The 72,089-nt window shown below is 38.0% G+C and overlaps 3 protein-coding genes across 3 annotated transcripts; all 3 read right to left on the minus strand.

Annotated features, from left to right (window-relative positions):
• Positions 1-530: 530 nt before the first annotated feature.
• Positions 531-19,293, minus strand: rad21l1 (RAD21 cohesin complex component like 1). The gene is made up of 15 exons (XM_067412485.1): positions 19,061-19,293; positions 18,900-18,964; positions 18,190-18,350; positions 16,133-16,262; positions 15,952-16,051; positions 15,744-15,847; positions 15,562-15,657; positions 12,486-12,587; positions 11,497-11,619; positions 10,630-10,859; positions 10,416-10,512; positions 5,127-5,278; positions 4,826-4,933; positions 2,612-2,686; positions 531-929 (listed from the first exon to the last, which is right to left on the minus strand). The coding sequence occupies exons 3-15, from the start codon at positions 18,331-18,333 to the stop codon at positions 741-743; spliced, it is 1,650 nt and encodes a 549-aa protein (XP_067268586.1). The 5' UTR covers positions 18,334-18,350; positions 18,900-18,964; positions 19,061-19,293; the 3' UTR covers positions 531-740.
• Positions 19,294-26,300: 7,007 nt separating this feature from the next.
• On the minus strand, positions 26,301-30,499 carry LOC137038044 (neurotensin receptor type 1-like). Its single transcript, XM_067412483.1, has 4 exons — positions 29,690-30,499; positions 27,911-28,085; positions 27,005-27,089; positions 26,301-26,879 (listed from the first exon to the last, which is right to left on the minus strand). Exons 1-4 carry the CDS (start codon positions 30,335-30,337, stop codon positions 26,627-26,629), a joined length of 1,161 nt encoding a protein of 386 aa, XP_067268584.1. The 5' UTR covers positions 30,338-30,499; the 3' UTR covers positions 26,301-26,626.
• Positions 30,500-47,375: 16,876 nt separating this feature from the next.
• Positions 47,376-54,388, minus strand: LOC137038045 (taste receptor type 1 member 1-like). The gene is made up of 6 exons (XM_067412484.1): positions 54,207-54,388; positions 53,779-54,076; positions 52,890-53,636; positions 52,493-52,705; positions 52,007-52,127; positions 47,376-48,310 (listed from the first exon to the last, which is right to left on the minus strand). Exons 1-6 carry the CDS (start codon positions 54,386-54,388, stop codon positions 47,376-47,378), a joined length of 2,496 nt encoding a protein of 831 aa, XP_067268585.1.
• Positions 54,389-72,089: the final 17,701 nt, after the last annotated feature.

Genomic DNA, 72,089 nt, shown 5'->3' on the forward strand with positions numbered 1-72,089 from the left:
TGCTATTTTTCTCAGCACTCAATGTAGCAGCATCAGTCTCCATTCACTGCGTTTCCATTTTAAAAGAGCAAACAGGGCAATCTGCTTAACTTCTCCATAAGTGATTGTGAAAGTATGTCATATGGTTTGTAAAAACATGAGTAAGACTACACATTTTTTTTTGTGTGCAATATTTACTTATTTATTTGATTTATACATTTAATGGTTTTTGGTAAGGATCAGGTAAAAAAGAAAATACAGATCAAAATAACCAACACAGAGCAGAACTGTTTAAAACATAACTATTACTACATTAAACTGTAGGAAGAAAAGACTGAAGAACTATTCATGCTCGACTTTCAAGCCACTGCAACTCACTTTTCAATAATGAACAAAGATCATTAAATTGGTTAAACTGAAACAAATCAAATTAACGATCATCTGATGCAGACAATTCAATTTGCTGCTCTGCAGTATGATTTAGCGATAGCCCAGCTCCTATAGATCAGAGTATATATATATATATATATATATATATATATATATATATATATATATATATATCGTTTTTTAGAAACAGTAGAACACTATACCAATGCATTTCATTGTTTTAAGCAGGTCTCCACAGGGATTCCCTAAATTCCTTAAAAAACAGAAATTCATCAAATTTTCTACCTATCAAGAACATTAATGACGCAGCAAAGCCCTTAAATGAGTCAAAGTCTCATGTCTTTTCCTCCATTGCTTCATGGCTACCTGTTCTAGAGGGAAGAAAAGAGAGGTCCAGGTGTGGCGATGATGTCACTGTATGGGGCGCCCTGGTGCAGGTTGAGAATTTCTTGTTTCCTCAACACCAGTAAGCAGAAAAACATGGCTGCCACGTATGAACGACTGCTGCTCTCACATAAAGCGTGAAGACTGTACTCGGCATTGGGAGAAGAGTCTTGTCTCTGAAGAGAAAGGAGATGTTAGTGTAGGTTTAAACCTAAAACATGCTTACACCCACTAACTAACTTTCAGGGGGGTTAGCCTTTTTGAAAGGAATCTTTATAAATTATCTTTGGAGAGCAAATCAAATTATGATTTACTTGCACTACCCAAAAGGTACCACGTTCACAAACATCAGCAATCTTAAATACTTTTATACAGAGATTTAACCCTAATGGTATAATACACTTGAAATATTAAAGGGTTACTTCAGCGATTAGCATATGGCTTTGTATCAGTAGAAACCCTGGAGAATATTCAAATTATTGTGCTTTCCCCTCTCATATCTCCCTGAGACGAGAGATTTATGCATTTTATTTCTGGAAAAATTCCTCCTATGATGCAAAATGACGATTTTTGCATCATAGGAGGAATGTTTGCCCAGAGGCTAAAGACTACAGCCAGCAGAGGGCGCCATTTCCGCATGTTTTGAATCCGGCATTGGGGGATGGGAGATTACACTCAGCTTGCAGGGAGAGCTCAGCTTGCAGACAGGATCATTTAAACGGAGCTATGGTGAGCAATGTAAGTCTTTTAACTTCTCAAATTCATTTCTATGAAAGTTAAGCTTGCAAAGGCATGAACTGAAACGTGCCAGACTGAACTCGCGTTGTGAATGTATGCCGCGAGTGTAGTCGCGATTACCTCAGCTCTCATCACTCCTGCAGTTAGTGCTCAGTGCTGTGATACTCGCGCGGTGACTCACTCATTATATTGAACAGACACGTTCAGTTTTTAATTATAGTGTCTCTAACTCAGTCACAGTAATGAAGTTGTTGGCGTTGGGAATGGCCTCACAGGGCAGCGAAGCATTCTGGGAATTGTAGTCTTTCATCCCCATGGGACAAAAATACATTTTCTGTCTTTTCTCAGTCTAGAAGACACCAAATTCAAAAATAATTTCACATTTCTACTGCATTGATGACCCAGTTTAAATACAGATTCATCTTCCCAGCGCTGAAGTACCCCTTTAAAGTCCGTCATTATCAGTGACAACTGGATAAATATATAATATTTTCAATGCGCAATCCCAAAAGAGAGCACTAAAGCAGCATACCATTGCTATAGGTACCCAAATTCACTTACAGCGGAAAAAAACAAACAGAAAAAACAAACACAAGACATAACAACTCAGTTGTCTGTATTAACCTAGTGTCTTGAAAATGGGACTTTACCGGCAGACTGGTGCATCCCCAACATCCACAAACTGCATAAAGTTTATTGGAACTGACTGGAACTAGTGCTTTTAGACAGACCCTGCCATATTTGTGTGTTAAATACATCTGACAGTCAGTGAACTGTGCTCTGTGGATGTCAGATGTCTCTTGGACCACACAAGATCTTTAAGTCATACAAACTACACAGTCCTACACAGGTTATATTTCATATTATCCTATACAGAACATAATTCATTTATAAAAAAAAGTGCTTCAACACAGCCTGGCGTTTCTACTGTAAACAGAGTGTCAAATGATTGACAGTGTGTGACTGAGTTTACGCCCTTAAGCCCGCTGTTCTCATCAGCACCCATACATTTAATTACATTTAATGAAACATTCCTAAATCCTCATCTACAACTGCTCCTAACGCCAGGTCTGATCAGCATCAGCACTGTTTCTGGATTTGAAGTTTGATTGTTTCTTACTTTGAGGGCCTGGAGGAGGTTGTGTGCCCGAATGGTCAGTCTCTTATCCTCCACATCCTGGCTGTTCAGAGCTGACTGCAGACAAAGGGTAAGAGGTCAAATGTTTGTACGTACACACATTCTTTCCTCTGAACACAGCAACTGTCTACTGTAAAAGTGTTATCTTTTCATGCCTATTTTTTTTACAATAACAAGACTGGAGAAACTGGAAGAGCTGTAAGAGATGACGACTCTGTGGAAAAGGAAGTTACAATTTGAACTCTCTCTTGTGAAAGTGGCACACCCACCCAAGGCTCGAAAGTATTTCCACAGAACTAAACTAAAATGTAATAAAGGTTTTAAGAGTTTAGAGATATTTTGCTAACTGTGGTGGGTGTGTCCTCTGCCAATTGGTCTTTCATGCATTTTTTTTATGTTTTCCTGTCGTCAAAGTCTGAAGACTCGATTAATGTAAATTCCCATTGTGAACTCATGTTTGCATTTAAAAGAGGTTTCTGTCTTGGTCTGGTATTTAAGGAGATGTTGCCGGAAGTTCTAGGTGCAATCCTGTACTCAGGTTCAGCCCATAACGCTGTCTTCCAGACACTCAGTGTTATGTAATTGTCAGGTATACGTCTTTTATGCTTTAGCTCAGAGCATTTGATGTTATCTTTTAAATTAGAATTTTTATTGCGCAATGACTTCTGGTGAGTGAGGTCAATGGACATGATATGGCATAGAGAAAATCCCTTCCGGCGCTTGTATCCGATTGAGATCGCCATATCAACCTCACTCACCAGAAGTCATCACACGGTGAAGGCTGTTAGACATAGATCGCATTCAAGGTTTAAACATTTTTTAAAAATTGAATTATACATATACATATATATATATATATATATATATATATATATATATATATATATATATATATATATATATATATAAATAAATACTGTTCGGTTTCTCACACAAATCGATCGTTTTGTGTCTTAAGACATCAATGTGTCGTAACGAGCCACAGAGTTTAATATGGATTTGTTTGTGATAATTCGAGGTCATGCTAAAATGGAGTCAGATAAAAAATATAACTTGGAATTAATTTACTTTGCCCTGCTGAAAAGACTGAATGCGCAGAAAGCGTCACAAGCTTCTTTCAGCCATCATTGGGACAATTGGGCGGGCCTTATAGGATGATATAAAAATTATTACATTTGTGCATTTAACAGAGGCTTTTATCCACAGCTACAGTAATATTACATTTAAGGAATACATAATTGCATGCGCCTTGGTGTTGCTGGAATGATGTTCTACAGTTTTTACCACTCAAAGGATTTTATGCAAAAAAAACAACAAAAAAAAACAGTAATATTTTGAAATATTCCATTACTCCAGTCTTTAGTGTCACATTATCATTCAGAAATCTTTCTGATTTGGAGCTCAAGAAATGCCACAAAACAGCATTTATTTTAATTAGAAGTATTTAGTAACATTATAAAAGTCTTTACTGATTTTTGATTGGCATTCAAGAATACACTATGAAATATATGAAGTAAAAAAAATTGAAAAACAACTACGGTAACATTTGTGTAGTGGACAGCAGGGCCCTCTATGCCCGTAACAGTGGACTAAGTTTTGCTACATTTTGATTGGATCTTGGTGGACTAACACAAACAAACTGTCCAACGCCATCAGATTAAGATGCTAGGAGAACAGCCAGACACCTCTTAGAGGGCAAGAAGACCTCTGCTACCAAGCCCAAGAAGGACAGGACTTCTCATTGGTCCACATGCAGTGTCTGCCTTTCACACATCTAGAGACTAATCCCTAATGTCCTGGTCTGTGATTGCCATAAAAATTCCTCAGGACCTCAGCAGTAGTGGGAGAATGGTAGTAGTCACGGCAACAATCATTTTCATGATTAATTGTCATGTCAAGTACTCATGCACATCCCTAATTTATATGCAGATGTTTGTGTTAGCTCACATGCGAACACTTCTTCGCTTGTTTTTGGATCCGGAGGTACGGTACTCTTTCAAAAGATGCATAATAACGACCACTACCATATAGCAGTGAAAACACGATTTGCGGGAAAATTCTGTCAATGGTGAGTAAGCGCTGTGTCATAAATGACAGAACATTCCATCAATGGCAGGATATAGTTAATAATCAGTACACGTAGTTGTGTTGAAAAGACTAAATGTGTTTTGTGTGTGGTGGAGTGTTTAGCAGTACCTCTGTCTGTGTCACCAGTGATGTTTCCCTCGTCTCTATATATGGATGAGCAAACATGGAGATCTCAGAGACAGGCTCTGGATACGACACCTCCAACCTACTCTGCTCCTGTGAACAAAATGGTGAAAGAATGATCAAAAGATGTTTCAGAGGTGGAGCTCTATTCTGATTCTGAATTGATGATGATGATCAGCCTGCATCAAAGACTCATTCAAAATAAAACCAACATGTATAAAAAATTAACCTGGGTCAATTTTGATGAAGTCAGTGCTTGTGTATTCAGTGCATGTGTAGTTCTTACACTGGTGATGTTCCAGGGAGGTGGAGGTTCTTCTGGATGAATGACAGAAGTCTCTACAGTAGTGTTTGCACCTTCTGATTGATCTTGAACAATGGACTCTTGATGCATACTCCAGTCGTCCAGCATCGACATTGCAGTGTTCTCCCATCCCGCTACAGGTATACATACAGTAATCAGGATTAGCTGAGATTTCACCTTCATGCAATTCTAAATAAGGGAGCAGGATTAATCGAAATCGAATCACAATCGCACAAACCTTTTGGTTATGTGCGATTATGAAAGTGCAAAGGCTACAATTTTAATTAAAGGGGTTATATAATGCAATTTTTGTACAATATGATTCTTTAGTGTCTAAATGAAAACTTTGTAATATACTTTAATTAAAAATTCTCATTAGTATTGTAAGAAAACACTCACTTTACCTGGTCAAAAACAGCTTTGTTTTACCAAACCATTTCAGTGCATGTGTCTTTAATGCTAATGAGCTTTGCTCACCCCAACCACTGTTCTGTGGCACTTTGACACAACACACGTGGAGTGTTGCCTTGACAACAGTTGAGGGGAAAGAATGGCGACGGGAGTCTCTGAGGACAGATCTGTGCAACCGTATCAATTTGAACCGGAATCGGACTCGGTACAAGATGACGGTCCCAATGGAATTTGACAATTAAGGCTTGAACAGGATGTTTCTGAATGGTTGGTTAATGTCACTTTAATCTATCTTTGTATGTACTGGCAGCAGGGCTCTACGCTAATTTTGTTCTTGAGGAGCACTTGTGCTCATAATTAAAAAAAATTAGGAGCATAGTCAAACATTTAGGAGCAACAATCCATCAAACACATTCCAATTATAACTTTCCTATTACAGGTAGGGCTGGGACATTTACTGTTTTACCGCGGACACGTGGCGCGGTGCCTGATCGTCACCGCCATCACCAGAAAAAAAAAATTGGTTTACATTCCAGCCTTCATATTTTTTGCTAGAAAAACTAGCATGTTTACTTTATAATGATTTTTTTTTTTTAATAAAAATATATAATTTACTATAAGCTACTCATGTTCTCTCTTTAGACAAATACTATTTTCTACTTAAAAACTACATTCCATTGTTTTACTAACCCAAATAAGGACACACCCCTATCCGCACTAGGTTGCACGTGAGGGAAAAAAGTAGTTTGCTTCCACTTAGGAGGAGTTGTGCACTTTTTATTTTAATATATCTCCTTACATACGATTTTCTACTTAAAAGTTTTTTTTGTTTGTTTTTTTATTTTTTTATTGACATTTTGTATATGTGAACACTGTTTTATGTGTTTATTACCACAGGAGTGAAGCACAAAGCTTTGTTTACAAGGGAAATAAATTTGCAGATGTTACATCGCAGCCATAAAAACATAGGCTATGGATTCATGCCAAATGAGAGAGGGAGGCTGAGCCCAATTTAAGATTTGCCAGCTTTATAAATCTGTTTTGCGATCTGGTCATCCGATATTCCGATTTCCGTGAATTTTAACAATAGGCCTAACGTCAGTCCATTTTATCCCACAGGACATCTTGTATCTTTTCCAGAATCTTCACTCGCGTCGCACTCATTTTCGCAGGGAATTATAAACGTTTCTTCCTTTCGTTTGCTTAAGTCTATTACACCCGTTCACATCTTTTACTGTGGTAAAGTAGAAAAACACTGTAGGACGAAATATTATTAAACACAGTTTGTGCTTGTTATTAGGGTTGAGGCACTTCAAGTTTATTTGAATAGCGCAGTTAACGTGCACCCAACGATTTTACTTTTGTTTTTTCTAGCATTGCATAATCAAACATAGCCTAAATGTCTTGACCCTATGGAAGATAAAACTCGCTCTTCAGACATTTTACAACAAGTGTTGCTTTGCAACATCAGGAGAAAACATGAAGACGAAGATATTCGGGATGGTGTCTATCCAGTTCGTGTCCCACATTCATCTCAAAGCGCAGACCGGCATAACGCATCTTTGCTATAAAACAAATATTTAATTATTTTATTTATAATTAAAATATTAAATTTTCTTATATTCTTAAGATTACCATTATTTACTTATAATCATTTAAATGTTTTACAGGCAGTATGTGTTGTTTCACTGACGGAAAATAAAGACGCATGCTTATATTAAATGGATGTTTGACCATTTATTATTTTAAAATGTAGGCTATTTATATATTTGGAATACACGACTACAGTATTTAAAATAGAAATATATGCATTAGTTATACTCTCAATTTAATTTACAGAGCAAACTACCGGTATATGAAAAGATTAGTGTGTGTTGCACTCACAAGACGCGCAACAGGGGGCATGACGACACGCCTGTTGCATGTCTTCTTTTTTTTTTATCGTGGGTTTAAGTGGTTTACCGCTGAACCGCGGGAATTTCTTGCTTTTCAACCTCAGTAAGAAAAAATCCATACTGTCCCAGCCCTAACTACAGGACGATATTTGTCCCTTAAAAATTAATGTCCAGGGACATTTTTACCATTATAAGGGCAATGTTTTCTATTGTTATTAAATGTATGCATCATTTGTCAATTTCTTAAATTCAAATAGAAAAGTTGTTAAAATGTTAAATTAAAAAATAAATTCAGTTAGAACAATTAGACACAATCATACTGGTTCCAATAAAAGGAGATATGCATCTAAAGATCTGTCTTTGCACTGCAGAAGTGGCACAGAAGCACTATCTGAAGTGGGATTTAGACTCATTTACATTGTGTTTAATGCAGATCATGGGTATATTAATGATATATGAATGTTTTACATGTAAGTTTTTGAATTTAGAAATATGTAAAAAATAAATTTTAAAAGTTTAATATTTTAAATAAAAAGTCCAAGCAAAGTATAAACATGAAAATAAAACCGCCGTTGGTGGCGGCAAGTCTTAATAAGTGAGTCATTCAGTCAATAGCAGAGTCCTGCACGGGTTCGGGGAGTCAACCCGCAAATTTTGCGGAAACGGGTGAAAAACACCCAACTGTGTCGGATATGGGTGCGGGTCGGACAAGGGGGAAACACGGGTCTAACACGGGTTTAAAACAGTCACGTGCAAACGTAAAAATATATGCATATTTTAGGAACACATCTACAAAAATATGTCTGGCCTGTATTTCAAGTTAATCAAATAACGTTAAAATAATATCAGGTTTGTGCTCGCACCGCCGAGCGCCCTTCCAGGATTCTCTGACTTTCAAAAAAATCACACAAGGGTTCAAGGGTGTCGCACACCAGACGCGAAGCTCACCGCCGGACGTGCACATTATATACACGCAAGCTCAGTTTTGAATCCACTTCTGACAGAAGAGCTGCACGATGTGTGCATCTTGTAGCACAGGGTGAAATGAGTACAGCTGATGTTGCTCTGTGGCGCGGCAGGATTTTGAACAACTTCCTGAGTCGCCGCGGACATGCACCGAATGCCGCCGCCGGTGTGCGTACACTCATTGAAAACAATGTGTTTGAATCTTATCTCGGGTGCGGGTCGTGTGTTGGTTCTATTTTAAGAGGGTCGGGTTGGGTGCGGATTTTAATTAGTACTCCGTGTCGGAAAACGGGTTGGATGCGGTTTAACGCACCACGGGGACGGGCGGGTGCGGATTTACAAAATCGGACCCGTGCAGGACTCTGGTCAATAGTTCAAAACACAGATTCATTTGAATCTAATTGCTTGGAGATGCGTATCAGTTCTGGTGTGGCTTTGATTTTCACAAAATAGGCAGTCAATGTTTTGGCTAAAACATTGTTACTTAATATCAACTTGTCTATTGGACTTTTGTACAAGATCAATATCACATATGCAATCACATATGCAATTTAAATTTTACATTTAAAAAAAATCTAGTATATGACTGTGGCAAGGGGGGCGTGGTTCAGCGAGGTCTGCAGCGGGAGAGAGAGCCGCGGGACGAGCGGTAAGTGAGTGGGTTGAACGCAGATTGATAACACCTGTCTCTTATTCTAGTAATGGGCGTGGTGAGAGCTTAAAACGCTGGCAGAATCGGAAGCATGGAAGAGAGAGACGGACTGCTGACGTTCCCCCCACTGAGACATTGAGCTTACCGGAACCCGGAAGTGGAACGACCCGGAAGCGAAACCGAAACTGAGCATAGTAAAAGACACACGCTGAAGTGTGCACGTTGTTGATTTTGAGTGAATAAATAAAAGAGACGTCAGCAGTCCAAGCCTACCCCTTGTCCTCTTCCTTCCTTATCTACGAACTCTTTACAATGACCATGTCTAACATGTATTCAAATGTAAAACCTACAAATAAGTAAGCAGTTATGATCAGCAATACTTTAAGCAACTTCACTATTATTTATTAAAGAGCACTTTGTGGGTAATGCCATTACAAATGAAAATTATTATTTTTCCAGTCACAAAATGACTCTAATTGGCCTCTGTGCATTTTAACCTTAAGTACTACACTAATTGTAATATAAATAATATAAATATTAGAAGAAAAAATTTAAAGTGGTCATTAATGGACCATAATTATTGCACAAATAGTATTTAGTACCAAAAGACCCCCTCAAAATATTCAATAAGTATTACTAAACTAAAATATAGTTTATTTAATAACATTTATTTAATTGAAAAATGGTGTAAGGTCACATTTGACTAGTAAGGAATATCTCAGGGCTAAATAGTGACGCTATTGTCATGGCACCCTTTGAAAATTTTCAAATTTTTTGTAAATTACGCTACATTACGCATACATTACGCTAGGGGTGTAATGGTACAGATTGATCACGGTTTGGTTTGTATTACGGCTTTAGGTTCACGGTTTCAGTTACAGTTTGGTATTTGCTATGTTCAGGGAAAAGGGACTACTGTCAAATGAAAATAATATACAGTATTATTAATATACTGTATACATAGTGCACCTTTAATCAAACGTAACTCCATTTTGTAGATAATTTTCGATTTTCATCTAAGTTATTCCAAACATCACGAGGAAGACAACATTATGTGATAAATAAAATACAATCAACTTATTAACCCGCTCCACAGCGCCACCCAGTGGATTTAGTTATAACTGCAAGATTTAGTGGGATTTTTCATGGATTCAATGCATTTACAGGCAGCAAATCAATGCAGTAAAATTAGAATAGTATTTTTAGTTTTCTAATATTAATTACAGATTGAATATTTAAATATTTGACTGCTCATGCACACCCCTAGTTTTTGGAGCAACATGAGGGAGTAAATGATGACAGATTTTCCTCAACTCTGTTTTTGTCTGAAGCAATGCGATTTCTTACCCTCTCTAGTTTGTTCTCTCGTCTCCTCAGGGTCAGCCTGCTGTCTAGCTCCTCCCTCCAAGCCCTTTCTCCTAGGTGACGTTTCACAAGGGAACAGCTAGAGGAAGAGGAAGCTTTCCTGTGATGAACTACCTAAATACTACACTGACAGTATAATGACAGCAGTGCACTTCAGCTGAGCTCTGTTGATGTTTTAGCAGTGGGTGTGTGATACCTGCTTTAAGTCAGGATGTAAGAGTGTAAGGCAAAAACTCGAGAACAGCTGCTTCACCCCTCCATTCACCCTCCACTCCATGAGCTGCCGGGTGGGCGGGGCTATCTCCAATGTTGTTAAAAGGTCAGAGCAGTCAGCCAGTTGATCTCTAATGGCGTCGTCAGTTAGTTCCTTTGACCGGTCAATCATCAGCTTCCTCTTCCTCGCCATTCTTTTCCTTGTTGAAGATGCTGAGCACATGTTTGCAACTATTAGCAGATCCAATAATATTGATCCAATATTATGCAAAAATGGCTTTTTGTTTGGCAGTGCAATAAAACCTGTAAATCGGTGCTTGATATTACTCTGGCTGCATACTACACCTTTTGGCAAACATAGTAGGCCATCATGGTATTCCGTGAACATCTACATGGTCTGCACTACATACTACACCTACTGATGCATTACTATGATTTATTACCTACAAAACTAACAATAGATATTTTTACTTTTGGATGCCAACAGCACCCTCAAGTGGCTTCATGAGAACAGTTAAAACCCCAGCATTACATGGATAGTTCGCCAAAAAAAAAAAAAACATTCTGCCATCATTTACTCACTGTGGTGCCATTCCAAACCTGTATGACTTTCTTTCTTCTGCAGGACACAAAATGAGATATTTTGAAGAATGCTGGTAACCAGTGGTTTTGGTAACCACTGACTTCCATTATATGGACACAAAAAACATTTCTCAAAATATCTGCCTTTATGTTCCACAAAAGAAAACTATCCTTTTAACAGTTCAACAGTGAACAAGGTTAACCCAATTTGAAGCCAAGGTCAATAACACTACTGCTCATAATATTCTCCAGAGGAGTTAACACTCACGTGTGACAGCAACGGGGGCAAGAGCGAAACCTTCCTCTGCATTTACCAAGAAAGTGGTCTCAGTCAAGGCTGGACTGCCAACACCCTTTAAACAGGAACGTTCTGGTTTGACAGACTCCGGCTCTTTAAGAGATTGACACAGCGGTAAAAGCTCATGTTGGAAGCATTGGGAAATTGCTTGATTGATAATGTTAAGATCATCACTGTAAACCCAAATAACTAATCAGATATTAAAGGGCACCTATCATGCAAAATTCACTTTTATAAGTTGTTTGAAGAACATAAATGCATGTTGGCAGTGTGTACACAACCACCCTATAATGGTAAAATCCACCCACTCTTTTTTTTTTTGGCTTAAAACAAGCGGCTTTCAGATTTCTGCAGTGTGACGTCGCACTGCAAAGGGCCCTGCCGACACGAGTCGATGGGCACTGTGGATGTCTGTAATTGAGCGTTACCAATGATTTTGCAATGTAAGTACTTTTTACCATGCCAATAAAATCACTTGAATCTGAATCTGAGTGTTTATATGGCTATTTCTTGTATATTTATCCACTGACATGTCAGAACATTTTAAATTCTTATCCATTCTTATATTGGGACACTAAAATTATGATCTAAGTTCTTCAACCAAATATCCAAATAAAATGAATTAATTAGGTCTTATTTAAATCTATAAACTATAATACTGATCTGCCAACATTTTCGCTATATGATTAATTAAAATAAGCTGATAACATCACTGTTTTCTCACTGTACAGCCAAATCAAATTTTGTTGCAATATTGTCCTGTTTAACACTGTGAAGCTGCTTTGAAACAATCGTCATTGTAAAAGCGCTATATAAATAAAGCTGATTGATTGATATTCCTAACAGCGAATGAGTTATTTAGATAAATAAACCGAGAGTACAAACATGCCTACTGGCTCATCTCCTCCAAAGGGTAAAATATAATTAATGTAAATACATAAAAGAAAAAGTAACATTACCTTCACTGACAGCAGTTGGAGGAGGTGTAGCAGGTAATTTATCAGGAAAATCCTCATGGATATCAGGCATCAGAGCATCCTCAGTATTACTCGCTATAAAATCTTGACAGACCACAAAGAAAGAGAAGGAAACAAATGGACTCAGAGAAGTGTGAAGGTGATGAGGTTCCAATAAGGTTTGAAGATGCCATTGTGAAAAACAGAGCATTTCAATGTATCCAATTTAGTATTGTCACGATACCAAAATTAATTATAGGGATGCACCGAATTTTCGGCCACTGACTTTTATCACCGAAACAATATGGCCGAAATGTTGTGATGACGCAAACAGAAACCGCGACCTGCACCTGCTTGGGTGTGTCTCAATCAGATCCCTAGTTCAATTGTCAGGGCACTGATAAGGGAGTCAGCCCATTGACTTATGTCCTGATCAGTGCCCTGACTACTGAACTAGGGATCTGATTGAGACGCATCCCTTGTCTAAAGCAACATATGTGGTTCATCTCACATCTGATGACGCATCTATAATATGGGTTGTAACTTGAAAATAATGCTTTGTTTATGTTTCTGTTGATGGATACACGTTACTGGCTCCTCAGTGATACGCTAAAACAACAGCGATAATAAAAGAAAAACGGGCAAAACTGTCTCTCTTTGTAAACTTTGTTCGATATATGCGAGTGCTACTGTATTTACGGTCTATGGTCCAAATATGACCAGTCATGTTCTCCTTCAGCACACGGATGTAGAGCTAGAAGACGCAAAAATTGCGGGCTGTGAGAAGATCTGTCTTTGCAAGCATCCAAAGCGTGCACTCGTTTCACAGCATGCAAATATTGATTTCTCTTTCAAGTCTTGCGCTTAAACGGACAAACTCGCACAAAAAGTATGTCAACATGTCCATCTAGTATCCAAGCAGACATAGTCTGTATATGCCTTAAGTGAACTTTATATGGTCGAGAAAGATGACACATATCCATTGATTAGGTTTTAAAGGGGCAGTAGCCTTTACTCTGTTTCATGTCAAACAAAAGATAAGGACATCACTCACTGCTCTTGATTGAATAGCTTTTGTAAGGTTTAAAGTATTCATCTTTAATTTAAACAGTTAAATATGGCCTTTTTTTACATTTGATTACTTTATTAAATGTCTGTACCTTTCTGCAGGCTAGTAGGGTTGTATATTATTTAATGTAGGCTAAATGAGTGAGGTCAAGTTAAACATTTTAGTTTGAATTCTATTTTATACTATGCATTGTTGCAATGTGCTAAATAGATTTATGCATAATTTGCAATTGATTTATTATTTGAAACTTTATTATTAATTTATGCAATTGCAATGCCTTGATTTTTATTAAATTTACACAGTCATAGCAATAAATGCAATGGTTACTATTGGTAACAATTACTAAAAATTGGCATAATTTCTTTCGGTGTTTCGGTTTTCAGCCTTGGTTTCCTCTTTTTCGGTTTTCGGTTTCGCCCAAGAATTTTTATTTCGGTGCATCCCTACAAAATTATAACTTCGATGCCAGACTAAAATGCCTTGACACCAATACTGAATCAATACCACAGCAAAAACAAAAACAAACAAACCAACAGTAAAAGTAATGAAATAATACGACAGAACGTAATATTCATTGTTTTATGTATTTTTTTAAACTAAAAACTCACTTGGTCAGCATTTTCCTGCCCTGTTTTTTAACCATTCCCTCCTCTTATTGCAATAATAATAACATACCAGTGTGAACATACTTAAAAGATGTTTGCAACAATCACATTATCAATCATGTAAGCATTCACTAACCTTTCACTATTCTGAAGGTTGGGATGACCAAAATTGTATTTCATGACACAGGTAATTTAAAAAAAATGTAATTTTATCATTATAATAGATATTTAATTTAAATTTTTATCTTTGTTTTTAAAAAATAAGCAAAAATGCAACGTGTAATTCAGTCGCCCCACCCACCGACTCATCGGATCACGCTAGCCAGCAGCAATAATCATATCGAAGAAGATATTGTGGAAGATATTATGGAAGAACACAGTCGCTGCATAAGCTTCCTTTGGATCATAATATTAGGAATGTGTGATACTTTATTTATTTTTAATGAAGTTCCAGCTCACGTGGGGAAGAACGTTTGTGTGTTCACTTCATTTCACTGCGGAATCGTTTGTAAACAAGTCTCAGGTGCTGGATTTGCAGACACAATGCTGTGCCTTCTATATTGGATCCGACAGGAATGGTGCAACAAACTTATGTGAGTAAAATATCTTTTTTATTTGTAATAATAATCCCAGGGCTGTGTTTTCCAGATGGGGTACCAAAATGTAAGCCCCTCGGCAGGCCGGTTAGTCTCAAATAGTTAAATAATAACTAGTTGACCTCAGACAACAATAAATATATATATATATATATATATATATATATATATATATATATATATATATATATATATATAAAAATTAAAAGCCAGTTCATGACACCTTTAACTATACATTGATTCTTAATAAATATATTAAAGTTATTCAGTCAAGCATGGGGTGATTTTTGATTTTTCTTTTGTCGTTTGATTGACATTAATCGGAGAACATCAACTGTATTATGGGGGAACAACCCTGCATAAATTAAAAATAAATAAATGAATGAATGAATAAGTAAATAAATTAATAAATAAAATATACACATATGTAAATTAATAAACAGATAAATAAATGTGATATTAGGAAAATAAATAACAGAATAAACCACTTGATAAAATAAGTTTAATTTTTTTTTTTTATCAAATTAGTTTGTATTATCTTTCCCTTAATTAATTGTTTTCTGCTTTTATAAAAATAAAAAATATATTTTTATCTTGTATTTATTTGTTAATTCATTTTAGCATTTATATATAGCATTTATATATATTTTTTTAATATATTTTTATTTATGCTTTCATTTATTTTTTTACATTTATTCCCACATGTATTTTTTTTTTACATTTATTGATCGATCGATTCATTTATTTTTATTTTTCCGTGCTTTTATCATTGGCCAAGTGTGAAAGCACCCTAAATGTCATGAACTCACCGATGAGATCAACAGCCATTTCCTCATCACCAAAGCAGTCGCCATGGACACTGAAGCTCTGATCAAACAATCCTTGAAAAGACTGGATTTCCTCCCCTTTTGAATAAATACAGAGACATGCATGGTTTTGCATCGACTATATAAAAAAGGACTTGGTTTAGTTGATTATTCAGAGTTGATACCTATTCCCTCAATGGTGAGAAAGTGGTTCCCAAAGTTCTCCTTGAGAGTAATATCTTCAGTGCGGCATCGATTCAAAGAGAAGTGGTCTGCCACATCAATGGTGCTGGGTGAGACATAGCACACCAAATATATCATTAAAAAATACTAGTCCATCAGAATAAATATATCTGAAGAGCTGTTATCGATTGCTGTTGATAAACACGATACTTGAGATCAGGTAGCTGAGTGTCAAAGTCAGTGAAGTCTTCCGGCAGAGTGATAGTTTTAAACGTGGCCTCCATCGCATCTTCAGGCAGGTCAGTCTGTCCTGTGGACAAAAATTAAATAACATTAGAGTTGCAGTGTTTGCTCATTCTGCTGTTACTGACAGATTTAAGACTGCATTTACCTGGCCGGAAAGCCACTTTAATTTTGACCAATGCATCACTGCAGTCTGAGAGAAGGTATCTGGTCTTCTTTGAGTATATCCGGACAACTCCTAAAAGAAGATGACCTGAAGTTCGCAGACCAATTTTAATCTGGTAATGAATCATAGATTAATGATTAATATTCAACAATATTACTGATCTGCCTGCAATGACACCATTGTATGAGAACTGAACTAAGCTGGACAATAACATCACCGGTTTCTCCAGAGCGGCTGTATAGATAAATCGTAATAATAAACTAAATTTTAAAAAAAAGTTTAAATTTACAACAGAAATGAATCAAACACTAAACTGACTTAAAAGGATAGTTCACCCAAAAATGAAAATGAACCCATGATTTACTCACCCTCAAGTCATCCTAGCTCTATATGACATTCTTCTTTCAGATGAACACAATCTGAGTTATATTGATAAATGTCATGTCTAATCCAAGCTTTATAATGGCAGTAAATACGAGCCAAACATTTAAAGCCCAAAAAAGTGTATCCATCCATTATAAAAGTAATCCACACAATAAAGACCTTCTGAAGCTAATTGATCAGTTTTTGTAAGAAAAATATCCATATTTAAGGTTATAAAATAAAATATCTAGCTTCCTGTGGACCGCCTTCCGAATTTTAACTTGCGATGAAACTGTAACGCCTCTCGAAGTTCAAAATCCTCACACTTCATCCGCTAGTTATGCTTTTTTCGTAAGTTGAATGCAGAAGGAAGTCCACAGGAAGCTAAACTATTTACTTTATAACATGCTAAATAAGGATATTTTTTCACACACAAAAAAAAACCATTATTTCGCTTCAGAATGCCTTTATTACCCCCCGGTGTCGTGTGGGTTTTAGAATTACTGCAAATGAAAATCAAATGAATAACACGCAAATGAAGAAAGCACCAGCAAATAAAGAAAACATCTTCATCAGTTTGACAACACGCGCGCTGCAAAAGTTCACAACACATACAAATACAAAAACGCGCTGCAAATCCTCACAACACATGCAAATACAAAAACGTGCTGCAAATCCTCACAACACATGCAAATTTAAAAACGCGCAGCAAAAAAATTACAACACAAGCAAATTCAAAAACTGACCTGAAAGGTGAGGTTTTTTTGTTTACTTTTATATCATGATTGTATAATTGCTTTGTCGTTTGGATATTGTTGGCCTAAATATATTGTTACACTGTATAAAAAAGACCATGCAATCATACATTCAGGATGTTTAAATAAACAAAACAAACAAACTCACCTTTCAGCTGGTCAGTGACAACAACAGTGACAGGCGAGTAAGCAGGTCCCGTAGGGGTTCGTCACTCAAAGGAGTCCCCTTAAAACATTTCCGTTGTGGTCTGCGTTATTTGCAGCGCGTTTTTGTATTTGCATGTGTTGTGAGGATTTGCAACACGTTTTTGTATTTGCATGTGTTGTGAGGATTTGCAGCGCGTTTTGTATGTGTATGTGTTGTGAGGATTTGCAGCGCGTTTTTGTATTTGTATGTGTTGTGAGGATTTGCTGCGCGTTTTTGTATTTGCATGCGTTGTGAACATTTGCAGCGCGCGTGTTGTCAAACTGATGAAGATGTTTTCTTTATTTGCTGGTGCTTGCTTCATTTGCTGCGTGTTGAGCTGTCTCGGCCACCGTACGTTTTTTTATGTAACTCCGATTGTATTCATTGTAAGAAGAATGTCATATACACCTAGGATGGCTTTAGAATGAGTAAATCATTGAGTAATTTTCATTTTTGGGTGAACTATCCCTTTAAGCTGGACAATGACACTTTTTCCTTCTAGAGCTGCTATAACAGACACCAAATGTTATAATTTTTCTGTTATCACACACTGTTACATCTAGGTGACTTGACAGAGTTAGATCACACACAATTGTTATTTTACTTTTAAAAGAAAAACTTACTTTTAAAAAAACTTAGCTTAGCAGTACACTATTCTAGCTCTAAAAAGTGAGCAATAACCACATTAGTTGTCTGGTTTAATGTCACTATATGGACTACCAGGTGAACCTTACCTGTGGGGATAGGATTTCCTTGATGGTCGCCTCCAGGTCACATTCAAACACGTGTGCTTTGGTTATTTTCTTCTCCCAGTGGGCTGCGAGCCAGATCTTGGCTAGTGTGCCTCGTTTGGAGACGAAGAGTTGGGAATAAAACATCGTGATGGGGGCTGTGTCTGGGAAAATACACGTCGTCATCATGTGAGCTCGAATTTGACTTATTTGCGTTTATGCTGTACATTTAACATTACATGTCACTTTAGTTATTCATTATGAATTCGTTAATGTTGTATAACGTTTTCTTGTTGTACTTGAGTACTGGTTGTCACTCCAACGTCCTTGTGCTACGTGATTTGTTTACTTATTAGGCTCTGCATGGTCTCAAAACATAACGATAGCTGCCGGCCAAGACAGCCTTAATAGGCACCGTCCTATAGGTTATAGGCTGTATTGTCCTATAGGACAATTCAAACATTTGAAAGGTGCCCTTGTCTAGACGGGCAGCAAATATTGTGTGCTATGTAGGGTGCTCGCTAGTTTTGAGATGCTAACGTTATCTTCTATAAGGCGTAATTAAATACACCTGGAAAAAATACACCATAATTTTGCCGTCTTTGGCAGAGGCTATACGCCTCCGTATCCTCAAAATTAGCTTTATTAGTTTAAAAATTAATAATTATAAAAGTTTAGATATATTTTCTTTTTCTACCATAAGCCTAACTTACCTTTTGCCGCTCAACGTTCATCAACACTGAATCAAATTTCCCGCCCACTTCACGTGCGCTTAGTGCTGGTGAAAAATAAATCAATAAATAAATCCTTAATTTAACGTGTGTATGTCAAGGTGCCGTTAGAGTCTTTTTTTTGTTTTTTGTTCCCCTCTTACCTATATATTTAATTTGGATAGTCTATTAAACGTAATAAATAAAACGAAATCCAAAATAGTGTCCGCACGCGCAACCCGCTATTTCTTAAAGCGCGAGACACCTTTTGCATTAAAATCGTGCAGGGAGGGAGACACTTGTGTACTTGTGTCTGTCTTATTTCAAAGGGACACATTAGTCTGCTGAGAAAATAATGGCGTTAAACCTGTAGGACATCGTCATTTACAAATGAAGCAAATAAGGCCAATACCATATAACATCCCCTTCCCCCAATACAATTAAAATCTATTTGTGGATGTGAAGGAAGTGAAGATTTTAGGTCACATGCCGTCCATAGTGAGTTTTTATTATTATTATTATTATTATTATTATTATTATTATTATTATTATTATTATTATTATTTATTTATTTTCTAATTTTTTAAATATTGTACATCCAAATGGTTTTTATTAAGTTTTTGATAATTTTTAATACACATTTAAAAAAGTAATTACATAAATAAAATAAATAACTCAAAGACAAAAAATAAAATAAAATCTGGGCACAATGCATAAATAAGTCAGTACTGGCAGGCAGTATATTAGCTTCTCTGGAACATGCGTAACCAGATATTATGTTTTATTTATCCAGCATGTAACCTCTAAGATCATTGGAAAAGATAATTTAGAGCCAATACAGGCAATTTACAATAGGATATCCAGAGGCAGAACAGTCTAGACCAGGGATTTTCTAACCATTACTGGAGTCTCCCCAGCACTGCACATTTTGGATACCTTTCCTTATTGGACACACTCAGCTCGAGCTCAGTGCTGCGTTCCACTCCACTATTAGACACGCACTTGCAAACTTCCCTAAGCACTTCCCCTTGGGGTAATCCCCGCCGCCATTTTGAAGTGCGTTCCAATCATAGACAGTAAAAGAAATGGACGGAGCGTTCCCATTGACGTCTACGGCGAAAGAATGAAGTCAACCTAGGGGCACTCACTTCCTGATGGCTGAGCGAACTGCGCAGGCTCAGACTGAGCTTGACGACGTAGATGTGACGTGAGCCTCCTGTCTGACAGCTGTGAGTCTTCTAGTAGATGTGGAAAGCGAAATCTGAATCACGTTGTTTAAATATTTTCTCCCGTTGCTTTTGGCTCACTATGGGCTTCTCCCCATTCTTCTCCCTTGACTTTATCAGACTAGTCTCCAGGACATGTCTCCACGTCCCCCCGACTGTCTCATAGACAGTAAAAGATTGCCTGCGAGCGTCTCCTCAGGTCTATACGGTAATTTCTCAACTGTGCGACAGGGTCGCGTTGGTTATGACGCAATCATTAGCCTATTTTTACAAAAACAGCTTCTGCGGGGCGATAGTGTAAGATACAAGGTAATGGAGCCTTTTATACATTGTCGTGTTTCTTTAGTAATAAACAATGGACAAATGGAGTCTTTAAACGTCTCAGATGTAAAGTTATTCACTGTCAAAGTGACTCAAAAATGAATGGGAGTCAATGGGATGCTAACAGCAGGTGATGGCTTGGTTAGCAATGGCCGCCCCTAGGGGTGGAACGCTTTCCGAGCGCTAGATTACCCCCTTGGTTCCAATTCGTGAAGTGGACAAGGGAAGTTTAAAGGGACAGACACCACAAACAACTCTATGATACTTTAAATATTTTTAAAAAACATTTAAAACAACCCAAATACACCTATAAAGATATATAATGTTGCATTAAACAATTTCGTAAAGGAAAAATAAAAATAAAATAAAAAAAATACACTCCATAGTGGATTCCAAGTGATCAAGGGCTTAGGGCTTCCAGTTCAGTCCAATGCAATGTTTTCGCCAGTAGTGGACACTGGGCACTCATGCAACGTAAGCAATGAGTGAATGAGACGGAGGGAAGTTCGCGAGTGAACTGCATATTAAAAATGAACTGGAATGCAGCACAGGTCATGGAGTACTAAACTAATCAGCTAATGAGTTAATACAGCTGTGTTAAATAAGATGATATAACAAGTATGGCCCTGTTCCAAATGTGCACTTTCGGTCTTGTGGACTTACAATGTGCGCGTGTCCGTCCACAAGACCGTAGGGTGTCCCATTCATCATTTAAACTTAAAGAAGGGTGCTCGTGAGCGCCCCCTTTGCAAGTTTGCTAGCTACGCAGAGGACTTCTACCCGGCAGTCAAGCGGCATTATGCCGTGAAAGTGCGAACTCAGAGGAAGACCGTGAGGGTTTAGGGTGCCATTTGAGACAGGGCATATGCATGTTAGCCTGGCTCTGCCCTACTTCCGCTTCATTTACATTTTCCTTCGGGGTGAATTAAAGGTGCACTATGTAGTATTTTTGCAGTAAAATATCCAAAAGACACCAGACCAGTGTTATATATTTTGTTCAGTTGAGTACTTACAATATCCCAAATGTTTCCAACTATTAGTAAATTGTGAGAAAATTGCTATTTTAACCAAGGACCCGGGTCGTGTCAGCATAGCGTTTGAGGGAGTCAATTGCATCATATCTGCATTACCCTCAGTTTCCGGTTTTATTTGGCAGAAGCGCTTTTCTCTAAACAAGTGTCACAGCAGCCACCGAACGAACGCACAGAGTAACGTCATAACATCATTTTAAACACAGTTAAATGTATCTAATATGATAAAAAAAAGAGCTGCATCACCTCATACCAATGACCGGAAAAGCAGAAATAGTGCGGGCACCCGGCGACTGTGTTCCGTCCCGTCATAATAAAAGTCCCATTTCTCGCAAGGCGGTGTTTGTCTAACAATCGCTCCAGCAGCTGTGCTCAGCTCCACAACACTCGGTCCTACTCGGCTCCATACTACAGTAACGTTAATAACCGTGTTCATGAACATGATTTCTGCCCGAGTCCAATTTTCCAACGGCTGTGAGGTGAAGACCACATGTCCCAAGATGCTGAGCTCAAACTTGGCGTCATCAAACTACGCCTTTGTTTTGAATAGGCGACCTCTAGAGGACGGAAAGTTGCATAGTGCACCTTTAAGGGTCAGTTTTTGTAAAACCTTACAAACCTTTTGTAAGGTTTCTTGCCATAAATTAAAAACATCAGCCCAACACATAATACATATCTGTAATACTGAAAATGTTACCTATTCATTTGAGGAGGAAAAAAAGTTATATCATAATGAAAGGAGGTGTGACACACTTTTATGTGAACTGAGCCAAAACATTTTGTTTTGGAAATAGTTGGGTGATTGGGACATAACCTGTGGGTGATTGAACAGTACATCTTGTCATTGATTTGGCTAGTGTAAGCATTGTTGCACACGTTGGTTCATCTCTTTGTATCATAACTGTTCATATCCAATTTGTGTGTCCATGCAGCTCTTTCGTTTTCATCTTGTTTACAAAATGGCATTGTGCAGCTGCGTGTGGTGGACTACAGCATCTTATGAGGCATTATAAACCTTGTTTCTGCAGCATTTTTCAGCACGTTTCCTATAACAACTTTTGTTTACGCTTGTAAATCCAGTGAGAGAGTCACGTAAACCTCGTAAAATCCAGAGTGGTCTGGTCAGACATAAACAGATTTTCAGAAAGGGTGTTTTTTGCTGTTCATATTTGATAAATGAATCAGATTCCAATCAGATATGCATACAAATTTGATTTGGATTGACAGTTTGAACGTAGTTAGTGTATTAGGGTAAATTGTCATAGTTCATAGTTCATATATTGCTCAAAACTTTAAAGGAAACATGAATATTATGGAGTACTACTACAACAAAATCAGTAAAAATGTGCAACTGTCATGAGTGAGTGGTTAAGAAAACACCAGTTTAAAGCACATAGCATACACAATGGTTCTCTGTTGCATAGTCAGTCATTTAAGCACTTTACTGTTTATATTTTTTTTATATTCTTAATTCTTTTATATTCCTAAGCCGTGTAAGCACTGTCCCAAATCTCAATCACCCAAAACTATTCTGTCCTATTTACCCCAATCTTGTTTGGTTGAATATAGGACAAAATAAAAAACACCTCATTCTGAAAACAGAAACATTATATTAACTATATTTTACAGATTTTGCTGCAGTAATACATTATATTCATGTTTCAATCAAAGGTTTTGGCAATATATTTGCTATGATAATTTTATGACCTTATTATTAAAACCAGCAAAAGCTAATGTTATTTTCCTCAACTCGTGTGTTGCAGGGTCAACTTCTTGTTTGATGTTTGCTCCGCACACCCACGTGATGTCACATCAATGAGGGCATGCAATTTTGATTATGCAGTCTCACAGCTAGGGCTGAGCAAAAAAGATTTTTTATTTTCACTCATCAGTAGAGTTATATGGTTATACTGTCCCATTCAGCCTTATGTCCCAATCACCCTTAATTCACCCTACCCCATTTGGGATTGTGGAGTCATGAGAAATCCTGTCCCCCTGTGAAACTGTGTCCGTTTAGGACCCCAGAGCGATTCTATTGGCTATAACGTAATCTGTTCAGAGCCTGATTCAAAATCTAACAAAATCACATTTTTTGTTTTTGTTTGTTTAAATTGTGTTAAAATAGTCTTTAGTGTCTTGCAAATCATGTTTCATATATTAGTATATAACCAAAGCTATAAGTTGTGAAATAAAGCATATCTCATTTTAGCATAGCATTCAGCTGCCCGATTACATCTTAAAAGCCCTAGCTCCGCTTTAATGTTTATACAATTTAAAAAAAAAAAATCCTGTTGTATTTTTTGTGCACCTGTTCTGTATTGTTTTTTTTATTTATTATTCTTTATATACATTATAGGTACAGTTATGATTTTGTATTGGTATTGTTACTTAGTTTATCAATTGAAATAATTTACAATATGGTAGGCATGTTATTGCTCCCATTATAGCAATCAATTACATATTAATGTTGTTTATGGATACGTAGTATGACAATGAATTCATTTTTTTAGCCATTAAACAAAACATTGCGATAACAGTTTTTGATCAGGCATTTAAAACAGCTACCACGTTGGGTCCTAAGCGGACTCTATTTTACACGGGGACAGGATTTCTCATGACACCAGCTCACAGCAAGTGCTGGCAACTCCTCCGCTCCCTCTCGGACAGCAGCCACCCCACCTCGACCCAGGGGCAAGGCAGCAAGCTCTGCATCCCACCGAATATTCCTTAGCTCCAGCACCACCGCCTCGGGCACTCACTTCCACATGCATGTCCCTGGTTTCGGCACCAATGTAACGTAGTTCGTTCGATTGTGAAGAAGGAGGCGGGAACTGGCGAACGTTCACAAAGACTTTAATAAATAAATAAAATAAACAAACTGAAAGTAGCGTGGTCAGCCCCTCACGGATGACTGCCCCCCACACACATAATAAAACATAAAGAAAACCATAATATAAAATCCAGGCCTGCCTCGTCCTTGTATGCCTCGGAGGAATTCGCTCCACCCATGTCTCTCGCTCATCAACCTCAACACAATAATATACTGTAATTTATTGGCAGACCAAAAGTAAAAGCACAAATGTGAATCCAGTTCAATCGTTTGCAATCAATATCCCACATTAAGAGATATGTGTAACTTCGTACAATTAAATATACACTGCATGGCAAAAAAAAAAAGGTTTGTTTGGATTTAAATAGACAAATGCTTAAGAGTCAATGATTGGATTATTGTAGTGATTATTATGTTTCTAACATGTTATATTTTTGGCAACTTGTTGCTGAATTGTGTAGCTTTTCATTTCCTAAACAACCATATAGAAAGACACATAATGGCATATTCCAGGATTACACTGTCAAAATTCATCTGCTCATATTGTGAGAGAATGGTTAGGAGGGAGCATGAAGAATCATTTCACACATGTGAAATGTGCCCCTCTGAGTTCATTGAATGTCTTTGGGATGTGCTAATCATCACTAATGATAGTTAATTGTTTATGAAACTGTCATATGAAATCGGTTTCACATTTTAGTTGTGATGGTAATCAGGAAAACAGCTCAGTATGTAACTGACTTTATTTGTATGAGTGGGGCTGAATTGTTTCCATTTCTCATCGAGAGGATAATTATCCAGACAGGCCTTAATCTCAAGCCCTGAAAATGTGACGGAACGTTATAGAAATGTAGTGGAGTATAGAAAGTATAATATTTGCTGCAAATGTAACAAAGTAAAAGTTAATTAAAAAATCTGCTTAAGTAAAGTACAGATATTTGAAAAATGTACTTAAGTAAAGTAACAAAATATTTGTACTTCATTACATTTAATTTCACCACTGGTCCTTAAACCAGGTACCGGTTGCTTTGGCACTGTGTGCAGGTGCCAAGTCCTGTTGGAAAAGGAAATCAGCATATTTATAATGTTGGTCATCAGCAGGAAGCATGATGTGCTCTAAAACTTCCTGGTATAGAAATGTGCATATGTGCATAGTACTGTGTTGACCTTGGACCTCAGAAAACACAGTGGACCAACACCAGCAGACATGACACCCCAAACCATCACTGACTGTGAAAACTTTACACTGGACCTCAAGCAGCGTGGATTGTGTGCCTCTCTTCTCTTCCTCCAGACTCTGGGACCCTGATTTCCAAAGGAAATGCAAAATTTACTTTCATCAGTGAACATAACTTTGGACCACTCAGCAGTCCTTTTTGTCTTTAGCCCAGGTGAGATGCTTCTGACGCTGTCTGTTGCTCAAAAGTGGCTTGACCCAAGGAGTGCGACAGCTGATACACGTCTTGCATACGTCTGTGTGTAGTGGTTCTTGAAGCACTGACTCCAGTTGCAGTCCACTCTTTGTGAATCTCCCCCACATTTTTTAATGGGTTTTGTTTTACAATCCTCTCCAGGGTGCGGTTATCCCTATTGATTGTACACTTTTTTCTACCACATCTTTTCCTTCCCTTCGCCTCTCTACTAATATTCTTGGAAACAGAGCTCTGTGAACAGCCAGCCTCTTTTGCAATGACCTTTTGTGTCTTTCCATCCTTGTGCAAGGTGTCAATGGTCATCTTTTGGCCAACTGTCAAGTCAGCAGGCTTCCTCATGATTGTGTAGCTTACAGAACTAGACTGAGAGATCATTTAAAGGCCTTTGCAGGGGTTTTGAGTGAATTAGCTGATTAGAGTGTGGCACCAGGTGTCTTCAATATTAAACTTTTCACAATATTCTAATTTTCTGAGATACTGATTTCGGGATTTTCCTTAGTTGTAAGTTAATCATCAAAATTAAAAGAAATAAACATTTGAAATATATCAGTCTGTGTTGTAAGTTTCACCTTTTTTAAATAGAATTAGTTAAATAAATCAACTTTTTCATGATATTCTAATTATATGACCTGCACCTGTATATAGGTTACTGTACTATGCACATATGCACTTGAAACAGCACTTTTGCACCTTTTAAAGCACACTGACAGATTCCTAAAGTCAAAACCTTTGTCAAAATTTTGACAATTCTGCACGCCATTTGTTCTGAAATTCAGCAAAATTCTCCCTCAACACTGATAGAACAAAACAGCAACACATACATTTGTAGTAAAAAAAGTCAACATGTTCAGAATTAATCAGTCCATATAGTCTCCATGACCACCATGGGTCAAAGGGTCTGATGGCTGGTACGGGGTGTGACCAGTGAGGAACGAAGCTGCTGTGGTAGTTCTAAGCTCCTTCTGCTCTGGTTAGTCCTCTGGCTTTTAAAGTGCATCTGGCAAAAGTAAGGGACTGTGGAAAAGAATATTTGCCGGTATTTGGATGAGACCAGGTTGTAAAGGATGGGATTGATCACAGAACTCACATAGAAAAGCACATTCGTCACCATGTAAAAGTAATGGTAGAAATCATAAAGTGCACTGTGGGGGGAGAACAAAACCAAGGTTACAAAATCTGAAAATTATTTAAAAAGAACATGTATTTGCAAATATATGGTTATGTATATATGCGAATATATAAATATAAATGCAAATGCAAAACTCACTTTGTCCACTCTGTTACATAGCAGTACATCAGTCGGCGACAGTGATAAGGAAACCAGCATAAAACAAAGGCAAAAACAACCCCACCTGATAACAAAGAAAACCATATGGCAATGAACTATTGAAACCAAGAATGGTTAAAGGTTAAATCCTTATCATACAAATAATATAAGAAATCCCAGTTTTCATTATCAAGCAGCATAGAGTGTCTGGTCTGAATGCAAGAGTGTCTGGTCAGTTTTTCAACAGCCTTGGTTACAGAAGTATTTTCCCCATTCATTTTTGGGATTTTAAAAATTCTTTGTTTAAAGGGTTACTTCACCGCTTTTTCATATTAAACTGTGTTATTCCCTTAACTAAAACGAGTTGACACATACCTCTCTCATCTCAGTGTGTGCACTTAATCTCTCTGATGCGTGGTGACGATCTGATAGCATTTAGCTTAGCCCACTAAGCCCAGTTCATTTACTATGGTACCAAACAGAGATTAGGTTAGAAGCAACCAAACACCTCCACGTTTTCCCTATTTAAATACAGTTACACGAATAGTTGAACGATCAAGTATGATGACATAAAATAAAACGTGGAGCTTTTCTAAGCGGAATTAAAGGAGAACTATAATGTATGGCGGAATAGCACTTCTGAGAGTACTTGGCGCAGTAAAAAGTCCCTCCTGAAAAATCCTCCCTCACATCTCCCCCTCCCCCCTTTTGACGAGAGAGTGAGGGGCCACTAAACACTAGACACTAAACCTTGAGGCATTTTCAGTAGTGGATTAGTTAAACCTATAATTAAAAATCACAGACTGATACAATTCTGTCTATTCTGTTGGTGTCATCTGTAAGATTTCTTTTTCATCCTATAAAATATAAAACATTTTGGTCAAAACATGCATTTTGTTTACTTACGCAGGACTTTGACGCTATGGCGCAGGGAACGCTCACGGTTTTTCTCTGTTGTGATATCTGAAGCTGCTGAACAGTGTAAATCATGATGGGTCATTCTCTGGAGCTGTTGTCCAATCAGGGCGTTCATCACTGCGATCACCAGCATTGGCACAACAAAAGAGAGAAGGGCATTTACCTGTAAGGAAAAAAACATACTGAAAATATTCAAAAAGTCGGGACTGGAAACATTATGGTAAAGGTATAATGATTATTTTCCAAAAGCCAAGGGAGAGAAATCCCTTACAAAGTTAAAAAGCAAAGTGCATTTATGTTTGGTCCATTAATGAACTCTCAATTATTTAACTTTGTCTTGGATATTTCTTATTATATTTCTTTCTGATTATATCAGGTAACATTTTAAGCTGTCATTTGGTCATGTTACAGTGTACCCCACCTATGGGGCATGTTGTCACATTTCACTTCCATTCTTTCCTGGTAAATCATTTACATTACATTTACATTTATGCATTTGGCAGGCGCTTTTATCCAAAGCAACTTACACTGCATTTTTTTAAGGTACACATTTTTACATTTTTGTCAGTTCTTGCTTTCCCTGAATTGAACCCATCACCTTGGCATTGCTAGCACCACGCTCTACTTCTTGAGCTACAGGAAATCAAGAGCTACAGGAAATCAAGAATAAGTATACTCTATTAATGAAACTAAAATATTATTATTATTATTATAATTATTATTATTATTATTATTATATTTGACAGGTAGACATATGCCGGTGACAGATCGAGTTGCTGGCACATATAGGCTTTAGTACAGCGGTGTCCTGCCACAGACAGATTTTATTTCAGCTAGAAGGGAATAGTCATTCTGAGTTGTATTGGAGTGACACCAAACTTCCCTCTTTGATTGATTGGCTAGAGAAGGGGCTGTCAATCTAGAACTATAGTGGACCAACGGTGCAATAAGCCCGACCTAATTTACATGAAACTCAAACTGCAGTTCCAAAGATTTATTATGGAAGGTCTATTATTTTTTTTGACCCATGACTGTAATACATTTAGCAGGAATTTAATCCCATACCCTCTTGTGCTTCTTTGAAATCAAGCAAATTTAACCACCTGTACAAAAGAGTTCACATGCTCAGCGTCACAGATTTGTTTAATCCTAAATATTACTTTTTTTAAGATTGCAGAATTTTTAATTTCTGAAAATGCATAAATGTTCCATATTTTAAAGGAAGTGTATGTAAGATTGTGGCCAAAGCTGGTACTGCAATCACTTTCAAATGACCGGTGTATCCCTTCTCCCCTCCCCCTGACTCGAGGTTGCCAGATATGCTGCAGGATCTGCCAGAACGTTTGTGGCTGCAGCTGTGGTAACTAGAGCAGATCTGGCAACCCGGATGCAGAAACACTACTGACTTCGTGATTGGTCGATTGGTGGAGGGCGGAGCGTCAGGCCAAAACACAACATGTCCACATCAGTTGAGGGCTGCAACAACAGCTTTTAAATGACAATATCCTGGCCAGACTACTGTTGTCAGTGATAGAAGTATTTGAAATTAACATGATTTCTTAATGTCTAGTGACATATCAGGGCCATTTTATGATTAATTAAAATACATGTCTTTCAGTTTCTTTAAAACATGCTAAATTACCTTTACATGTCACTCAAAGGAAGAAACAGTGACATCCCCATGGCGCATGTTCAAAAACTCTGTTATTGCCAATACAGTAACGAACCAATATGGGTCATTTAGGGTGAAAATAGCTTCATGCCCACCTGTAGAACAGTTTTGGCGGTGTTGGTGGAGGCCACGGTGGTGCAGATGCTCTCTTCACCTACGTAAATCTGCCCCATTGTCAAAAGCATCGGCGAGGCCAGAATGAGCGACGCGCACCAGAGCGCGCAGATGAGTCTCCTTGTGCGCCCGCGGGACATCCTACTCTTGGCTTTGAACGGGTGGCACAGCGCCATGTAGCGCTCCACGCTCAGACTCACGATGTTGAACGCCGTCGCGAACGAGCAGCCGTCCCGCAGAAAGTAATAGCCCCTGCAAACCACTTCACCGAAAGCCCAGGGATGGTGAATCCAGATGAAGTTGTACAGCTCGACCGGCATACAAAGCACCAGAATGAGCAGGTCCGACACCGCGAGACTGGCGAGGTGATAATGGACGGTGCCTTGGAGATGTTTGATGGATCTCCTCTGGAGGGATATGTAGAGGGTCATGAAGTTGCCGATTAAACCGACTGCAAACAGCACAGCGTAAATCAGCGTCACGAGCACTTTGGAATAAATATCCGTGTTCACATCCAAATCATCCACCGGCGGGGAATCTGTGCTGTTGCGCGTTATCATCTGGGTCCGGTTGTCCAGGACACGATTAGTCCAAAGTTTTGTCATCAGATTCGTTTCATTTGATGTCATTTCTCTTTAAAACCTGCAACTGTTGACATAAAACACTGATTAATTGCGTCCGTCTCCAATGTACAGCTGTGGTGAGCATCTGTGCGCGTGACTGCTTTATATGGATAGGGGCGCGCGGGACTCACTCGCGTGCTGACGTGGGAATGCAGAACAATGTTTACTATTAACTACATATTATGACACACGACGACATAACCCACATACCCAAATGTACTAATGTCAATGTATAGCTAAATATTAAATTAAGTGTAAGTTTAGTTCATTTCACAATAGGTGAATGTACTTAAACAATATTGTATAAAGTGCTATATATGACTTGACTTCAGCTACCAAACACGCACACACAAAACAGAGAGGGGGGGGGGGTTCACGATAAAACAATAGATAAAATGAGGCGAAAAATATTTATATATATATATATATATATATATATATATATATATATATATATATATATATATATATATATATATATATATATATATACAGAGCTGAAAGATGTGACAAAGATACACAATAAAAAAATATGTATCATTTGATACAAAAATACTTATAATTTATTATAATAATATTTAAACAATAGTTTGTATCATTGTTATTATTTACATATTCTATTAAATTGCATAAAGACATATATTAATGTAGTAAGAATAGAAAATAAAATAGTATTTAATTATAATAATTTCATTTTACAATTATCATTTTACATTTTACTAATATTTTATAGATGTTGCTTTCGGTGTTAAACCACAAAGCTCTATAGCTTTTATAAGAAGACCTTAAAGCTTCTTTTTTTGTTGATGACAGATATAAATCAGTCTCATTCTCATGTTAAAAATATTCTTTACCTGTGCCAATAAACAGTCCACAGCTTTCCCTTTATAGTGTGACAACATTCCTTACTATAGGTCACCGTGTTAAATCAACTGCATATTTTTTAGAAATAATGATGGAAATGTTCTAAAGATTTTTGAAGACAAGATATTATAGCATGTAGCTTACAGAATTAACAAAGCAAAAACATTGCTCAAAAAAGTGTGACAACTAGCCCCTACAGAAGTGTTGACAATATACGCATTAAGCACTGATCAATGATTTCATTACACACTGATTTATGCATGTGGAGCATCTTGTCTCGCTCCCCTCTTCCTGATCTATGCATATGTGTCATATGATTCTCTTGCATAGAGATATTGTTACTGCCAACATCAGGACTGCACCTCTGGCACTAACCCCGTCTGAAACCCCGTCCGTGTGCTTGACTAGACAAACCATGTGCTGATGGTGTAAATGGGTTTCTTTGAGATTTGAATCAACGCTGCATTTTCACATTCAAACTAAATTATTTAACACCAGTGGTGTTGCTTTGCTTCGGGGCTTGCTGAAGACAATTTCAGTTTCTCCTTGTCTACGTTTAAACAACCACCCTATTCTGCTTTTTCAGTTACATTTCTATAGCTCAGCTGACAAATTGCAATTGTTTTTTATTGAGCATATAGTATGATGACTACAGGCTGCAGACTTATCATCACACATAATAGCATTTTGAACTTAAATGTGACTAATTTAGAGGAATATTCCAGGTTCAGTACGAGATTAGCTTGTCACTAGTGACAATGTTGATACCGCAATTACACATTGCACAGTATAAAAAGAATATAATAAAAGAGGTGGAACATAAAGAAGATATTTTGAGAAATGCCAGTTGCTGTTTATTTTATTTTATTTTATTTTATTTTATTATTATTTTTTTTTTATTGGCATTGTCCAATGAAAGTCAACTGTCACCAAAACTGTTTGGTTACCAACGGTCTTCAAAATATCCCGCTCCCACTCCTCTGGGTGCTGATTGGACTCACCTTAAAGTTATTATCCACAGCACTCAGTTCACACTATAAAGAACATGCTCACCAGTTCTCCATTGCCTGGCCTGGTATTTGATTCCTGGATCAATCCCATGTAGAAGTTTCCTGTTAACTTACCTGATTTGGGATTGTTTGTTTCGCTGAGAACTTTATGTACCTTTTCTGCTTCCATAGATGCTGCATTTCAGGCAACCCCGTGTGTTTTTCCAGCCTTCTACCCGTGAAAGTGCACTGGAACGGCCGTTAAACCTGTGACTTCCCACCCGTGAACTACTGGATCGCTGTACTCCCAGTTACAATTTCCTGACGCCACATAGCTCGCGTAAAAACAATGGCAGCCCCTATGGATGCGGTGTTTATGGAAGTCATAGATTAAAAACCAAATCATTTATTAAAATAAGGTATTACTCTAACCAGCAAATGTTATGCATTACCAGCTTTTTTGCATTAGCTAGTTTTCAGTGGATTGCAAGAATAAATTAATACCAAATACATTTTCATGTAAAATAAAAGGCGTGACTTTGCCTTTGTGGTTTGAAGTCATAATTTACGGATTACAAAACCTGGAACGCAGAATAAGCAGATAACCTCAACTTTTGGTTCCAAAACACAGGTAACTTTCATGGTATGTAAAGTAGCAACTCCAGAGGCCTGTTGCATGAAGCTGAACAAACTCTGAGTTTCAGAGTAGGTTTAGAGTTGATAAATCCAACCTGGTTTAGATCAAGTTCAACCGTTTCTCAAAGTTTGGTATAAACTTCCTCTGTCAACTCAGGTTAAAGGTGCACTATGCAGCTTTCCGTCCACTGGAGGGCGCCTATTCAAAACAAATCGTAGTTTGATGACGCAAAGTGTGAGCGCAGCATCTTGGGAGATGTGGTCTTCTCATCACAGCCGGTGGAAAATAGGACTCGGGCAGAAATCACATTCATGCATGCGGTTATTAACATTACTGTAGTCTAAAGCAGAGCAGGACCGAGTGTTGTGGAGCTGAGCACAGCTGCTGGAGCGATTGTTAAACAAATACCCGCCTCGCGAATACCGGGACTTTTATTATGACGGGACAGGACACAGTCGCCGGGCGCCTGCACAGATCCGCTCTTCCGGTTATGATTTTGAGGTAATGTAGCTCTGTTTATCATATTAGATAAATTTAAGTGTGTTTAAAACGATGTTATGACGTTACTCCGTGTGTTCACTTGTTCACACTGCTAAGAGTAAAGCGCTCCTGCCAAATAAAAGCTGAAACCAAGGGTAACGCAGATATGACGCAATTGACAGGCGACTCCCTCAAATGCAATGTTGAAACGTCCCTGTCCTTAGTTAAAATAGCAATTTTCTCACAGTTTACAAATAATTGGAAACTTCTGGGATATTGTAAGTACTCAACTGAACAAAATATATAACACCGGCCTAGTGGTTTTTGGATATTTTACTGCAAAAATACTACATAGTGCACCTTTCAATCCAGAGTTTGCGATTCACTCTGAAGCGAACCTGAACAGCGTGTGACACATGTGGCAAACAGCCAATCACAGTGTCCATCACTTCTCGCAAGAGAGAGGGCACAATTCACTTCTCTTCTGAAGATCGTTTTGAAAATGATCATGAAATTAAATGTCTTTACAAAGCAGGAATAAACACTGCTGCTGCAGCGACTGTTTGAGAAGGCAGCTGAAAGACTACTTGAATCTGACTATATCAATGCATGATTTGAATCAAAGAAATATGCCTAATAATTATAGGTTCACAAAGAGCTCAAATGAATGCACGTTGTTAAAATTTTTAAAAAAAAATTAAAATTAAATTTTTTTTTTTTTAAATGTTTTATATTTATATTAACATTTGGCTACTTGTCAAATAATTATATGAATATATTATATTAATTAAAAGTAATATTAATTTGTATAATATAATACATAATTAGCGCCAAAGAATAAGCAATTATGTCTCTAATGTTTTTTCACTTTAAACTGCAAATTTGGAACAGGGTGTGTTGCTTCATTGCGTCTTTACTTGCAGCTGATTGGTCCAGTTTGGGTTTGCTATCTCTAATAAAACCTGCTCCAGAGCAGGTTAGCCATGTAGTGTAAGCTACCACACTGTAAAAAATGTTGGTTGTTTTTTGTTGGTTTAACTTAAAAAAGTAAGTAACCTGGTTGCCTTAAAATTGTGAGTTTATTGAAATTAAAAATTTGAGTTGATACAATGAAGGAAATTTGTTTAATAAATAGAAACTCAAAATATTTTTGTATCTGAACCACATAAAAAAAATGATAAATCATGAAAATAGCACTATTTGGCATGTTTCACTGCATCATCAGAAATAAAAAACACCCAATATGATTAAAAAATCTTTTAATAATATTTTAATAAAGGTTGTCGAATCTCAAAAAATGTTCATTGTATTAACTCAAAATTTTAATTTCAATGAACTCAAAATTGTAAGGCAACGAGGTAACTTTTTTTCTAAATAATTTTTTACAGTGCATGAACTGTATGAACTAAAAAAAAAACAATCCACCTTCTTGAGCCCGAAAAAGCAGAGTTTGCTCAACTAATCTTGAACTTACCTGGGTAGCGACTGAAACCAGCTTTGTGCAACGGGCCACAGAGCAGGCATAATCCAGGGTAAGTTTGATTAAAGCTAGACCAATCTAGTGGTGAAAAAGTATATGACCATCCAGTGAATAATAGTTTCTTTTCCTGTCAATTCTGATTTCGTTTTAACTCCTACGGGGGCTGATTTAGTCCAAGATTAACATGCCAATCCCCCTCTTCACATTCAACACGGTGCCATCGAGTGTTAAAACGCGAAAGGCGAAGCTTGAATTTACGGGTATGTCCCTCTTTGGCTAATGTACTTTCAAGATGGAGGAGCAACATGGCGACCGGCATTCGAACCCCTCATCCGTAAGTATTTTCAATGGCATATTATAAACTTACGAGAATACTTTATTACTTAAACGAAGTAAATATAGATTAATGAGGACATATATTTTTGAAAGAACTAAGTTTGTTTTAGCTAAGAATAAACTAAAAAAGTTACACAGTGTAGTTTTAAGAGGTATTCATCTGTGTTATAAACAGTGTTGGGCAAGTTACTGAAAATGAGTAATTAGTTACATTTAGTTCTTTTAAAAGAAATTGAGTCACTTTAACAATTACTGTATAAGTAATTATTTACTAGGGAAAGTAACTTTTATGTCTTCTTTTTAAATGTAAATATGAACAGTACTGAACAGTCAAACACAATAAAAATCATTTTTAGAGCTATAAAAACTAACCCTAACATTTATTGTAATCAACAGGCCTTCAAACCAAGCGCAGCTGGGAGAGTTATGGCTTTTTTATACTCTGGTCACTTCATTAATTTTCTCTGACCAGATATCTATCCGATTTTGAAAAGACCAGAAGTATCTGGTTGTTTAAACCACATTTGTAAATTTTACTCCTGGCAAATTGTTAAAAAATAATCGTGTTAGTGTGTTAACTATGTTGTAGCTGCGCAGTACTGCAACACACGTCACCACAAATGAGTAAAGCAAGCCAACACGCAAACGACCGCAAGTCAAAATTAAATCAAATAAAATCACTTTATTGTCACGCAACCATATACGCAAGTGCTAGTGGTGAAATTCCTGGGTGCAGTTCCGTGTAACATAATGACGTATGATAATTACAGCAAACATCAGATACATCTGATGCACAGTGACATTAAACCACAGAAGAAGTAAGTCTGAGATGCTCAAAAACACAATCATCTTCAATGAAGCTTATGAGACTGATCTTACTAGTGCTTTGGTTGCTCTTTCTAATATTGCAGTCTTTTGATCTTGAAATGAGCTGATAAGATGCAGCTCTTTTGCTTTATTTCGTTGACATAAACTCCATTAAATGTAGCCTTACGTCATCATAGGCAGTGTTGCCACAGTTACTTTGAAAAAGTAATCTGATTACTGATTACTCCTTTAAAAAGTAACTTAGTTACTTTACAGATTACTTGATTTTAAAAGTAACTAAGTTAGATTACAAGTTACTTTATTAGTTACATTCAGCAGTTGCCGACACACTTTATTTTGGCAACACACTTTATTGCATTTATGCCCTGACGGCCCCAACTTTTTTACGCCCCTTTTTTTAGGCTTCTCCTTCGTTTTATATTTATTTTAATAATTAAAATGAACAATGAGATGTGCTGGTGGAAACAACATGAGACCATGATAGCTTGCGCCACTGTCAAGATATGGCTCGCGCAGGGTTAAAGATCCGTTTCTTCAGTGCAGCTGCTAGAATTATGGCCTTTTTACAACTGGTTCCTTCATTCGTTTTCTCTGACCAGGTAGGCCTATCTATCTGATTGCGAAATGACCAGGAGTAGGCCTAAATGCCTTCCGAGAGTCTTTCGTATTTAATTCCGATCACTCAAACAAACCAATTCAGAAGGTGCATGAAAGCATTTCAAACTAAACCGGACAAATGTAAATATATTTGGTTGTTTAAACCACATGTGTAAATTTTACTCCTGGCAAATAATTAAAAAATAAATGTGTGAGAGCGTGTTATGTTGTAGTCAGATAGATATGATGGTGCTACTGCAACATCGCTGCAAATGAGTAAAGCAAGCCAACGCATATGGCCGTAAATGAAACTTTAAAATAAGTCACACAAAACAATCATCTTCAATATAAAATAATGAGACTAATGATCTTACCAGTTCTTAGGTCACTCTCTCTCATATTGCGATCTTTGAATTTGAAATGAGCTGCTGAATAAAATGCAGGAATATTTTGCTTTGATGTGAAGTCCGTTAAATGAGCATATACCGCGGGAATTGAAGATCGGATTTATATTAATTTTGCTGAAGTGTAAGGTAGGCTATAAGACAACCTGCATGTACTTTTTTTTTTTTGTTAAGATTGTGTAGCGCCGTTGCGAGCAGTAGGCTAATCTATCAGCCTGCCTCAGCTCGTCAAAAATGCCTTTGTGGTGGTATAATAACTAGCCTACTTTGTTTTTAATGTCAAAGTGGTTATATTTCGTTTCATTTCTTTATTGAGTTCATTTAGAAAAATGTTTAGAGCAATTTTTGTTTGTTTAATTAAAGTTTAAATTTTTTTATGTGACGACCCAGTGAGTTAACCGCATGTTTAATAGCCTAGTCTCTCAAACCAACTCTTGAATTGTCTTGCCTATATAAACTTTAATTTAACAAACAAAAAATTGCTCTGAACATTTTTCTAAATTAGGATAATAAAAAAACGAAACGAAAAATAACTACTTTGACATTAAAAACAAAACTGAACTATTTTAATGGCTGCAACAATGTAAAAAGTAAAATAAATAAATAAAAAACACGGCTCCAGCCCTCGGGCTGAGAATTTTGATAAGCTGTCGGTTTTTACTAAGGAAAATGACTAAAATAGTAACTCACAGTGACTTGGATAAGTAACTTTAATCTGATTACTGGTTTGGAAATAGTAACGCGTTAGATTACTCGTTACTGGAAAAAAGTAGTCAGATTAGAGTAACGCGTTACTATGTAACGCGTTACTGGCATCACTGATCATAGGCCTACTCAATTCTAGTCAGAATCTATTCTGAGGCCCTGTCCCAAATGGCACACTTCATGTGCACTTTCGGTCTTGAGGACTTAAAATGGCCGCTGCGTGTGCGTGTCCGCTAAGTCCACAAGACCGTAGGGTGTCCCATTCAGCATTTAAGCTTAAACAAGGGTGCTCGCTTTGCGGCTGCTATGCTAGCTCGCATTTAACAGTACGTTACTATTAGTGAATATATGCTACTGTAACTTAATAGAATCTAATTTAGACTTTTTCAGTGTATAAATTGGGTTTTATAAAAGTCAGATATCTTTTTAAATTTTAGGATGAGGGATCCTTGTACGAGGACGATCACATTTGGGAGTCTGTAGATTAAAACCCTCTGCATTAGAGGAAATACTGTTTAAATCTAAAAGTAAAATGTATGACTCATTGCACTCTGTACTGTTGACTCATTTCATATCAATGTTGCTGCATGAATTCATAGGGCTTAGTAAAAACAGAAGCATGTGAGGACAGTTTGTTAGTCTTCAATGTGCTCTGCCGCCTCCAGCACACCCTCATTCAGCCTGGAAAATGAATCAGGATTTCACACAAAAGAAACTGTTACGGCTGCAAAGATTCTTCTTTTGCTTGAAAACGTTATCTAGTACTGCATGGCAGATTGCATAAGAGGAAGAGGCTTTGTTGAGTGTATATATATCTTTTTTTTTTTTAACCAAATTTAAATTTTGGGGTGAGCTAAGGGAAACATTTAAGGATTTATGTTGCTGTGGCTTGTTGTCATGGGGAAAAACATCTTTTTCACAAGTATAGCTGTATGCAGTGCATGCATCAATGAATTTGTAAAGGTTATTTGGCTAAAGTAAACGGGTTATGACAAATCTGTCAGAAATTGTCAAGTGTTACAGAGAGACTTTTTAATATATAATTGCATAGAAAAAGACTAAGATGGGGTGGGGGTGGGGGGTGGGGGGGGGGCGATGCTGGTGTTTGTGTGAGATTTACTGCAGTCAGCTGGATCCGTGTAGCCTGACAAGCCAGACCCACATCAAGATGTTTGGTCTGGAAACTCACCATTGACAGCTCAATCCGAGGGGCGGATAAATGGTTGTCTTTCAAACTCCCTCTGCACGCGATAGGATAGCGCTACAACCAACCAGAGCAACGAAGGTGAAACAGAGCTAGTTGACAGATTAAACTTTCGCCGTACCCGGTCAGCAAAACTCTGAACACATCTTTCCTTTTTAAGAATGACTTCAGTGCCGTTCCCTTCTCAGAGAAAAGCTCAACTCCAAGTCTTCAAGAGTCATGGTCAAAGCTGAATCGAAAGACCGCTGTTCGCCAGTTTCTGTGTTTACTAGAAGCACACAAGCGCAACTCTGCCATCATTATGTTAAGCCCCGCCCACCGACTCTATACACAATGTGATTGGCCCGACCCTAATTTGGCGTTTGCAGCTCAGAAGTGAATTGAGAGTTGCTAGATGACACTCGCATCAAATTAGATTTGCTGCTGCTAAGGTGCGTCTAGATTTCTAGGCTAGGATCCGGGCGTATTCAGACCAGATGGTGGACCTGCGCCTGGACATGGCCAACGCATCCCTGAAATGCAGAGAGTCAGCAGAGAGTGTCAATTAATTTCAGTTTCTCCCAAGGTTTTATCTCCATTCTGGCCCTGAAGGAGTTTTGGTTCCTTGCCACCGTCACCTTTGGCTTTTGGCTTGCTCTGTTGGGGACACTTACATTTCAACTATATTACTGACCTACCAGTATTGACACTATAATTGAAATGAGCTGGATAACAACACCGTTTTCTCCAGAGCGGCTGTACAGCTGAATTAAATTCTGTTGCATTATTTTCCTGTTAACACTGTGAAGCTGCTTTGAAACAATTGGCATTTTAAAAATCGCTATATAAATAAAGGTGACTTGTGTCTATTTATCTGTCTGTCTGTGTACACTCTCTCGCAGTTTTTTCAACAGGTCAGGTCTGCCTCAAAAGGTTTGCCAAGATTATGCCTAAAAGGAAATGGCTTTATTTTTGGTTGATTTTGCCACCTTATTGAATAAATACCTAGGATTGTGTTTGTTTTCTTCTAAAAGAGTCGAGAAATAAGCAGATTCGGCTCATGTTTATAACAATAGTCTTAAGGGGTGAACTTATTTAAAGTAATGTAATCATCAGGTTTTAGCCAGGTTTCTGTCAAACACAGCATATCTAGATTATGATCTTTAATCATATAATTAAAAATAAGCGCTTTTGGGGGATTTAGGGATTGAATATTCAGAGGGCCGAGCTTTTATCATTTTTTCATCTGTATTATATCTGTTTCTTATTTGATGGACATCAATTACATTTTATGTTAAAGGGTTTAGATTTGTTGTTGTTGTAGTTGTATTTACTAGTTTGTGGAACAGACACAGTCCCTATGTGGTAATATCTAGGTGAACGAGTCTCTATAGCTGTGTCTCATTTCGGAAGGCTGCGTCCTCCAGAGTCGCATTTGAAGGCTGTCTCATTTAAAAAAGTGAGAAGGACACTCCAAATGCGACCTTCGAATGCGCCCTTCTTTTACAGGAATTTGGAGTGTGCATGAGGTGTATCCTTCGCTGCAGATAACTCACAATTCTTTGTGTCGCCATTAACATATTATATATTTTTTTATATTGTTTGAAAAAATGGCACCACTGCCAGATATACATACAAGCGTAGATGTGGTGTTTAAATGTAAGTAGTTTAAGGCTTGTTTTTGTTTTTTAAGCTGTACAGGTCCTTCTAAAAAAAAATTCATATTGTGATAAAGTTCATTATTTTCCATAAATTAATGATAAAAATTAAACTTTCGTATATTTTAGATTCATTGCACACCAACTGAAATATTTCAGGTCTTTTATTGTTTTAATACTGATGATTTTGGCATACAGCTCATGAAAACCCCAAATTCCTATCTAAAAAAAAATAGCATATTTCATCCGACCAATAAAAGAAAAGTATTTTTAATACAAAAAAAGTCAACCTTCAAATAATTATGTTCCGTTATGCACTCAATACTTGGTTGGGAATCCTTTTGCAGAAATGACTGCTTCAATGCGGCGTGGCATGGAGGCGATCAGCCTGTGGCACTGCTGAGGTGTTCTGGAGGCCCAGGATGCTTCGATAGCGGCCTTAAGCTCATCCAGAGTGTTGGGTCTTGGGTCTCTCAACTTTCTCTTCACAATATCCCACAGATTCTCTATGGGGTTCAGGTCAGGAGAGTTGGCAGGCCAATTGAGCACAGTAATACCATGGTCAGTAAACCATTTACCAGTGGTTTTGGCACTGTGAGCAGGTCGTGCTGAAAAAACAAATCTTCATCTCCATAAAGCTTTTCAGCAGATGGAAGCATGAAGTGCTCCAAAATCTCCTGATAACTAGCTGCATTGACCCTGCCCTTGATAAAGCACAGTGGACCAACACCAGCAACTGACATGGCACCCCAGACCATCACTGACTGTGGGTACTTGACACTGAACTTCAGGCATTTTGGCATTTCCTTCTCCCCAGTCTTCCTCCAGACTCTGGCACCTTGATTTCCGAATGACATGCAAAATTTGCTTTCATCTGAAAAAAGTACTTTGGACCACTGAGCAACAGTCCAGTGCTGCTTCTCTGTAGCCCAAAGTGTCTTGACCTGGGGAATGCGGCACCTGTAGCCCATTTCCTGCACACGCCTTTGCACGGTGGCTCTGGATGTTTCTACTCCAGACTCAGTCCACTGCCTCCGCAGGTCCCCCAAGGTCTGGAATCGGTCCTTCTCCACAATCTTCCTCAGGGTCCGGTCACCTCTTCTCGTTGTGCGGCGTTTTTTGCCACACTTTTTCCTTCCCACAGACTTCCCACTGAGGTGCCTTGATATAGCATTCTGGGAACAGCCTATTCGTTCAGAGATTTCTTTCTGTGTCTTACCCTCTCGCTTGAGGGTGTCAATGATGGCCTTCTGGACAGCAGTCGGGTCGGCAGTCTTACCCATGATTGCGGTTTTGAGTAATGAACCAGGCTGGGAGTTTTTAAAAGCCTCAGGAATCTTTTGCAGGTGTTTAGAGTTAATTAGTTGATTCAGATGATTAGGGTAATAGCTCGTTTAGTGAACCTTTTCATGATATGGTAATTTTTTAAGATAGGTATTCTGGGTTTTCATGAGCTGTATGCCAAAATCATCAGTATTAAAACAATAAAAAAAATATATATTTCAGTTGGTGTGCAATGAATCTAAAATATATGAAAGTTTAATTTTTATCATTACATTATGGAAAATAATGAACTTTATCACAATATGCTAACTTTTTGAGAAGGACCTGTGTTACCTCACACAGATAGTTGTGGTAAGTGCTTACAAGTGTTTTGTGCTTTTTAAACATTTAGAACAGTACATTGCTTTCAAGGCAAGAAACATTTCATTATCATTTTAAAGTTTTTTTAATTTATATAACTGGTGTGAGAAGGCAACAAGGCTGAACTTGTTGTCATAGCAACGTGATACTTCCTGCCTGTGTGTCCTACAAAGGACGTCTCGTTCAAATTCTGATTGAAGACACTCTGTATACTGCATCCTTCACAGGATGTCCTCCGGAGGACGCAGACACAATTAAGTGAAATGAGACACAGCTTATGTGTTGTGAGACAGCTAGCAGACGATAGGTTAAGCCAGTCCGTCAGCTTCCTGTCCTGGGCTCCAGTTAGTCAAGGTTTAGCTTTGCCAAATTACTAGAGAGAAGAGCAATACCATCCCAGGATGGATGCCATCTTTTTTGAACAGATCATGTCTGTCCCATTACCTTTTCCAATTGTCTATGAACCTTATGTTATTTTGCGGACACACCTAAGACAACCAGCCATTGAGTGATAATAGTCTGCTAAGTATCTCATCACTCCAAAGTACAGGGAGGGGACCAGAGCAAAAAAGGTTTTGTGACATTGTGCCAGTTCACACACACCTTTAACCCCCAGGAGTTTGTGGGATAGGCTCCCGTATTTTCTTATCAGTGCCAAAGAGACTCAAATAACTGTCGGTTTTTATAATTCAGGCATGTGTAATACATCATTATAATCTGTTAAATTTCTTTTTTTTTTTTGAGTAAAGTCACAATAAAAACTAAATCAAATCGAAGAAGAATATTCTGTGTTTATGTAATCTGTTTGAGAAGGGAGAGAAATCAGTCATTCATGAGTGTCTCATTATTGCTCATTATCCGCTAAGGCACCACACCCACAGAGCGCGCATTCTTTAACATTCAAATACTGAGGCTCCATGCGAGAGCACAGTCGTATTTTGATTCATAATGATGTGAATTAGTATATTTCGTGTTGTAAAAATTGTATCTTAATTTTAATTAATGTTTTTAATATATTTGCTTCTTACTTAATAACCAAATATAGCAGACAATATAGGCTTAGCGCTGGCGCGATCATGCATTACACGTCTCAAATAAACCGAAACTCAAAATTAAATGTGTATGCATAGTTTACAAAATCATATGATTCAGAAAAATGTTGCCACTGAAATGACTGAAAAAAGTGTCCCAATCAACCTGAATTCACCCTATAATTGCATTGCATTGTTGTTTTAAATCCAAAATATTTTATTTATAACATTCATCATTAGCCTACCAATTATTCAGTTATTTGTATTTACTGCATAATAGTGTTCAATGTCACAATATTAGGCCTACTGTTTTTAGCAATGTCTCCTGGACTTCAATCAGACGTTATTGTACTGCTAGATGGACCTGGTGTCAACAACTCAAAATCTGAATGGCTGTTTAAATCTGATTATCTGATTGGTTAAAGTGTACAGTTTCATTGCCATTCATTTTAAACTAGAGGCACCCACAATATTGATTCTGAAGCCCTCGAGGCAGATTTCTTTGACCCTGGCAACACATGATGGCTGAAATATGATTGGATAAAAGCTCTAAACAAACACTACTGGAAGCAGCACAACCTAGAGAAAAGCTATGAATTAAAAAAAAAAAAAATAGACTACTGGGGATAATTTAAGACACATTCATGGAAAAAAAATATATAACAATTTAAGTCAGTAGAAGCAGAGAAGGCCTTGCTGGCCCTGATGGCCCACCACTGGAATTATACTTACTAATTGCAGTGAAATCAAATTATTGTTTCATTAGATGTATTGCTTGGAACCCTTGTCGCTATGCTAGATTGAGTAGCTCCCTTGGTAAAGTTTATTAAAGCTTGTATTCTACCCAGGAAAATGGTATTAATAATGAATCAAGACACAAAACACAATTGAGAAGGGTAATAGTGAGGTCAAAATGTCCAAATTGACCACATTGAAAATCTACGGTTGACAGTAGAAGTACAAATTGGTGTTTTTGTACACCAAAATATGTTTATTTTGAGCATAGATAAAAGACCACACTTGTTTCTTTAAAACATTTCTGTTGTGGTTGTGTATCTGTATTTGGCTGCATTGTGAGTATTTGCAGCACATGTGTTAAACTGATGAAGATGTTTTCTTAATTTGCTGGTGTTTTTTAATTTTATTTGCATGCATTCTCTTCAGTTACAGATTTGCAGAGAGTTTATGTATTTGGTAGAATTGTAAGTATTTGCAGCGCATGTGTTGTCAAACTGATGGAGATGTGTTCTAGTATTTTAATTCAGACTGAAACTCAGAATCTCCATTCATGTTTCTTTAGGATAGTGGTAAAATAATAGTGAAAACTGCGGAGCGCGGGGTTAGCGCGTGGTTTAAAACTTTTTACACATGCCAGGATGATGACAATTTTTGAATTTAGCTGCCATATCAATATCATTTAGAGAAAAATTTGCACCAAAATTAAAACATCTTTGGAAGATATCGGTGAACATTTTAACCATAGCAAAAGTACATTTCTTACTTAGTTTATTTTTGAACTCTATTTCTGTGTGTTTATTTAAAACAAGACTAATCTGATATCATTGTAATCTTATATCTGTTGTTTAACAGTAGAGATTGTCCTTTAATTCGGATCTAACAGCAGAAGACACGAGCCAGGTTTAAATCCCAGTTGAGCAGATGGGGTGTGTTGTAACACTGTGTTACAATGAGCCCCTATTATAAATACTGTATGGTATTATATTCTATACTTTTATGAATTCTTAAAAAAAAAAAACATGAGAAAAGGGTGAATAATGAAAAAAGTCAATGTTCAGAAATTAATTATTGAATTTTTTCAACTATGCCTATATATATACTATATACTTTTTTCAACTATATAATGATTACAAAATGTCATTATTTAAAAAAAAAATTATATTTTTATATTTTTGACAAAATATTTTAGTTTAGTCTTCGATATTCTTTTTATTTACACACATTTTAAGCTGTTATATGGTGCTGTTACAATGTACCCCAACCTATTGGGCATGTTATCACATTTCACTTCCATTATTTCGGGGTAAATCAAGAAAAAAGTATACTGTATTAATGAAACAAAACCACATAATTGTACTAGACATGTGAAATGAATGTGGGGAAAAATAACTACTCTTAAAGTAACCCCAGTATTAAACGCAAGTATAGATTTATAGAAACTGAGAAGGTCAAAAAGCATTAAAGGGTTACTTCAGCGATTAGCATATGGCTTTGTATCTGTAGAAACCCTGGAGTATATTAAAATGTGCTTCCTCCCCGCTCTCCCCTACATCAGATCCACCTTATTTTGCAATTTGAAAGTAAGCTATTTTCTGTGAATGTGTGAGACTTTAGATTCATCAGCTTCCATATGTACAGTCTTGTTCAAAATAATAGCAGTACAATGTGACTAACCAGAATAATCAAGGTTTTTAGTATATTTTTTATTGCTACGTGGCAAACAAGTTACCAGTAGGTTCAGTAGATTGCCAGAAAACAAACAAGACCCAGCATTCATGAAATGCACGCTCTTAAGGCTGTGCAATTGGGCAATTAGTTGAAAGGGGTGTGTTCAAAAAAATAGCAGTGTCTACCTTTGACTGTACAAACATTTTTTTTTCTGGGATTTAGCAATCCTGTGAATCACTAAACTAATATTTAGTTGTATGACCACAGTTTTTTAAAACTGCTTGACATCTGTGTGGCATGGAGTCAACCAACTTGTGGCACCTCTCAGCTGTTATTCCACTCCATGATTCTTTAACAACATTCCACAATTCATGCACATTTCTTGGTTTTGCTTCAGAAACAGCATTTTTGATATCACCCCACAAGTTCCCAATTGGATTAAGGTCTGGAGATTGGGCTGGCCACTACATAACATTAATTTTGTTGGTTTGGAACCAAGACTTTGCCCGTTTACTAGTGTGTTTTTGGGTCATTGTCTTGTTGAAACAACCGTTTCAAGGGCATGTCCTCTTCAGCATAGGGCAACATGACCTCTTCAAGCATTTTAACATATGCAAACTGATCCATGATCCCTGGTATGCGATAAATAGGCCCAACACCATAGTAGGAGAAACATGCCCATATCATGATGCTTGCACCTCCATGCTTCACTGTCTTCACTGTGTACTGTGGCTTGAATTCAGAGTTTGGGGGTAGTCTCACAAACTGCCTGTGGCCTTTGTACCCAAAAAGAACAATTTTACTCTCATCAGTCCACAAAATGTTCCTCCATTTCTCTTTAGGCCAGTTGATGTGTTCTTTGGCAAATTGTAACCTCTTCTGCACATGCCTTTTTTTTAACAGAGGGACTTTGCGGGGGATTCTTGAAAATAGATTAGCTTCACACAGACGTCTTCTAACTGTCACAGTACTTACAGGTAACTCCAGACTGTCTTTGATCATCCTGGAGGTGATCATTGGCTGAGCCTTTGCCATTCTGGTTATTCTTCTATCCATTTTGATGGTTGTCTTCCGTTTTCTTCCACGTCTCTCTGGTTTTGCTCTGCATTTTAAGGCATTGGAGATCATTTTAGCTGAACAGCCTATCATTTTTTGCACCTCTTTATAGGTTTTCCCCTCTCTAATCAACTTTTTAATCAAAGTACGCTGTTCTTCTGAACAATGTCTTGAACGACCCATTTTCCTCAGCTTTCAAATGCATGTTCAACAAGTGTTGGCTTCATCCTTAAATAGGGGCCACCTGATTCACACCTGTTTCTTCACAAAATTGATGACCTCAGTGATTGAATGCCACACTGCTATTTTTTTTGAACACACCCCTTTCAACTAATTCAACTAATTGCCCAATTGCACAGCCTTAAGAGCGTGCATATCATGAATGCTGGGTCTCATTTGTTTTCTGACAATCTACTGAACCTACTGGTAACTTGTTTGCCACGTAGCAATAAAAAAATATACGAAAAACCTTGATTATTCTGGTTAGTCACATTGTACTGCTATTATTTTGAACAATACTGTAAATAACTAGAAGAAACAAAGTGCAGTTTTTATTTATTAGTATTTGCTCTACAAATCAGTGTTCTTACACATACGATACAAGACTAAAATAATATGATTACAAATACCAGTTTACAATATCAAGTTTTTGTACACTAAAATAACTGGAAGCCTTGCACAATCAACTTACATTCATATTCTTATGTGGAAAAATAATGTGGGTACACAAAGACTAATGTCTAAAACTAAGTCCTACTAATGGTTTGGGTGTAATTCTGAATAGATGTTTGAAAGTATGCAGGAGTGTTCTTTTGTGGTTGGAATATCATGATGTAAGATTTTGTTATGAAATAGCTGAAGAGAATTCCATTTATACTGGATATCTGGGCCATTGCATTCAAAAGATAAATGTACCTGGTTTTGACAGAAAGGAATATTGTGAAATAAACAAGCCAGGTCAGACAGTACAAAATGATACTGAAGGTTATAGATTTGGCCTCGTTGTAGTTTTTCGGCAGATCTCGTCCCATGTAAGAAAAAAAGAGACACATGAAACCAAGAAACCAGCTTATAAACACAACTATGGCTAAGGTTACAGAATTTGCTCTTTCACAGATGACAATAATTTGGTCTTTATAAGTCGACGAGTCCATTGCAACTTTGACAGGAGAGACTGTCATCCATAACACACAAAAAATGAAATGAATGACAGAAGTAAATGCAACGAAGAGCCACTGGCCATTGTGCTTAACCCAAAAGCTGTGCACCTTAGGGAACTGAGCGGCCATTTTAAAAACACAAATGATTTGAAAGGAACGGACCGTTAAACAGGAAATACAGACAGTGAAGAAAAATGCAAATATGACATTTCTCAGGATGCAATGTGTAGATGTGGGTTTTCCAAAGAAAAAGAATGTACTTATGCTAGACAAAATCAAACATACCAACATAAGAAGACTCATGCTACCACCAGCAGACCTCACCACTGGTGTGTTGTAATTGTAGGCGAAAAGGCAAAACATGGCAATGAGTGAAATAATTATGCATGAGACAGAAACCAGGACAGCGATGGAGGGGATTTCTGTGAACTGAAGATAGTCAACATGACGTGACTTACACCTCATGGTCATGTCATCATACCATTCACTTTCTGCACATGATAAACAGGTGTAGGGGTCCCCTGAAAAACAATAAAGTAATATGAATGTTTATAATAATTTTTTGCCAAAACCCATACCCTTGTGAAAACAGTAGGATACAACGGGGTCTGGGAAAAAAATATTTTCTCTATTCAGTTGTGCATGATTACAGAAAAAAAAAGTTTGTATTGAACATTTATGGAGCAACAGATTTTGAGCCATAAAAGTGGATTATTTTGTTTAGAATATGAGGTAGCAAGTAGGGCCTTTTAAAATAGACATTATTTTAGCTGAATTATTTTTATAAATAATATGTTTTATAATGTCTAAGTTAATAGCCTATTTGCTCAAAATAATCACTTTAGCGAAGTTTGCAGTTTATTTTGTTCAATAAATATAATCATTAAAATCGTTACAAAAATATATTTGAAAACTACAAAAACAATTATTCAAAAAAAATAAAAAAATAACAACTGTTAATTTATTCATTATATTTAATGAAAGATCCAGCAAACTTAGTCATTCTGCTATGGTGTGCAGGGCTTATATGGGGGTGGGTCGGGCTGCTGCATGCCTGCATACAATGGCAGTTTTGGCATACCAGCCTATGCTATCGACCGCTCCATGGCAGCTATGATGGCCACAGAGAGGCATTTGTGGTTGAATCTATCAGGCATCATGAGAGAGATAAATCATTCCTCCTGGATGCCCGTTTAAAATACGTCTCCAACTGTGAGTGGTGCTACATCATGACGTAGTATGTGATGGCATATGCGAAAGCTACATAGGGACACAAGCACAGAATACAGACAGCTTTTGCTCTTCAGCGAGGCGCTGTGTTGAATTGTTCGTCTATTTGGTTTTGTATGAAAGCCAAGATATCTAAAGTTTAAGCATGGCAAGCGAGCGAGCGGTTTAGAAGGTGTGTGCACCCGTGTCATCATTAAATTATGAGCACGGACACAATCCAGCTGCACAAGTGCAGGCTGAACTTCCTTTTCACCCTCCCACTTGAGAAGAACTGGTGGAGGTTTTGACCCGTGCTGTGGCCAAACTCAGCATCGACTGGCCACAAGAGAGAGTTGAAGTCCAGGCTGCATGGGAACCTTTTCAAGCAGCGGGCTCAGCCTCAACGCCGGGGCTTACCATTCTTCCCAGACTTGCACAATGAGTTGTGCAAGTCTTGGGAGAGGCCACATTCAGCTCGTTCCTCCAATCCCCTAGTACTGGACTTCGGTAACGTGCTGGAGGGTGGCTGAGTATGGCTATGGGACGATTCCTGGGTGGAAGAGGCTCTCACAAGCTATATTTCACCTGATGCTGCGCTGTCCCTTAAAACCCCGGTGCTGCCCACCAAGCCATGCAGAGATACTTCCTCTCTGTTGGGCTGAGCATATATGGCAGCCGGTCGAACTGGTAGCTGCCTGGACACCATGGCGGTTCTGCAGGCCTACTAAAACAAGCTGGATGAAGGCAAGGAGCCCTCTCCGAAAGATATCATGGAGCTGCAGAAGCCCGCATCACCAAGGAGATTGCCCCAGCTATCGGCCGCTCCATGGCTGGGTTGGTGTGTGTGGAGAGACATTAATGGCTAAATGTGTCGGGGGAAGAAAAGGGAGACATTTTTTCTTCTGGATTCCCTGATAGCACCTTCTGGGCTTTTCAGCGGTACGGTTAATACCATCATTGAGAGGTTCCAGGAGTTGAAGAAACAGTTGGCGGCCTTCCAGCAGTACCTCCCTTGCCGTACCAGTTATTCAGGGCAGGCTGCCTTGGGTGGGAAGCCCCATCTGTCTGCCAACTCCTCACACCGGCAGGTGCAGAAGGAGAGTGTCGCTTCCCAAACCCCTCCAGAGGGAGCTTGGCAAAGGAGGCAGCAGAAGAAGGCTTCCAAGCCTAAGGACGATTTGAAGACCATTCTTCAGGCTAGGTAGGCATTTAGCAAACGGTCCTAGCTCCGGTCAGGCCGGCCAGAGCTGTCCCCCTGGGGAGGAGAGATCGAAATCGCCTCCCCTGTGGAGCTCTTGGGAAATTGATGTTGTGTTCCCACTGTCCAGGGTGCTCATCCATTTTTAGCGCATGCACTCTGCTCCCGCCGCCTCCAAAGAGACCTGCGGTGGAGCAGCGAAAGTGCCCGCACACTAAAAATCTTTCTCAATTATTCCCTGCCGGGCAGCCACTTCAGGGGTTTGGGAATGAGGCTTGGTTGATACCCGAGACCAGCCTCGAGAGGTGGTAGTTTATCTCAGCGCATGGTTATGCCTAGTACCGCCGCTGGCAATCTTGATGCCCTACGCATCATTACTTTATGATGCTCGCAGGTGTCGCATTCACATATTTGTTGACCGTGGGTGCTGAGAGAAAACTCTTGTGGGAGCGGCGGCACTGGTTATGCCTTCCAAATATATCTTCATGGGCCCTGCAAACTGTAGAATTGGGATACAGACTGCAGTTCAGAACTGCTGAGGGTTAACGTTTTGGTCTGGACTGTGGTGGCTCCAGAGCAGGTGTGGATTATGAAACAAGAAGTCCACTCTCTAATGGTAAAGGAGGCTATAGAACGTAGGTACCACAAGGTTTGTGCTAGAACATAGTTTGCTGCTTATACAGTGAACATACTCACTGTACTTGATTTAGTGAGTGGAGCAGCAACAATTTTCCTTCCTCTATCTAAACATTTCGTAATTACTCCACTTCATTAACAAAACCTGCTCTGTACCAAAAAACAGCTTGTACAATGTAGTAATAGCTAGCAGGTTACATTAAAGGGTAACTTCAGTGATTAGCATATGGCTTTGTATTAGTAGATACCCTGGAGTATATTCAAATGATTGTGCTTCCCCCCCTCATATCCCCCTGAGAGGAGAGATTTGCGCATTTTATTTCTGGAAAAAATCCTCCCATGACGCAAATTGACGATATTTGCATCATCTTTGGAATGTTTGGCCAGAGGCTAAAGACTACAGCCAACAGAGGGAGCTACTTCCACATTTTCAACTCGCACATGAGGGATGGAGATCACACTCACAGCACAGCTCGCAGTTGCAGGCATTAAAAGGACCTATCCTGAGCAATGTAAGTGTTTTACCTTCTCAAATTAATTCCTATGAAAGTTAAGCTTCCAAAGGCATGAACTGAAAACGCGGCAGACTGAACACGCGCTGTGAATGTATGCCGCCCGCGAGTGTGGTCGCGATTACCTCAGCTCTCATCACGAGAGCTCATTAGCTCATTTATGACGTTAACTGTAACCTGACTCCTGCAGCGTCAGTGCTGTGAGACTTACGCGGCGACTCGATCATTATATTGAACAGACACGTTCAGTATTTAATTGCAGTGTCTGTTCTCAAACTCAGTCACAGTAATCCAGTAGCGGTGGAAGTGGAAGTGGCCTCACAGGGCAGTGAAGCATTCTGGGAATTGTAGTCTTTCATCCCCATGAGACAAAAATACATTTTCTGTCTTTTCTCAGTCTAGAAGGCACCAAATTAAAAAATACTTTCGCATTTCTACTACATTAATGACCCAGTTTAAATACTGATTCATCTTACCAGTGCTGAAGTACCCCTTTAAGGGCCTATTTTCTAGCAGCTAAAAACTTGGGAAATTGGATGTGGGAAAATATTTTGTCTTCAAATCACAAGTTTCAAACTTACACTAAAGTATATTTTGGTTATGGAAAGGACAAAAGAAACTTAAATACCAAAGTGTCATTGACCACTTCCTAAGGTACTTACGAGAATAATTCACATAGCTGTTGGCCTGGCATTTTTTACATGTAAAACAGCAACTATGAAAACCTGCAGGTTGCCTTGAAAATCCCTCCTTGCACTCAGCAGAGCAGTTTGAGTAAGGAACCTTTAAGGAATGGAAAAATGTGTTATTAAAGTTGCAGTTTTTTCTTTTACAAACAATTAACTCAGCCATCTGAACACTACTTAATTTCCAATTTACAAATGACATAATTCCTTAAACACACACAAAATTCTCATGTAAATACTGACATCAAGTCTTGATGTCAGTATTTGTTACTGTAAATACAGTACTTAAACATGAAGATAAATTTAATTGTTTTTCTGAAGTAGCAGACAACGATTGTGATGATTGTGTTAATTGTTTTGAGAGCGTTGACCTTCATTTGGAGAAATTTTAAAACTTTAAGAAAAACTGAAATCTATATAAAGCTAAATGTTTAGATAAAGGCTCATAAAATGAAGACTTACAGAACTGCTGTTATGCCAGGGTAGGAGAGAGTTGTTGATTGTAAAATTCACTTCTGGATATGTATCATACGTTCCCACCATCTCAAACTGTGGAGGATTTACATCAGTGTGCCAGAGCACAACTGCATAATTGACGGTTGGATCATAATTAACATCATATTTCACCTGACGCCCACTGAGTGGAAAATCCAACTTCTTTATTTCTCCCAGAAGCTGTTGTGAGTTGGGGAATTTTTTATTTTACAACAACAACAAAAAAGAAGACAATTTTTATTTTATATAACTTTTTTTTAAAAAGTAAAAAAATGTATTTATTATTTAATAAATCAAAACATTATTGAAGTAACAATGGAATTAAGGATAATTCATCGTCATAAATTCAAATGAATTCCCTTACCATGTATGGCTTAACCTCTGTGTTTTTGCGGCATCCATTCATGTTGCACTGCAGAACCTTATGTAATGCATGAGCTATGGTGTATATGGCAGCATAGATGGCAAAGGAGAATGTGGGATTTTCATTTATAATGTCCTCTGCGGTCAGCAATGGGCAGTAAGCACAAACTTGATTACACGTCTTACTCTTACTCTGGTTGTCACTCTCTTCATTATGGTTAACATCAGTTCTTCTTCTGTCTTTATAGACAAATTCATTAAATCCAGGTATCGATAAGAATCTCTCTGTAATACCAAGGATTGTGCCAATTTTCCCGATTCCTGGCTCTCTGGGAAGCTGTTGATTCATAGCCCATTCTTGACTTGCAATCCATACTTTGTCTTGGATGTTGTTCGCTATGGCTGCTTTTATAATTTTTCTTGCATATTGAGGCAGAGCAAAAACAATTATCACATTGACGTTGAGCAAATCAATCTTTTGAAGTGTTAAACTGTAGTTTGTGTTTAGGCTGAGATCCTCTTGATAGGCCATACAAATGCCAGAATTTTTTATATACTCTGTAAACAGCTTTAGTCCGTCTGAACTGTAATCATCTTGGCAACCAAGAAAGGCAACCCAGTTCCATCCAAACCATCGTATGATACGAATGATCATTTCTATCAGGATTTTGTTGCTAGGGCTTGTTCTTACATAAGAAGGATACTGAAATTTGTTACTTAATGCATAGCTTGTTGCTCCATAATTCACCTTTGAAAGTTAAAGAAAACACTAAATTATAATCAATTCATTAGGTGTTATACTTTGTATGTATAGTAAACTGGTAGTCCAGAAAAAAAGGCCAGTAAGTAAGTGTTTTATTATGTAAACAGTATAAAGATAAACTATTTACCATTGGTATAAGGTCTGTTGTGAGCAGTTGTGCAACACTAATTGTTCTTGTGCTTCCATATGGCCCTGTTAAAGCAATCACTTTAGGCCGATAGTAGTTCAGTTTTTCTTTAGGTTTTATTGATCCATTATTTGAGATAAAACTTAAGACTGAAGGGAAATTCTTGGTATTAGAACAATGGTCAAAAATTTCATATCCCAAAGAAACATTTGGCAGAAGAGTTGTGGAGTTATTAATCTCTTCAACAGCAAACCTCATTACTTGCAACATCTGATAGCCAGATTTTGAAGAACTGTGCCTTGAAAACATCAGTGTAAAAGTTAATAGCATGCAATTGAATTTTCACTTTATAGATTTGACTTTAAGGAAATTCTGCTTTGATTTACAATATTGCATATCGATAAACTGACAAATAAAAAAATCCTTACCTGAAACATTCAGTGGTCTCTGGAGAAAACAGGGGTGTTGCTTTTTCAATTTCATGTAAAGGGAAAAGGCCACCCAACAAGTAATCTCCTTCCAAGCTAAACTCAGATTTTGAGCAAGAAACTTTGAAAAAGAAACAATTAGTAAAGCCCACAAGGAAAATGCAAATGCTACTGAGACACATTGTTTAAGATGGTCTGTTGTTCATGAAGCTGTGAGATGTGCAGTGGCAAGTTGTTTGAGAGTCAGGCTCATATTATACTCTTAATTTTCTTAAAACACATTTCAATTTGCTTAAACCACTATATTCAGTGATACAAATGCTCATTTCCATATCTAAACTCACAAAACAAATGTCAATCAGTTATTAAATAGAGCATTACACCACACTCATATAGCATATTTTACAAACTGTAACCTAAACTCTAAGCAGGGGTTTACAGTTGGATTAGAATCACTAAAAGTTCAAAGATTATAAGTGTCGAGCAAAAAGTTGAGTGGCATGTGTATACTACAGTACATGAGATTTTATGCAGCTTCTGTTTACACATCACATTTAAGTATAAAACCTCTCCCTGGAGTCTGAAAAACAAATGCTAAAATTATATATTTTGAATGCCCACTGTTGCTGTACACATATACTTTTAATTTTTTAATTTGCTTAACCCAGTTCCTGCATAAATTTAAATGTTTTTGACGTTATTCTATATTTGTCACCCCACAAGTGTCATATTAAACATAAATTACCAGTGTTCCATTAAACAACAGGTGTCAATTGATTTACACAAACTTATAAGAAATCATATGAGAGGGTAGCATATCTAGACATCCCTCTAGGTATAATCTGTAGATTAAAACACACAAAACAAAAGTGAATTAAGAGTCTTTTAATAAGAAAAGAAAAACCGCAGGAGTCGCAACATAACTACACATTAACATAAACAACGCCAGACAAATAGGAAACTAACACACACAAAGCCACATCCACACAAAGCCAGAGTTTTCCCTATCCAGTCTTTTTTCACCTCATCTCGAGAAATTGACGTTGACGTTTCATTCTAAACTCTATTGGAGTTAGACAAAATGTATCAGGAAACACTCATCGCCATAATCATACTTTAGATTTAATAATGTCACATGGAATAAATGTTGATACCGTTGAAATTCTGCAGCAGAGCGAGGATATCTCAGATCATTACCTAGTATCATGTATACTTAATTTACCTAAGGCTGCAAAGCCATCCCCTCGCTTCAAATACGGCAGGACTATAACCACTGCGACTAAAGATCAGTTCATCTCCTCAGCATTACAGATAGCCTAGAGGAACTTGATGTGCAACAGAAACTATTGACTCTCTCCTTACTAGCACTTTAGACATAGTTGCTCCCCGTAGTTTAAAGAAGATTAAGGAAAATGATCCAACGCCATGGTACAACGAGCACACTCGGGCCCTTGTAACAGCAGCCAGAAAAATGGAGCGCAGCTGGAAGAAAACAAAACTGAAGGTTTTTCGCAATTTGTGGAAAGAGAGCATGATTGCATATAGAAAGGCCATTAAAATTGCTAGATCTGCTTGTTTCACAACTCTTTTAGTAGAAAACAAACACAACCCTAGCCATTTATTCGATACAGTGGCTAAATTAACAAAAAATAAAGCTTCAACTTCTGACGTTTGTAAACAGCACAGCAGTAGTGATTTTATGAACTTCTTTACTAGTAAGATTGATTAGGAACAAAATTATTACCATGCAGCCGTCTACCACAGTATCACTTCAGACAGAGCATTGTAGTGTCACTGAGGAAAAATTACACTCATTCACTGCTATAGGAGGAGAAGAATTGGCTAAACTTGTTAAATCATCAAAATCAACAACATGTATGCTTGACCCTATACCGACTAGACTACTAAAAGAGATGCTTCCAGAGGTCATAGATCCTCTGCTTATTATTATTAATTCATCCTTGACATTAGGATATGTACCGATATCTTTTAAGTTGGCTATAATTAAACCACTTATTAAAAAAATGCAACTTGATCCTAAAGAATTAGTCAATTACAGGCCAATCTCAAATCTACCATTTCTATCAAAAATACTGGAAATGGCTGTGTCTTCACAATTATGTTCCTTTTTAGAAAGAAATGGTATATGTGAGGATTTCCAGTCAGGATTTTGCCGTATCAAAGTAATGGGACTGCTCTCATTAGAGTTACAAATGATTTACTCTTATCATCTGGTCGTTGGTGTATCTCTCTATTACTGTTACTCGATCTTCGCGCTGCATTCGATACTATCGATCACAATATTCTTCTGAATAGAATCAAAAATTATGTTGGCATTAGTGGAACTGCATTGGCATGGTTTAAATCAGTTTGTAGCAGTAAATGAAGAGATGTCACACCGATCACAAGTTCAGTATGGAGTACCGCAAGGCTCAGTGTTAGGACCGTTGCTCTTCACCATGTATATGCTACCACTGGGAGATATCATTAGGAAGCATGGCGTTAGTTTTCATTCTTATGCTGACGATACTCAGCTCTATATTTCTTCACGGCCTGACGAAACGTACCAATTCACAAGATTAACAGAATGCATAGCTGATATAAGAAAATGGATGAAAAGTAATTTCCTGCAACTTAATTCAGATAAAACTGAATTTTTAATTATTGGACAGAAAAGCTCCACAAAGCTCCACACCTAGAATATTGTCTAACACTTGATGACTGCTCTGTCAAGACCTCATCTTTCATTTGAAAGCCACGTTTCTAGCATCTGTAAAACTGCATTCTACCATCTTAAAAATATATCTAAATTACAGCACATGCTTTCAATGCAAAATGCTAAAGAGTTAGTTCAAGTGTTCATAAGCTCAAGGCTAGATTATTGTAATGCTCTACTGGGTGTTTGCCCTGCTCGCTTAATAAACAAACTCCAGCTAGTCCAAAACGCAGCAGCTCGAGTTCTTACTAGAACCAGGAAGTATGATCATATTAGTCCAGTTCTGTCAACACTGCACTGGCTCCCTATTAAACATCGCATACATTTTAAAATCTTGCTTATTACTTACAAAGCACTAAACGCTTTAGCTCCTCAGTACTTAAGCAAGCTTTTAACACATTACAGTTCATCACGTTTATTGCGGTCTCAAAACTCTGGCAGTTGATAATACCTAGAATATCTAAATCAACTGCAGGCGGTCGATCATTTACCTATTTAGCTTCTAAACTCTGGAATAGTCTTCCTAGCATTGTTCGGGAAGCAGACACACTGTCAGTTTAAATCTAGACTAAAAACGCATCTCTTTACTATACACATAAAACATTTTTTATTTTTTATTATTCAGATAATAGTCTCTCTGTTTATCCCGAGGTTTACTGCAGTCGGCTCGATCCGGGCCATGTCCGGATCGGATGGTCGACCTGCATTTGGATATGACCAGCACATCCCTGAGTGTCTGCTGAGACCGTCTCAATTGGTGTCTCCTCTAAATTTGCCTCACCGGCACGTCATCCTCAATAAACCCGTCTCCGGCGCAATAACTCTGATCTTTCATGTATTCATATTCTTGTGTAATTGACGCGCCATCCTAAATAAACTCATCTCTTGCATGATACCCAGAAATTTTTAATATTCCGATCTAATATGATTTCTGACCTGTAAGGTTGCCAGAATAATAATCATACACGGTGTGTTAATAGGCCAGAGGAGAACTGGCACCCCGACTGAGCCTGGTTTCTCCCCAGGTTTATTTTCTCCCAAGGTCGCCTTTGGCTTGGCTTGCTCAGTTGGGGACACTAAAATTATGATCCAAATTATTTAACTAAATATACAACTAAAATTAATTAACTGGGTCTTATTTAATTCTATAAACTATAATACTGATCTGCCAACATTGTCGCTCTATGATAAATTAAAATAAGCTTATAACATCACTGTTTTCTCCAGAACGACTGTATAGCTAAATCAAATTTTAATGCAATATTTTCCTGTTTAACACTGTGAAGCTGCTTTGAATCAATCGTCATTGTAAAAGCGCTATATAAATAAAGTTGATTGATTGATTGATTGAAATATCTGCGTAAACATGAAACCACTCAGTCAGATTTAAAACTATGAAAGTACATGTCAGACCAGTATGTGGCGCTATGATTCTGCCACAGAGATACACTAAAGACTTGGAGCATGTGCATAAACCTTGAGTCGTGGGGTAATGACATCATAATTTCACAAAATATATGGATTGGCTGTACACATGAAAACTCAAGTGTCGGTTTCAGATTTATCTACTCTGGGACACGGTTTTAGGCTTTCCAAAATCCGTCAAAAATGCAATAAAAAATTACGCGTACAGCCAAACGCGTCTCCGTGTGGACAGGGCCTAAGGGCTTAAATACATAGGCAGAGTAATCAAGCTATAAAAAAGAACAAGGTTTAACTAATTAAAGGATTAGTTGTTTTACGAACAGAAATAAAACAATTTGAGGAAAACATTCTAGGATTTTCCTTCACAAAATGGTTTTTAATTGCAACCAACAGTTGAAGGTCTAAATCAATTCAGTTTCAAAGGTCTTCGAAGGGTTTCAGAGGCTCTGCGCTATCCCAGATGACGAATAGGGCCTTATCTAGCGAAATGGTCATTTCACGAGTTTGTGTGCCCATATAATCTTAGTGAAAGTGGTAAACAATTTGCTTAAACCACTTTATTCACTTATATAAATGACAATTTCCATATCTAAACTAAAAGTTTACATCAGTCAGTAATTAAGTGAAGCACTGCACCACATTACAAACAATAGAAGATGCAAAATAATTCTAACTCTCTTCAAACGAACTGCTTGCAACCATACAAAGTTTCAGTTGGCTGTTACAATTAGATTAAAAGGATAATTCACACATTTTGTAACGCTTGATGTTGTATGTTCTCTTTTAGACTTTATGTTCTAAATGTCATCAATGTCATATGTCATCCTGGCCAAATTTGCCCATTGGCCCCTGTCTATCATGGCCTCCTAATCATCCGCATATCCTGATTGGCTTTCTCACTCAGTCTCCTCTTCACCAATCAGCCGGTGTGTGGTGAGCGTTCTGGCGCAATATGGCTGCTGTCGCATCATCTAGGTGGATGCTGCACATTGGTGGTGGTTTGAGGAGGTTCCCTCTTCTATGTAAAGTGCTTTGAGTGCCTTGAAAAGCGCTATATAAATCGAACAAATTAATTATTAATAATGTTGTCTATAAGAAACATTTCAGCTACATGTCAACTAACTCTCATTAAAGGATTAGTAGATTGTCTGCTTAAAATATTGCAAGAATTAGATGTCTTGTTTCCAGGCAAGACCCTTGTTGTATGAATCATATCATAAAACTAATTGAGATTCTATTTTTTTAATTGTAGAACCACATTTATCCAGCTGACCATGCTTTTCACAAATCACAACGTTTGTAGTCACTGGACATCAATTGGATACCAGTAAACTTTAATTTAACCATTTAACCGAGTTAAGAGAGAGTAAATGTCATTGCTGCTAATAAAGACCTTTCTAAGCCATAGGATTTCAACAAAAATATCTTCATTTGTGAACCGAAGATGAACAAAGGTCTTTTGGGTGTCAAACGACATGAGGGTAAGTAATTTATGACAGAATTTTCATTTTTGGCTGACCTAATCCTTTAAGTGCTGACATAATATTCACAAAGCTTAAAACAGTGCTACACAAATAGTTAAACAATCTCCAAACTTTTCTCAATGTATATTTAAAATAATAAATATGAATGGTTACTCATGCTGTGTGGTGACATGTGAATTTATTTGTATTAAAAATAGGTCTTAAGCATAAAAGAGGCAGTGAAAAGCTGCAAAAAAATAAAAACACAAAAATAACAATTAATTCATTGATTTAAATGTCTTAAATATCTACAGTCCCTGACAAAAGTCTTGTCGCTTGTGTACAAATTGACCTAAAGTGCCGCTGAAATACTATTGGATACATCTAGCTGATGCTATCTAACTCAGTCACTGACTGTAGTACATGGCAGTAGCTTTCAGCCAGGAGATGTCGTCAGGTGGCGTCCAACTTTCACGGGATGTTTCGACCCTGAACCACAACACCCTCCAGTTGGCGGGTCGGCAGTAGTGGCCAGTCACTGCCCACCTCCTCCTGGCCCCCAGCTCAACTCCTCCCTCCTACTCCAGAGCCAGCAAGATGCTCTTTCTGCTGCCTCACCCAACCTACGAACAGCTACCTTCCTTTCCCTACCTGCCAAACCCAGAGCTGTGAGTGTTTTCCACACAGACTGTGCCGGGAAACCCCTACACTCGACCTCAACCGGGAATAGCCAGGTCTGCCACCCTTTGGCCCTACACTGCTCAACGAGGTCCTGATACTTGGTGGCTTTCCGCTCGTAGGCCTCCTCGCACCCGTCTTCCCATGGAACCGTCAGTTCAATCAAGATTAGCTTCCTTGCCTCCTCCGACCATAAGACCATGTCTGGCCTCAGCTGTGTTTGCACAACCTGGGGGAAGACTAGTTTCCTTCCCAGGTCCACCCTCATCTCCCAGGATTGTGCTGCTTGCAAGAGGCTCTTCTTAATCTTCTTGGGGGCTGGTGGTTTCTCCCCCTCTCTGATGAACTGAATGGCTGTTACCGGCCTTATAATGGTCTGGCGCTTTTTCTGCCTCTCCCGCTCCAAGATTTCAGCCAGTGCACTGAGGACGTTGTCATGTCGCCACCTGTATCTTCCTTGGCTAAGAGCTGTTTTGCATCCTGCCAGTATATGCGCCATTGTTCCCCTCCCTCCGGATAGCCTACACAATGGGTCCTCCCTCATTCCCCATCTGTGGAGGTTTGTTGGTGATGGAAGGGTGTCATACACTGAACGGAGCAGGAAGGAGATACGAAAAGGCTCCAGTGTCCAGATCTCAGACCACGTGATCTTCCGCTTCGGCAGGTCCCACTTTGTCCAGGCACCTTGCACACCGAGTTCGACAGCCCAAGACTTGCACCTTTCTTCCTCCAGGTGTCGGACCTCAGCTTGAATCATGACCCTGCTTTGGGTCTGCTTTTCCCCATTGCTGGAAGTGAGTGGATCCGAGTCCTTGCCTCCCTACGCATGGGTTCCCGATGATGTCCTTCAGCTTTAATGTGCTTTCAGCTTGTGCCACTGATGTGCCAGCCGCCCATTTGTGTCCTGATCTCGTTGTGACGCCTGCTCTTCTGACTTTTTCATCAGTGGAGTATTGGTACATCATCACAACCCGGCACTTTGCCACCTTGAATTCTTCCACCACTGATGAAAGGGGTAGTTGTATCTGACCAGACCTGGTGTAAAGCCCTACTGACGTGAAGCTTGGTGGAATTCCGAGCCACTTGCGAAGGTGTTTGTTCACTCGTCTCTGGACTCCTTCCACTGTTGTCATAGGTACTTCATAGATTGTAAGTAGCCACATGAGTTGTGGTAGCAGGCCGTGCTGGAAGAGCCAGGCCTTAAACTTTCGTGGCAGCCCTGACCCCTCGATCTTACTCAGCCATGCATCTGCCTGTTTCTCTGTCCTAGAAACGTTGCATCTGTCGGTCAGGGATGCGTCATACCATTTCCCTAGGCACTTAATTGGGTTTTCCTCAATTGATGGTATCGTTTCCCCCTGTACTGACAAGTGGAACTTGCTGGTCACTTCCCCCCTTCTGATCACCATACTTCTTGATTTCCTTGGCTTGAACTTCATTCGAGCCCATGTTGCCACATCATCAAGAGCCTTCAGGATCCATCTTGCCTGCACATGGGTTGAAGTTGTTATTGTAAGGTCATCCATAAAACCTCTTACTGGAGGTTGGCGGGTGCCAGACTCCATTAATGGCCCCCTGGATTCCTTTCCTGCAGCTGTTATGAGCAGGTTCCTTCCCATGACAAACAGGATGGGGGCAAATATATTTCTAATCAAGATTTGTTTTTACAAGAAATGGCTCATTTTAATCCCACCAGCTTTTGTGATAATGTTTCAGTGAAAAACTAAACTTTCAAAAAGTATTCTAATATTTACAGCTTGGTAAAGCCCATTGAGTCAATTTTTGTAAAGACATAAGTGTTGTCACCTTGTCATATGAGCTTCACCTGTGACTAATAATGGATCAATTAGGTCTCAAGTGTGTATAAAAAGAACCCCAGTACGCTAGACCTTCACATCAACTGCAACTAGACCTCTGCAAACATGCCTAAGATTCATCCTAAAGTTTTGATTATCAAGAGGCTGAAGACCAGATCCACTGCTGATGTGGCAGACACCTTCAATGTGTCTCAGAGTCAAGTACAGAGGATAAAAAAAAGATTTGAAGAGACTGGAGACGTTTTTGACAAGCCCAGGACAGGCAGAACCCGCAAGACAACTGCTCGAGAGGACCGCTTGTTGGCTCGAAAATCCAAGGCCAACCCATTTTCCACTGCAGCAGAGCTCCACGAGACCTGGTCACCTGAAGTCCCTGTGTCAACCAGAACAGTTTGTCGGATTCTGTCTCGAAATGGCATCCATGGTCGAATCAGTGGCCAGAAGCCAGCACTAAACAAAAGACAATTGAAAAACCGTTTGGCATTTGCCAAGGCCCACAGCCTGCTAAAAGGATGGACGCAGGAAAAGTGGCAGAAGGTGGATTTTTCAGATGAATCTTCTGTTGAATTACACCACAGTCGCCGCAAATATTGCAGGAGACCTACTGGTGCCCGAATGGATCCGAGATTCACCCAGAAAACAGTGAAGTTTGGTGGCGGAAAAATCATGGTCTGGGGTTACATCCAGTATGGGGGTGTGCGAGAGATCTGCAGGGTGAAAGGCAACATCAATAGTCTAAAATACCAAGAAATCTTAGCTACCTCTTATATTCCCAACCATAAAAGAGACCAAATTCTGCAGCAAGACGGTGCTCCATCGCATACTTCCATCTCCACATCAAAGTTCCTCAGGTGAAGAAGATCAAGATGCTCCAGGATTGGCCAGCCCAGTCACCAGACATGAACATCATTGAGCATATGTGGGGTAGGATGAAAGAGGACGCATGGAAGACGAAACCAAAGAATATTGATGAACTCTGGGAGGCATGCAAGACTGCTTTCTTAGCTATTCCTGATGACTTCATCAATAAATTGTATGAACCCTTGCCAAACCGCATGGATGCAGTCCTTCAAGCTCAGGAAGTCATACAAGATATTAAATTTGGATCTCACAGCACCACAACTTAATTTGCTGACATATTTTTGTATTTGCAGTAAATTTGTTCAATTTCTGTGTAGGCGACAAAACTTTTGTCTTGCCAAAATTTGACCTTTCCGTCTTGATTAAATGATAAATATTTTTTCTGTGAAAATTATTTATTTCAGTGCATTAAACATCATTTGGGAGGGTTTTAGCTTTTCATATGAGCTATTTCTAACACCAATGAATTAATTAAAAGTCAGGTTAATATCAGGTATTTCTAGAAAATAGATAAGCGACAAGACTTTTGTCAGGGACTGTAGGTTAGAATGATGTGAAAACGATCTGCCAACATTGTCACTATATGATAAATTAATATAAGCTGATGACATCCCTGTTTTCTCCAGAACAACTGTACAGCCAAATCTAATTTTGTTGCAATTTTGTCCTGTTTAACACTGTGAAGCTGCTTTGACACAATCGTCATTGTAAAACCGCTATATAAATAAAGTTGATTGATAAATGAGCAGCTGTCATGACTGTTCTTAACACATTTGATTTGACACATCATGTACTACATGGAACCACACACAATCGTGGACACACTCTAGATTTACTTATCAGTAAGGGTCTAAACATTTCATCGATGTTATTAAGGATGTGGCACTGTCTGATCATTTCTGTATTTTCTTTGATATATCAATCTCTCCTGCAATTGACACTAGATCTGTCTCTTTTAAAAAGAGATGCTTAAATAAGAACAATAATGTGCTGTTTATGAAGGCTATATCTAGCCTGACAAGCCAGACCCACATGAAGATGTTTGGTCTGGAAACTAACCATAGACAGGGCTCAATCCGAGGGGCGGATAAACGGTTGTCTTTCAAACTCCCTCTGCACGGCTTGCACGCAATTGGATAGTGCTACAACCAACCAGAGCAACGAAGGTGAAGCAGAGCTAGTAGATTAAACTTTCGCCGTATCCAGTCGGCAAAACTCTTAACACATCTTCCCTTCTTAAGAATGACTTCAGTGCCGTTCTTTGTTCTTTTCTCAGAGAAAATTTTAACTCAAGTTAAGTCAAGTTTAATTCAAGTCTTCCAGAGTCGTGGTCAAAGCTGATTCGAAAGACCGCCGTTCGCCAGTTTCTGTGTTTACTAGAAGCACGCAAGCACAACTCGGCCGTCATTATGTTAAGCCCCGCCCACTGACTCTATACACGATGTGATTGGCCCGACCAGAGTTTGGCGTTTACAGCTCAGATGTGTTTTGAGAGTTGCTAGACGAAACTCGCGGCAGATTAGATTTGCTGCTGCTAGGGTGCGTCTAGATTTCTAGGCTAGGCTATATCGGTAACACCAAGCATATCTGCAGACTCTGTTGATTTTCTCCTTGAATCTTAACTTAAAAGTAAAGAGTGTAATTGATGATATTGCTCCTCTGACAGTCAGGAAAAAGAGTGGCAAACAAAAAGCACCTTAGAGAAACTCAACAGCAGTACAAATAATGAAAAGACAATGCAGGAAATCTGAACGCATGTGGCGGAAGAGAAAACTTGTAGTCCATTATAATAACATCTATAAAGACAGCCTTCACGCTTTCAATGTTGAACTAGGCAAAGCTAGACAGACCTTCTTCTCAAATAATATAAACAAAAACATAAACAACACTCTTTTTGCTTGTTGTTTAGAAGCAGATCTCCTAGAAGTGGTAAACTCCTCACTTCTCTATGGGACTTTTCCAAACTCCCTTAAAACTGCAATAGTTATGCCTCTTCTGAAAAAGAGCAATCTGGATAAATCCAAATTGAGCAACTACAGACCAATCTCAAATCTCCCCTACATAGGCAAGATCATTGAAAAAGTTCAGTTAAACAAAGAAAAAACTGAAATCACTACATTTGGAAACAAAGATGAAATTCTCAAGGTGAACGCATATCTTGAGGCTAAAGGTCTGATAACAAAAAATCAAGTCAGGAATCTTGGTGTGATTTTGGAGTCAGACCTGAGTTTCAGTAGTCATGTCAAAGCAATAACTAAATCAGCATACTATCATCTGAAAAATATTTACAAGAATTAGATGCTTCGTCTCCAGGCAAGAGAATCTCGTTCATGCTTTCATCACCAGTAGGGTGGACTATTGTAATGGTCTTCTCCTCGGCCTTCCCAAAAAGACCATTAGACAGCTGCAGCTCATACAGAACGCTGCTGCCAGGATTCTGAGCAGAACCAGAAAAAAATGACCATATCACAGCAGTGCTCAGGTCTTTACACTGGCTTCCAGTTACATTTAGGATAGATTTTAAAGTACTATTACTTGTTTATAAATCACTCAATGAGCTAGGACCTCAATTCATTGCAGATATGCTGATTAAATACAAACCCATCATATCTTAGATAATCAGGATCAAGTCAGTTAGAAATACCAAAAGTTCACTCAAAGCAAGGAGAGTCTGATTTTAGCTGTTATGCCAGCCGTAGTTGGAACCAGCTTCCTGAACAGATCAGATGTGCTCCAACAGTAGCCACATTCAAATCCAGACTCAAAACACATCTGTTCAGCTGTGCATTTACTAATTGAGCACTGTATGTCCGACTAATTGCACCTTATCTTATCTATATATCATCATCATTATATTCTTTTTAATTATATTTGCAATTGTATTTTTCCATTTTTATGCATCTGTTGATTATTATTTTTGGTTAGGGCTGTCTGACTGGAAGAGATTGGAAAAGGAGAGCAGTGTGCTTCGCTTCATTCTGCTTGTGGTAGCAGACAGTGCACAGAAGCAGACTCAAGAAAGGGGAGGCCCTGCGGGGCATTGGTAAAGTCCCCTACAGGAGCTCATCTTGGACCAACTTGTAAGGTCCAGGAGACATTGCGAACCTGCTCCATCTTTTCCATCTCAGATAGGAGTATCCGAATTTAGAATCGGGCAGATAGGGATCTATTTCTCACAATATTATTTTTATTTTTTAATTTCTCTTTACAGCTATTTTAATTGTCCTTGTTTTTATTTTAATTCTAACACATGGTATTCTCATTACTTATGCATATGTTATCACTATTTTAATTAATTTCTATGTAAAGCACTGTGAATTGCCATTGTGCATGAAATGTGCTATACAGATAAACTGTGCATGAAATGTGCTATACAGATAAACTTGCCTTGCCTTGACTGTCTCAAGTCAAACATGACTGTCTCAGGTCAAACAACTCAGGAAAACATGGCTAATGAGTGTCAACAAGATGTCAACTAAGTGGTGTGATCAGTCTAACTGCATAAGATTTTCTTGTAAAATTTAGAATGGTGTAACATAAATCTAAAGGGGAAATTGAAAGACATGCAGTACATAGCCTGCATGTATCCAAAAGTCTTCATCATCAGAGATGACTACGCACAGCAATAGGCTTATACAGACAAGCCCCGCGGTCGTCAGATTTCTCATTTAGTAGAACAATTACATGAATATCTAGCATCTTTCTTCTTGGTCTTTTGATTGCAGATGACTCATGGGAATTAAATAGCATGTATGAAGTGGTGTGTTTGCAGTTCATAATGTGTTATTGTACAAACAAACATACCACAAAATGATGTACTTGCCAATGTATACAGTTAAAGTTAAAGAAAATAAAATTAAGTGTATATTTCAAACGAAGGGCATTCTGCACAGAAATTAAATAAAAGTGCTATTGCACACAATAAATAAATAAATTAAAGTGCTCATAATATTATTGCATATGCACAGTTCTTGTATGTCAAGAATGTATGTAGTTAATTTTCAGTTCAAAGTTCAGTAAAATGACAGCTTTAGGATAAAAACATTTAATTAAAACTAATCTTTGACATGGTCAAGACTGTGATAAAAGTTTTTTTAAAAATCCAGTCCACAATTACATTTTATATTGAAAATCAGTCATTTTGTGTGTTTATTCCCCAAATCAATGACATAATTTATGAAATTGACAAATAAACATTTTTTTAAACATTTAGTAGTTTTGATCAGGACTGAGATTGATTAAAAGCAAAAAAAAATTAGGCAAAAAAAAAAAAAAGATTTTAATTTAGTGTATGTTTTCATCCACAAGGGTAACGAAAGGGTAGTGAACTGGAAGGATGCACAAGGGTTAAGCAGATGATCTATAACCTCTGGAAGCATCTCTGTTAAGCATTTTAATAGTCTAGCCGGTATAGGTTCGAGCATACATGTTGTTGATTTTGATAATTTAACGAGCTTAGCCAATTCTTCTTCTACATTTACATTTACATTTACATTTAATCATTTAGCAGATGCTTTTATCCAAAGCGACTTACAAAAAGGGGAGAGCAATAGAAGCAACGAAACAAACAAGGCCAACAACCTGTAAGAGCTGTAAGAAGTCTCAGTTAATCGAGCACAGTACAAAATATATATATATTTTTTAAGACAAACAAACAGAAAATGTAATTGGATAGTTAAGTGCTATTCTTTATTGGTCAGGTGCAATTGGAAAGATGTGTCTTAAAGGTAGGGTAGGTAAGAATGATCTAAAAAAAACTTTTGTCTAAATCTGTTTAAACTTTCTTTATATGTCAATACATAATTAAAATGTAAGTACTCTTATAAAAGAGAGTATAAAAATCGAGTGACTCTAGACTTTTTAATTTACAATAAAAACGCTCATTATTTTAGTTCGGGAAACAAGTGATTGGCTTGGGCGACTGTCACTCTCTCTCGCTACCATGGCAACCACTGCTTTCGCTGGATCCGCCCACATGCGCGCACCCGTTTGATTTGAGCAGTTCAAGAGGCAAGAAACCGAGGCAAAATAATGGCAGAGAAAGAGCATTCAAAATTCACAGTGAAGGGTTTTACAGTCAGCGAAGGCAAACAATGCAAAAAAAGGAAGACAGTACAAAAAAAGGCAATGCACAGAAAGTCTTTGCATAAACAAAGAAATTAAACGCGAGTAAATATTGGTGTGGCTTTTCAACGATGGTGAGAACTGAGGGACCTGAAAAACGACTCATTGCTGGCTGTATTTCTGCTGGACAGGTAATCTTTCATTTTGATTATACATTTTTTTGGTTTATGTTTTCATGAAGCATGTATCAAGAGCACATGAAGCTGCCTAATATAGCGAACATAACATTACTTAGCATAAAGTTACAATGTTATACACTTAGCCATTAGTAGAGATGATAAATACTCAATATGCTTAGCTCAAGTTGATCGCTGTTGTGTTGAATTGCGCAAAATTTAACTTTAGATAACAAAATGCATGTGTAAAAGCCAGAGGTGGACAGTAACCAAGTACATTTACTTGAGTACTGTACTTAAGTACACTTTTTGAGTATCTGTACTTTACTGGAGTATTATTTTTTCTGGAAACTTATGACTTTTACTTCACTACATTTGAAAGACAAATATCGTACTTTTTACTCCACTACATTTCTATCTAGGTCGAAAGTGGTTTCTGTTGCAGCTCTGAAAGTCGGTGGATGATTTTTTCCTTCTTTAAAAAGTTTTTTGTTGTTGTTTCAGACAGTCTGTCGGGAATCACTCATATAGGGTCACATACATTTCCCTGACTTTTTTTGAACACCGATCTGTTCATAGCAAAATGGAAGAAGATGGTTCTTAGGCACAAGTGTGTGCACCCATAGCCATACTTTGAAAGTATGTTTCAGTTTTTTTTTTAAATCAAGATTAGTTTAGTTGGCATACACTTGGTGCATGTCTTATAAAATATTAAAAATATAAACGTCTGGGAGAAAGAGAATGGTAAATTTGGGAGAATATCAGATGTGTATCAGTGTATTGGATCCGTGCATTTGGCCTTAAAGTGACAGCAGCTTTATAAAGAGCTTTGTAACTTATATACAAGTATTTAAATGAGTTTAAGTTAGTCATATGCTAGTATGTCAGATGGAGCATCACTGACTGGCTTAAACCATAAAGACAGTGTGCATTTATACAACAATAATAAAATAATGCACCAGCATAAAAAAGGAAATTTACTTTTATACTTAAGTACTTTTGAAAACAAATACTTCTGTACTTTTTCTTCAGTAAAAATCAGTTTTTACAACTTTCACTTGTAACGGAGTAATATTTGACCAGTAGTACTTTTACTTTTACTCAAGTTATAGAGTTGTGTACTTTGTCCACTTCTGGTAAAAGCTAGTACACCGCAATCCAGGAACTTTTTTTTAGAACTTAGCTTTAGCTTCTACTAATCAACAATGCTTTCATCATGGAAACTCTTACATGCAAAACACAGCATATGTTATGTATCATACACGAAATTCATCTTCATCACAGTATAACTGATGTTATTGGAAAAACATGTATCGATGCTACCCGTTTGCAGGGGTGGGTAGAGTAGCCAAAATCTGTACTCAAGTAAAAGTAAAAGTACTTACGGAGATATTTACTCAAGTAAAAGTAACAATCGTAATAGTTACTTAAGTAAGAGTAAAAAAGTATTCAATGAAAAAACTACTCAAGTACTTAGTTACTTTCGATCTGATTGATAAGAAGTGAAAACCCTGAATTTCAGACTAGAGCTTTCACAGACCTCCATGTGTGTGTGTGTGTGTGTGTGTGTGTGTGTGTGTGTGTGTGTGTGTGTGTGTGTGTGTGTGTGTGTGTGTGTGTGTGTGTGTGTGTGTGTGTGTGTGTGTGTGTGTGTGTGTGTGTGTAAAGGGTTAACAGTGTAAATTAATGGTGTGCTGGGCTAACCAGAGCTCTGTTTAAAACATACTTTGTTCTTATGTTTTTATAAGTGTATGCATTCTTTAGGTAGGAATAAAATACACTTGTGTATACAATGTATACACTTCAGACTGTTGTCTGTCTGGATGTGTGTATAAATGCAAGACGTTGAATTAGACTATCTATTTGTTTATTTGCAAACCACAAAATATGCACCAATACTTATATATCACAACAGTTTCGAAGTGAAATGTCCACTGGGTGGCGCTAAAAAGTTTTTTCTGGAACAGATGGCGTGAATCTGGCATTTGTTACGTTGGGTTTTTAACGTACACCCACACTGAACCCTAAACCTACCCGATATTGTTAACAAAAGCAAATGTGACAAATACAATTTTATCCAGGTAATTTTAGCTTGTGTTTTGAACTCGTCTTTGATCTCTTTTATCATGACTCGTTCTTCACGGGGTTTGTTCCCAAGTTTTTCACATTGCAAATACAAATCTGTATCAGCTGAGCTATCGAGCAAGCTTAATAGGTAAGAAAAGACGAACATCCAAAATGTATTTGTTTACAAATCATGGACTAGGTTAAACAAAACGATAAAAAATGCTGTTTTTCTGCCTCTAGTGTTCATTATTGTTGGAAACACTCAGACAGTGTGTGAAATAGTATTACAATAAGGGAAAAGTGCCCATAGTTACCAAATTACCATTAATAGTGTTCAAATATAAGCAACATTGTTACACTTACCGCTACATGTTTTTTCAGGTTGGAGCTGCAATCCTTGTATGCTGAGATGTCAGTTAGTTTTGGTGCACACAGTATAGCATTATGAAACTATTCTTATTGACATTTAGGAGTGAAAACATAAACCAGAGGGAACGGGTGATCTGCCTCCCATAGCTCACACACACACATCTTCGTGATCTTCCTCTGCTTCGGCCATCATCTGACTAAACTCTCCAACGTTTCGCGAGACTTGCGAACAAGTCATATTAACTTGTTTTAAAATATATAATAATTATTACCATTGACAGTAGCGGAGGAACGCCACCAATTGTAACGAAGTAAAAGTACAGTTTTTTCACAAGAAATGTACTTGAGTAAAAGTAAAATTACCCATTTTTAAATATACTCTAAAAGTACAAGTTACCCAGAAAATGTACTCGAGTATATGTAACGAAGTAAATGTAATTCATTACAACCAACCTCTGCCCATTTGCTGGCGTGGCTTTGGAAAGAGCCCAGAAGGGAGAAGGTGGAGTGAATGGAAATAATGAGCTGTCTTTAAAACAGTCGTGAGAGGTCTACAGACACTCAATTTTTATACTTTATTATTTTTCATAAAGAAAGTTTAAACAAATTTGGAAAACATTTTTTTAACCAATTACCCTACCTTTAAGATGTTTTTAAAAAATACAGACTACAGTCTCGGCAGCACAAATTGAGATTGGCAGGTCATTCCACCTGGTGGGAACGGTCCAGGAAAATGTCCTTGAGAGAGATTTCATGCCCCTTTGGGATGGAACCATGAGGTGCCGAACGCAAGCTTCTGGAGGGTGTGTAAGTCTGAACAAGCGAGTCTAGATATATTGGTGCAGAGCCAGTGGTTGCTTTGTAGGCGAGAACCAGTGCCTTGAATTTGATGCGAGCAGCCATTGGCAACCAGTGCAGTCTAATGAAGAGAGGCGTGACATGCACTCTCTTCAGCTCATTAAAGACCACTCTCGCCGCTGCATTCTGGATCAGTTGCAAGTGTTTGATAGTGCATGCTGGAAGGCCAGCCAGAAGAGCATTACAATAGTCCAGTCTGGAGAGAACAAGAGCTTGAACCAGGAGTTGTGCGGCCTGTTCTGATAGGAAGGGTCTAATCTTTCTAATGTTGTATAAAGCAAATCTATAGGACCGGGCTGTTACAGTAATGTGGTCAGTGAAGTTTAACTGGTCATCAATCACAACTCCAAGGTTCCTGGCTGTCCTGGATGGAGTTATGGTTGATGAAC

This window comes from Pseudorasbora parva, chromosome 13 (assembly GCF_024679245.1).
Source record: "Pseudorasbora parva isolate DD20220531a chromosome 13, ASM2467924v1, whole genome shotgun sequence".
NCBI lineage: Eukaryota > Metazoa > Chordata > Actinopteri > Cypriniformes > Gobionidae > Pseudorasbora > Pseudorasbora parva.

Bases quoted from the DNA above. Each gene is read 5' to 3' on its own strand.
- rad21l1 (XM_067412485.1), bottom strand. From the start codon at position 18,333: ATGTTTTATTCCCAACTCTTCGTCTCCAAACGAGGCACACTAGCCAAG. The intron at 15,848-15,951 runs GTATCGTGTTTA...TGTCTCACCCAG, and splicing joins ACTCAGCTACCTGATCTCAA to CACCATTGATGTGGCAGACC. The intron at 930-2,611 runs GTAAGAAACAAT...CTTTCTCTTCAG, and splicing joins ACCTCCTCCAGGCCCTCAAA to AGACAAGACTCTTCTCCCAA.
- LOC137038044 (XM_067412483.1), bottom strand. From the start codon at position 30,337: ATGACATCAAATGAAACGAATCTGATGACAAAACTTTGGACTAATCGT. The intron at 28,086-29,689 runs GTGGGCATGAAG...TTTTCCTTACAG, and splicing joins CCGCCAAAACTGTTCTACAG to GTAAATGCCCTTCTCTCTTT. The intron at 26,880-27,004 runs GTGAGTTTTGCA...CTCCCCCCACAG, and splicing joins TATGTAACAGAGTGGACAAA to TGCACTTTATGATTTCTACC.
- LOC137038045 (XM_067412484.1), bottom strand. From the start codon at position 54,388: ATGTGTCTCAGTAGCATTTGCATTTTCCTTGTGGGCTTTACTAATTGT. The intron at 53,637-53,778 runs GTAAATAGTTTA...TAACTTTCAAAG, and splicing joins CAACAGACCTTATACCAATG to GTGAATTATGGAGCAACAAG. The intron at 52,128-52,492 runs GTAAGTCTTCAT...CATTCCTTAAAG, and splicing joins CCTGGCATAACAGCAGTTCT to GTTCCTTACTCAAACTGCTC.